The sequence below is a fragment of the Carcharodon carcharias genome, chromosome 10, assembly GCF_017639515.1.
Source record: "Carcharodon carcharias isolate sCarCar2 chromosome 10, sCarCar2.pri, whole genome shotgun sequence".
NCBI lineage: Eukaryota > Metazoa > Chordata > Chondrichthyes > Lamniformes > Lamnidae > Carcharodon > Carcharodon carcharias.
In genome coordinates, this window is record NC_054476.1 from 144,059,417 (window position 1) to 144,131,505 (window position 72,089).

General features: G+C 46.2%; 1 protein-coding gene across 1 annotated transcript; it reads right to left on the reverse strand.

Moving 5' to 3' along the window:
• Nucleotides 1-29,965: 29,965 nt before the first annotated feature.
• Nucleotides 29,966-38,357, reverse strand: LOC121282893 (cardiotrophin-2). The gene is made up of 5 exons (XM_041196703.1): nucleotides 38,237-38,357; nucleotides 37,007-37,167; nucleotides 36,078-36,179; nucleotides 35,814-35,981; nucleotides 29,966-30,142 (listed from the first exon to the last, which is right to left on the reverse strand). Exons 1-5 carry the CDS (start codon nucleotides 38,355-38,357, stop codon nucleotides 29,966-29,968), a joined length of 729 nt encoding a protein of 242 aa, XP_041052637.1.
• Nucleotides 38,358-72,089: the final 33,732 nt, after the last annotated feature.

Sequence of the window (72,089 nt, forward strand, 5' to 3'; positions counted from 1 at the left end):
CGGCAGGTCAGTACTGAGGGAGTGCTGCACTGTCAGAGAGTCAGTGCTGAAGGCACGCTGCACTGTCAGAGGGTCAGTACTGAGGGAGTGCTGCACTGTCGGAGGGTCAGCACCGAGGGAGTGCAGCACTGTCAGAGAGTCGGTGCTGAAGGCATGCTGCACTGTCGGAGGGTCAGTACTGAGGGAGTGCTGCACTGTCAGAGGGTCAGTACTGAAGGAGTGCTGCACTGTCGGAGGTCAGTACTGAGGGAGTGCTGCACTGTTGAAGAGTCAGTACCGAGGGAGCGCCGCACTGTCAGAGAGTCAGTACTGAAGGCATGCTGCACTGTCGGAGAGTCAGTACTGAGGGAGTGCTGCAGTGTCAGAGGGTCAGTACTGAGGGAGTGCTGCACTGTCGGAGGGTCAATGCTGAGAGAGTGCTGCACTGTCGGAGTGTCAGTACTGAGGGAGAATTGCACTGTCGGAGGGTCAGTACTGAGGGAGCGCTGCACTGTCGGAGGGTCAGTACTGAGGGAGCGCTGCACTGTCGGAGGGTCAGTGCTGAGGGAGTGCTGCACTGTCGTAAATGCCATCACTTGGGTGATGTTAAACCGAAACTCCCTCTGACCTCTCAGGTGATGAAGAGAGCCTGCAGCTATTATTTCAAAGAAGAGCAAAGGAGCTCTCCCCAGCTGTTCTGGACAATATTCTATCCTTCACCCAGCATCACTATAAACAGATAATCTGACCAATATTGAATTACTGTTTCCGGGAGCTTGCTGTGCACAAATTGGCTGCTGCATTTACCTACATAATGACAGTGACTACACTTCAGAAGTATTTCTTTGGTTACAAAGCACTTTGGGACATTCGGGGACAATGCAAGGCACTACAGAGATGCAAAACAAAAACAGAAATACCTGGAAAACCTCAGCAGGTCTGGCAGCATCGCCAGAGAAGAACACAGTTGACGTTTCGAGTCCTCATGACCCTTCAACAGAACTAAGTAAAAATAGGAGAGGGGTGAAATATAAGCTGGTTGAAGGGCGGGGGGGGGGGGGGTGCGGAAGGGGGGAGAAGGTTGGGGTGGTTGTTGGGACAAGCAAGCAGTGATAGGAGGACATGAGGACTCGAAATGTCAACTGTGTTCTTCCCTGCCGATGCTGCCAGACATGTTAAGTTTTTCCAGGTATTTCTGTTTTTGTTTTGGATTTCCAGCATCCGTAGTTTTTGTTTTTATCGATACAGAGATACAAGTCAGCCTTTCATTTATTTTGTACAGGGTCACAAGAGGAAAGTTCGGATTTCAGGCAGACCATTGCTTCAATCAAAAAGTGAGACAGGGAGACAAGAAAACATTTGACAGAGAGAGACAGGCTCGAGGTGAATGAGGAATCCCTTTCAGAGGACAAGTCATTCTGTGTTTGTTCCAGGAACCAAGCCAAGTATTAGAAGGAGAGCATAGGAGCAGGATTGAAATCTTGAAGAGATTTGGGATTTCCACTAAGTTAAAGCGAATTACAGCTGGGAAGCCTGGGTTGTTTACATGAACCTTCATCAGTTTGAATGACGATTAAACAGAACCATCCTGTAGCATTCAGAATGAATTAGAGAAGGTTGTAAATACTTGGATAAGAGGAACCCAACACCCTTTAACACATGACTTGTTATGTAATACTTCAACATAGCAACTACAGCACAGGATATGCTTATTTTGTGAATATGTACTACATTCAAACATTATGTTCCCATACAATTGCCAAGGAGGTAGCTATTCCTTATAAATAACAGGGGCTGTTATTCTCTGTAATATACACAGGGACTGCTATTCTCTATAATATACACAGGGACTGCACTTCTCTATAATATATACAGGGACTGCTATTCTCTGTAATATACACAGGGACTGCACTTCTCTATAATATGTACAGGGACTGCTATTCTCTATAATATACACAGGGACTGCACTTCTCTATAATATGTACAGGGACTGCTAATCTCTATAATATGTACAGGGACTGCTATTCTCTATAACATACACAGGAGCTGCTACTCTCTGTAATATACACAGGGGCTGCTATTCTCTATAACATACACAGGGACTGCACTTCTCTATAATATGTACAGGGACTGCTATTCTCTATAATATACACAGGGGCTGCTATTCTCTATAATATGTACAGGGACTGCAATTCTCTATAATATACACAGGGACTGCAATTCTCTATAATATACACAGGAGCTGCTATTCTCCACAATATACACAGGAGCTGCTATTCTCCACAAAATACACACGGACTGCTATTCTCTATAAAACACACAGGTCTGCTATTGTCTATAATATACACAGGGACTGCTATTGTCTATAACATACACAGGGGCTGCTAATCTTTATTATATACACAGGGGCTGCTATTCTCTACCAGATGCACAGAGGCTGCTATTCTCTATAATATACACAGGGACTGCTATTGTCTAAAATATACACAGGAGCTGCTATTCTCTATAATATACACAGAGGCTGGTATTCTCTACAATATAGACAAGGGCTGGTATTCTCTACTATATACAGAGGGGCTGCTATTGTCTATAATATACACAGAAGTTGCTATTCTCTATAATATACACCGGGGCTGCAATTCTCTATAGTATACACAGGGGCTGGTATTCTCTATAATATACAAAGGGACTGGTATTCTCTACAATATAAACAAGGGCTGGTATTCTCTACTATATACACAGGGGCTGCTATTGTCTATAATATACACAGAAGGTGCTATTCTCTATAATATACACAGGGGCTGCTATTCTCTGTAGTATACACAGGGGCTGGTATTCTCTACAATATACACAGAGGCTGCTATTCTCTATAATATACACAGGGGCTGCTATTCTCTATAGTATACACAGGGGCTGCTATTCTCTACAATATACACAGGGGCTGCTATTCTCTATAATATATACAGGAGCTGCTATTCTCTATAATACACACAGAGACTGCAATTCTCTATAATATACACAGGGTCTGCTATTCTCCACAATATACACAAGGGCTGTTCTATAATATACGGTGCGGTGGCCATGTTAATGAATGGCTGTCCTTATCCACATCAGCCTTGGGACTTTCTACAAGAACCTGAAAAGATTGGGAGTGATCATACACTCTCCTCGAATCTACTCCTACGATGTAAACAAAGAGGATCCCAGAGCAGCAGGAGCTGAGACAGATAAGGAGCTGGCTGGCATTGATTCTGCAAGTGAGAAAGGCTGGCATTTCTATAGTGCCTTCCATGATCTCAGGATGCCGAAAAACAGCTTACAACTAATAAAGTAATTTGTAAGTGTAGTCACTGGGGTTGGAAGCAGAGCAGCCAATTTTCATACAGCAATAATGTGACGATGACCACGAAGTTTGTTTTTGGTGATGTCAGCTGAGGGACAAATATTGGCCAGGACACTGGGAATACTCCCCTGCTCCTCATTGAAGTGGTGGCCATGAAATTGTATACGTCCACCTGAGAGGGCACATGGCATCTTGGATTAACATCCCTTCCAAAAGGCAGCACGTCAGAATGTGCAGCACCCCCTGGATAATGTGCTGAAACCACATCAGTCTGAGGCAAGAGAAAATGTTCCACTGATCGACAGCTGATAGCACAATAACACGATAGGACTATTCCTGATTGCTGCAGTAATGCTAAAGGAATTCCTCACTCTAGATTAACAGGCTGCATTATTATGAATGGTGGAAGTGCCCAGCTAATGATAATCACCTCAGAATCAGTGATTAGACAATGCAAGTACACAGTCCATGGGATCTCTTTAAGTATAGATTGAATCAGTTAGATTTAATTGGAGACAAGTGGACTGTGAGAAAGTTGTGTTTGATGTGTTTAATTGGTTGGCATGTAAAACTTTCAACAGACACAAGTCTTGATTTATTAATGAGTCTAATTCAGTCTGAGGTATTGCATGAATTAAAACAACCCTTTAGAGGGTCTCGCACGTATTTAATAGCGAAAGAAAAGACTTGCATTTATATAGCATCTTTCACAACCTCGAGACATCTTAAAGTAATTCACAGCCAACTAAGACCTTTTCCAAACATAACCATGGTTGGAACGTAAGAAATGTGGCAGCCAATTTGTGCACAGCAAGATCCCACGAACAGCAGAATGAAATCACTTATGCTGATGGTGGCTGTGCGAGGAATATTGTCCCAATGGCACAGTTGAGACATGTGACGCTCGAATTTGGAAACTTGGCCGAGGGAAAATTTACACCTGCCTGACATAGGGCCTCAGTTAAACATTTCATCTAAAAGACAGCACCCCCTCAGTACTGACCCTCCGACAGTGCAGCACTCCCCAAGTACTGACCCTCCAACAGTGCAGCACTCCCTCGGTACTGACCCTCCGACAGTGCAGCACTCCCTCAGTACTGACCCACCGACAGTGCAACACTCCCTCAGTACTGACCCTCCGACAGTGCAGCACTCCCTCAGTACTGACCCTCCGACAGTGCAGCACTCCCTCAGTACTGACCCTCCGACAGTGCAGCACTCCCCAAGTACTGACCCTCCAACAGTGCAGCACTCCCTCAGTACTGACCTCTGACAGTGCAGCAATCCCTCAGTACTGACCTCTGACAGTGCAGCACTCCCTCGGTACTGACCCTCCGACAGTGCAGCACTCCCTCAGTACTGACCCTCCGACAGTGCAGCACTCCCTCAGTACTGACCCTCCGACAGTGCAGCACTCCCTCAGTACTGACCTGAGGACGTCAGTTGGAATTTGTGCTCAATATTGAGGTGTGATATCCCTCCCTGAATCAATGAATTATCCAAGGTAGGAAATAAAAAAAACTGCAATTACTGGAATTTCCTCCACCATCTTATCTGCATGAGTTGGACCTGGAAATTCTCTTCTCTCTGTGCGCAGTCTCACTCCAATTCCGCCAATATCAAGCCACAGTCATGTTCTCTGGCAATCACATGGGACACTAAATAGTCAAAAATCATCGTGAAGGATTGGAGTCAGAGGAAGCCGTAGAACTTGCATAGGCCATTCCTTCGGTTTGAAAATTATTGCTCTAAATCATTCACCCATCATCCAGTCCAAACTTCAGGACCAAGTACTGGGGCAGCTTTTCAGTTTGTAATGTGACTTCATTCTGATGGCTTTATTATTCACTTGAAGACACATTTTGTAACGAGGGGAAATAAAATCACTCTGAAGATTGCAATTGAAAAAGAGAAGCATGATTTTCTTTCTGCTTGCCCCTGAGTGACTGTTCATGATGTTGTGTGACTGCTCCCTTCCCCGACCTGCACTGAACAATTCGATCAGAGGATAATCACTTATACAAACATTGAGTAGTGCTGAGCTAAAATACTGACCACAAGCCCTCTCTGTCACAAGACGTAACATCTCCAAGACATCGTCCAGCTTCACTCCAGCCTCAGCTCATCTGCTGCTGAAACCTCATTCACGCCTTCGTTACCTCCAGACTCGACTATCTCAACACTCTCCTGGCTGTCTTCCCTCATTCAACCCTGTGTAACTTCAGTTCATCCAAAACTTTACTGCCTGTTCTTAACTCGCACCAAGTCCTGTTCACCCTGCTCACTGACCCACTCTGGCTCCTGGTCCAACAACACTCCCATTTAAAAATTCTCTTCCCTGTTACTGTTGTCACCATGGGATCGCCCCTTCATATCTCTGTAATCTCATCCAGCCCTACAACACTTCAAAATTTATTTTATTCATTCATGGGCTGAGGGCTTCGCTGGCTGGGCCAGCAATTATTGCCCATCCCTAATTGCCCTTGAGAAGGTGGTGGTGAGCTGCCTTCTTGAACCGCTGCAGCCCATGTGGTGTAGGTACACCTACAGTGCTATTAAGGAGGGAGTTCCAGGATTTTGACTCAGCGACAGTCAAGGAACAGCGATATATTTCCAAGTCAGGATGGTGAGTGACTTGGAGGGGAACTTCCAGGTGGTGGTGTTCCCATCTATCTGCTGCCCTTGTCATTCTAGATAGTAGTGGACGTGGGTTTGGAAGGTGATGTCTAAGGACCCCTGATGAGTTCCTGCAGTGCATCTTGTAGATGGTACACACTGCTGTTACTGTGCGTCAGTGGCAGAGAGAGTGAATGTTTGTGAATGTGGTGCCAATCAAGTGGGCTGCTTTGTCCTGGATAGTGTCAAGCTTCTTGAGTGTTATGGGAGCCGCACTCACCGAGGCAAGTGGGGAGTATTCCATCACACTCCTGACCTGTGTCTTGTAGATGGTGGACAGTCTTTGGGGAGTCAGGAGGTGAGTTACTTGCCATAGGATTCCCAGCCTTTGACTTGTTCTTGCAGCCACAGTATTTATATGGCTGGTCCAGTTCAGCTTCTGGTCAATGATAACCCCCAGGATGTTGATAGTGTGGGATTCAGTGATAGTAATGCTATTGAATGTCAAGGGGCATTGGTTAGATTCTCTCTTCTTGGAGATGGTCATTGCCTGGCACTTGTGTGGTGTGAATGTTATATTTGCCACTTTTCAGCCCAAGCTTGGATATTGTCCAGGTCTTGCTGCATTTGCACATGAACTGCTTCAGTATCTGAGGAGTTGTGAAGGGTGCTGAACATTGTGCAATCATCAGCGAACATCCCGACATCTGACCTTATGATGGAAGGAAGGTCATTGATGAAACAGCTGAAGATGGTTGGGCCGAGGACACTACCCTGAGGAACTCTTGCAATGATGTCCTGGAGCTGAGATGACTGACCTCCAACAACCACAGTCATTTTCCTCTGTGCTAGTATGACTCCAAGCAGTGGAGAGTTTTTCTCCTGATTCCCATTGACTCCAGTTTTGCTGGGGCTCCTTATTGCCACATTTGGTCAAATGATGTCAAGGGCAGTCACTCTCACTTCACCTCAGGGATTCAGCTCTTTTGTCCATGTTTGAGCCAAGGCTGTAATGAGGTCGGGAGCTGAGTGATCCTAGCGAAACCCAAATTGAGCAGGTTATCGCTAAGCTTTTGCCGCTTGATGCACTGTTGATGACCCCTTCCATTACTTTACTGATGCTGGGGAGTAGAGTGATGGGGCAGTAATTGGCCAAATTGGATTTGTCCTACTTTTTGTGTGCAGGACATACTTGGGCAATTTTCCACCTAGCCAGGTAGATGTCAGTGTTGTAGCTGTACTGGAACAGCTTGGCTAAGGGCACGGCAAGTTCTGAAGCACAAGTCTTCAGTACTATTGCGGAATATTGTCAGGGCCCATAGCCTTTTCAGTATCCAGTGCCTTCAGCTGTTTCTTGATGTCACGTGGAGTGAATTGAATTGGCTGAAGACTGGCACCCATGATGCTGGGGACCTCCGGAGGAGGCTGAGATGCTTTCCCCTAATTCCAGATTCTTGGATCTCTCTCCAGTTTTAGTTCATTCACCATTGGTGTCTTCAGCTGCCTGGGCCCCAAGGTCTGGAAATCCCTGTGTAAACCTGTCCACCTCTCCTCCCGAAAGCCTGCCCCTCTGACCAAGCTTTTAATATTGTTTTATGTGGTTCGATGTCAGGTTGTGTTTGATAATCGCTCCTGTTGGGACTGCGCTGTCGGAGGTGCCATCTTTCAGATGAGATGTCAAACTGAGGCCATTGCTGCTTTCTCGGGCGACCATGAAAGATCCCAGGGCACGATTCTGAAGACGAGCAGGGAAATTTTCCCTGGTGCCCTGGCCAATATTTATCCCTCAGTTAACATCACAAAAAGAGCAGATTATCTAGTCACTACCACATTCCTTTTTCTGGAATTTTTGCTGTGTGGACTATGGCCGCCGCATTCTTCTATGTTACAACAGTGATTCCATTTCAAAAGTACTTCACTGGCTGGAAAGACCTTCGGAATGCCCTGAAGTTGTGCAAGGCATTCTGGAAATCCAAGATAAAAGCAAAAAAACTGCGGATGCTGGAAATCCGAAACAAAAACAAAAATACCTGGAAAAACTCAGCAGGTCTGACAGCACCTGTGGGAGAGGTCGAAATGTTAACTCTGTCTTCCTCTCCACAGATGCTGTCAGACCTGCTGAGTTTTTCCAGGTATTTTTGCTTTTGATTCTGGAAATCCATTTGCCTGGGCCCCAATCTCTGGAATTTTCTCTCTAAACCTCTCAGTCTCTCCATCTCACTTTCGTCCTTTAAGACACTTCTTAAAACCTGCCTCCTTGACCAAGCTTTTGATCACCTGACCTAATATCTCCTAAGGTGGTCCAGTGTCAAGCTTTGTTTTATAATGATCCTGAGAAGCCCCTTGGGAATGCTTCATTATGGTAAAGGTGCTATATAAATACAATTGTTGTTCTATAAATGAAATTTTTTTCCAATCTTTCTGGGTGAAATACACAGGGGAGGTGGATGGGTGAAATGTTTGGGGTGGAAACCTCACTTTACACCGTACACGGGTAGAATTTAAACAACATTTTAATTATATTAGGATCAATGGGTCAAACTTCTATCAGCATCTGATTAACCTGATTAACCCCCTCTCTTATGATCTTTTCAAAGCACCTATAATTGGATTAACCTGGGATTGAAGAATAGGCATTGTTCCTCATGTTCCGTGTTGTGTATTTGCCAGTGGGCTTTGCATGAAGCACAGGGAGCTTATCAGATCGATAAAAAGGAGCTATGTGTCTGAAGTCACAGGCCATGTTTTACCCCTCCATCAAGCCCCCTGCAACCTCTGCTGCCTTTCTTAAGGTTTCGATAGGGTCAATGTAGAGAAGATGTTTCCACTTGTCAGGGAGACAGGAACTAAGGGCCGTTAACATAAGATAGCCACTAATAGTTTCTGGTCAGAATGTGGAACTTGCTAGCACGGGAATTGGTTGAGGTGAAGAGTATGGATACATTTAAGGAGAAGCTGGATAAACACATGAGGGTGAGAGAAATAGAAGGACGTGGTGATAGCGTGAGATGAAGTAGGAGGCTTGTATGGAGCATAAACACCAGCACAGAGCAGACCAGATGGGCCGAATGTCCTGCTCCTGTGCTGTAAGTAGATTAACCTTTGTTTCTTTGTAACATTGTAATGCACAGCCCAGTCTGCAAAGAGAGCTGCAGGCTACAGAGAGTGTGTAGTAGGTCTGCAGAGTGATGTTGGTCCTGCTTTAGGACTTTCTCATTATGTTACATCTGATGCTTTCTTTCTTAAGTGGCTTTGGCTGCAGCTGGAGTAAATCTAGAGCATCAGCGTCCCCTTGTGGTGAAGTGCAGTGACTTTCAGAGTTAAAGTCATCAGACCGCACACAACTGCTTCATTAAAAAATAGGAGCAGGAGTAGGCGATTCAGCCCCTCGAGCCTGCCCCGTCACTCAATAAGATCACGGCTGGTCTAATTGTGGCCTCAACTCCACTATTCTGTCTATTCCCCTAATCTTTGATTCCCTTGTCAATCCAAAATCTGTCAACTCTGTCTTGAATATATTCAGCCAGCCTCCACTGCTCACTGTTGAAGAGAATTACAAGCTTGAGTATTGCTGAAAAAAGAGACATGTCAAAGTATTTCGTCTTGCACTCATCAGGACATTTGCAAGAATACCAATATGGTGGGGGAGAAACATCAATTTATACTGTATGTGAAGAGAGTGCTGATTGGAGGGCAAATGGCATTGCCATGGAGAATGCACCAATGATGGTGACTGGCTGTTAACTGCCAAGCATTGTTTGAAATTTTAAACCAGACAGTTTGACCCTGATTGGTCAAGGCATTTCCTTGAGCAATGCACCAGCAAGAGTCTATCACTTATTTTGTTTAGCTGAAACAGGTGCAGTGTACGTGTTCTGTCTGCAGAGAACAGGATCCTGTGTATATGTAACTTGCAGTACACACAAATGCCCCACACTGCGAGCCCAACTGACAATCTTAAATTGGTTGTCAGCGTAATTCTTCGCTCACTGAAGACTATTTAGCAAATATTGTCCAATCGCGGAATCACATCTAATGTTGGACACTGAGTTTTGCAAACACGGGCCGGTTGGATACGACCTGTACCTTGCCCGTTTCGAACAGTGTTTGATATGATCCACCAGCTTTTGGGACGTACGGCCTACATACCTAGCATCATACTAGTACTGAAATTCATATACCACTTATTTGCGTGATAGGCAGAATGTCTTTTTGGCTTGACGGCAGCATCCTGTTTGTGGTGAATACCACTCGTGTAGCAGTGTGAAACAGCTAGCTTCATCTGTTGCTCAAATTTTTGAGATACTTTGCCCTTCCAGGGTAATCTAAAGTAGACTGGGCAATTTTCAGGTCAAAAGTGACGGCCTTAGGCCCATTCATGGGTTTGCACAATATACAGCGCAAAATGATCTGAACAGGATAGCCATTATCCTGTGACATCCTGCAGCGTCAACTCGCAGACACTTCCTCTTCCCTCCCCCTGGACCATGACCCCACCACTGAACATCAAGCCATTGTTTCCAGGATTGTCACTGACCTCATCTCCTCGGGAGATCTTCCTCCCACAGCTTCCAACCTGATAGTTGCCCAACCTCAGACGGCCCGCTTCTACCTCCTACCCAAAATCCACAAACAGAACTGTCCCGGCAGACCGATCGTGTCAGCCTGTTCTTGCCCCATGGAACTCATTTCTCGTTATCTTGACTCTCTTCTCTCTCGCCTTGTCCAGTCCCTTCCCACCTACATCCGTGATTCCTCTGACACCTTACGTCACATCAACAATTTCCAGTTCCCTGGCCCCAACCGCTTCCTCTTCACCATGGACCTCCAATCCCTCTACACCTCCATCCCCCAATGGGATGGTCTGAGGGCCCTTAGCTTCTTCCTGGAACAGAGGCTCGAACAATCCCCATCCACCACTACTCTCCTCCATCTGGCTGAACTTGTTCTCACACTGAACAATTTCTCCTTCAACTCCTCTCACTTCCTCCAAATAAAAGGTGTGGCTATGGGTACCCGCATGAGCCTGTCTCTTTATGGGGTATGTGGAACATTCCTTGTTCCAGTTCTACTCCAGCCCCCTCCCACAACTCTTTCTCCGGTACATCGATGATTACTTCGGTGCTGCTTCATGCTCTCGTCGGGACTTGGAAAAATTTATTAATGTTGCTTCCGATCTCCACCCCTCCATCATTTTCACATGGTCCATCTCTGACACTTCCCTTCCCTTCCTTGACCTCTCTGTTTCAATTTCTGGTGATAGACTGTCCACCAATATCCATTACAAGCCTACCGATTCCCACAGCTACCTCGACTACAGCTCCTCACACCCCGCTTCCTGTAAGGACTCCATCCCATTCTCTCAGTTCCTTCGCCTCCATCGCAACTGTTCTGATGATGCTACCTTCAAAACAGTTCCTCTAACATGTCGTCCTTCTTCCTTAACCAAGGTTTTCCACCCATGGTTGTTGACAGGGCCTTCAACCATGTCCAGCCCATCTCCCGCGCATCCACCCTCACGCCTTCTCCTCCCTCCCAGAAACATGATAGGGTCCCCCTTGTCCTCACTTATCACCCCACCAGCCTCCGCATTCAAAGGATCATCCTCCGCCATTTCTGCCAACTCCAGCTTGATGCCACCACCAAACACATCTTCCCTTCATCCCCCCGGCGGCATTCCGTAGGGATTGTTCCCTCCGGGACACCGTGGTCCACTCCTCCATCACCCCCTACTCCTCAACCCCTACCTATGGCACCTCCCCATGCCCACGCAAAAGATGCAACACCTGCCCTTCACTTCCTCTCTCCTCACCATCCAAGGGCCCAAACACTCCTTTCAAGTGAAGCAGCATTTCATTTGCATTTCCCCCAACTTAGTCAACTGCATTCGTTGCTCCCAATGTGGTCTCCTTTACACTGGAGAGACTAAACGTAAACCGGGTGACCGCTTTGCAGAATACCTGCGGTCTGTCCGCAAGAATGACCCAAATCTCCCTGTCGCTTGCCATTTTAACATCCCACCCTGCTCTCTTGCCCAGATCCTTGGCTTGCTGCATTGTTCCAGTGAAGCCCAACGCAAACTGGAGGAACAACACCTCATCTTCCGACTAGGCACTTTACAGCCTTCCAGACTGAATATTGAATTCAACAACTTTAGATCTTGAACTCCATCCTCCATCCCCACCCCCTTCCTTTTGTTTTTTCCAATAATTTATATAGATTTTTCTTTTCCCACCTATTTCCATTATTTTTAAACCTTGTATGCCCTGCTAGTCCTTCCACCCCACCCCCACTAGAGCTGTACCTTGAGTGCCCTGCCATCCATTCTTAATTAGCACATTCTTTTAGATAATATCACCACCTTCAACACCTCTTTGTTCCTCTGTCTGTGACATCTTTTGATTATTTGCTCCTATCACTGCTTGCTTGTCCCTACAACCACACCACTACCCCCTCCCACTACTCTCTCCGTCCCCCCCAACTTTAAACCAGCTTATATTTCACCCCTCTTCTAATATTCAATCAGTTCTGCTGAAGGGTCATGAGGACTCGAAACGTCAACTCTTTTCTTCTCCGCCGATGCTGCCAGACCTGCTGAGTTTTTCCAGGTAATTCTTTTTTTTTTTGTTTTTGTTTTGGATTTCCAGCATCAGCAGTTTTTTGTTTTTATTCATATTTTTGTTTTTATAGCCACTATCCTGCAGGATGTCTTTGACACGCCTTATTACAGCATCAAGGTTGCATGGTGAGCAAATGGCTTGGGCCCTATTTATGAGGTTGCCAATAAAGCCAATCTTATAGCATGTGGAACTGTAAGAATCCCAATGTGTATATTGACCAGTGAAGTAGACCATGGTGGGAAACTCCCTGGCAGACTTCTCAACTAGTACATTAAGGAAAAGGAATTCAAAGGTGAAATTGAGGACGGGATGATTTAAATTTCAATAATGTTTGGCAGTTAACTGTCAGTCACCATCAGTGGTGCATTCTCATTGGCAATGCCACTTGCCGATCTATCAGCACTCAAGGCAAAAAGCTTCAACATCTTTTTTTTAAGCAATACTGAAGTTCTGTACGACCAAATGACTATTAGAATTACAAACACTGTTGACCCTCTGAGAGAAGAAATTCCTCCTCATCTCCATCTTAAATCAGAGACCCCTTATTTTTAAACTGTGCCCCTAGTTCTAGACTCTGGAAGTTTACTCTGAACAGAGGATGTGGTGGCATAGTGGTATTGTCACTGGACTAGTGAAGACCCAGGGTAATGCTCTAGGGTCCTGGGTTCAATGGCGGACTGGTGGAAGATGGTGGAAGATTTGAATGCAATAAAAATCTGGAATTAAAAGTTTAATGATAACCATGAATTAATTGCTATTTATCTAGTTCATGAATTCCCTTTCGGGGAGGAAATCTGCCATCCTTACCCGGATGTGACGCTTAACAGCCCTCTGAAATGGCTGAGTAAACCACTTATCAAGCCACTACAAGATCCAGAAGGAATGAAACTGGCCATGCCACTCAGCATTCACGAAGGCATCAGGAATGACAATGGCAATCTCAGCCCTGACGACCCAGGAAAGCCCTCCTCACTAACATCTGGGAGCTAGTGCCAAAATTGGGGGAGCTGCCTCACAGACTAGTCAAGCAACAGCCTGACATAGTCATTCTCACGGAATCAAACCTTACAGATAATGTCCCAGAAACCAACATCACCATTCCTGTGCATGTCCTGTTGGCGCGACAGCAGAGGTGGTGGCACAGTGATATACAGTCATGAAGGAGTTACCATTTGGAGCTGGCAAGGGTGCAGAATGTACTCTGGGTGGGGGACTTCAATGTCCATCATCAAGAGTGGGTTGGTAGCATCACTAGTGACTGAGCTGGCCGAGGCTTAGAGGACAAAGCTGCTAGACCAGGTCTGCAGCAGGTGGTGAGGGAACAAACAAGAGGAAAAACATACTTGACCTCATCCTCACCACATGCCTGCTGCAGATATATCTCTCCATGATAGTACTTGTAGGAGTGACCACTGCACAGTCATTGTGGAGGCGAAGACCTGTCTTCACGTTGAGGGTACCCTCCATTGTGTTGTGCAGCACTACCACTGTGCTAAATGGGATAGATTTTGAACAGATCTAGCAACTAAATACTGGGCATCCATGAGGCACTGTGGGCCATTAGAAGCAGAATTGTACTCGAACAGAATCTGTAATCTTATGGCCCAGCATATCCCCCACTCTACCATTACCATCAAACAGGGGATCAACCCTGGTGAGGTGTCAACCTGGTGAAGCTACAACACAGGACTACTTGTGTGCCAAACAGCATAAGCAGCAAGTGATAAACAGAACTAAGCGATTCCACAACCAATGGATCAGATCTAAGCTCTGCAGTCCTGCCACATCCAGTCGTGAATGGTGATGGTCAATTAAGCAATTCACTGGGGGAGGATATTCCACAAATATCCCCATCCTAAATGATGGAGGAGCCCAGCACATTAGTGCAAAACATAAGGCTGAAGCATTTGCAATAATCTTCAGCCAGGCATGCTGAGGGATGATCCATTTCGATCTCCTCCAGAGATCCCCAACATCACAGATGCCAGTCTTCAGCCAATTCAATTCACCCCATGTGATATCAAGAAATGGCTGAAGGCACTGGATACTGAAAAGGCTATGGGCCATAACAATATTCCGGCAATAGTACTGAAGACTTGTGCTACAGACATGGTCGAGCCCCTACCCAAGCTGTTCCAGTACAGCTACAATACTGGCATCTACCCGGCTATGTGGAAAATTGCCCAGGTATGTCCTGCACACAAAAAGCAGGACTAATCCAACCCAGACAATAACCGTCTACTCTCGATCATCAGTAAAGTGATGGGTCAGGACATTAACACTGTTTTCAAGCGGAGCTTGCTTAGCAATAACCTGCTCACTGTTGCCCAGCTGGACTCCCAAGGTGAGGTGAGAGTGACTGCTCTTGACATCAAGGCTGCATTTGACTGGATGTGGCATCAAGGAGCCCGAGCAAAACTGGAGTCAATGTAAATCAGGGGGAAAACTCTCTGCTGGTCGGAGTCATACCTAACACAAAGGAAGATGGTTGTGGATGTTGGAGGTCAATCATCTCAGTTCCAGCACATCACTCCAAGAGTTCCTCAGGGTAGTGTCCTCGGCCCAACCATCTTCAGCTGCTTCATCAATGACCTTCCTTCCATCATAAGGTCAGAAGTGGGGATGTTCGCTGATGACTGCATAATGTTCAGCACCATTCGTGGCTCCTCAGATACTGAAGTAGTTCATGTCCAAATGCAGCAAGATCTGGACAATATCCAGACCTGGGCTGACAAGTGGCAAGTAACATTTGCCCCACACAAGTGTCAGGTAATGACCATCTCCAACAAGAGAGAATCCAACCATCGCCCCTTGATGTTCAATGGCATTACTATCACTGAATCCTACAACTATCAACATCCTGCGGGTTACCGTTGGCCAGAAACTGAACTGGACTAGCCATGTAAATACTGTTGCTACAAGAGCAGTACAGAGGTTAGGAATCCTGCAGTGAGTAACTCACCTTCTCACTCCCCAAAGCCTGTCCACCATCTACAAGGCACAAGTCAGGAGTGTGATGGAATACTCTCCACTTGCTTGGATGAGTGCAGCACCCACAACACTCAAGAAGCTTGACGCCTTCCAGGACAAAGCAGCCTGCTTGATTGGCACCACATCCACAAACATTCACTCCCTCCACCATTGACGCACAGTAGCAGCAGTGTGTACCATCTACAAGATGCACTGCAGAAACTCACCAAGGCTTCTTCATCAGCAGCTTCCAAACCCACGATCGCTACCATCTAGAAGGACAAGGCCACCACCTGGAAGTTCCCCTCCAAGTCACTCACCATCCTGACTTGGAAATATATCACAGTTCCTTCACTGTCACTGGGTCAAAATCCTGGAACTGCCTCCCTAACAGCGCTGTGGGTGTACTTACCCCACATGGACTGCAGCAGTTTAAGAAGGCAGTTCACCACCACCTTCTCAAGGGTAATTAGGGATGGGCAACAAATATTGGTCTAGCCAGCAACATCCACATCTTGTGAATGAATTTTTAAAAATCCACACTGTCAAGGCCCCTCAGGATCTTATGTTTCAAAAAGGTCACCGATCGTTCTTCGAGGCTCCAATGAGTACAGACCCAACCTGCTCAACCTTTCACCCCAGGAGTCAGCCTAATGAACCTTCTCTGAACTGCCTCCAATGCCAGTATATCCTTCCTTCATTTAATGGAGTAGGGTTGATTTTCTTGTTGAAACCTTTGTAATCCTGCTTGTACCCAGCTGCTGCTGAATCCCTCGTCTGTGCCTTTGTCACCTAGCTCGATGATTCCCACACACTTCTGGTCGGCCTCCCATCCTCCACTCCCATCCTTCAATTCATCAAAAACTCTGCTGTCACCGAGCCCCATTCACCCCTCACCCGCTCTGCTCACTGACCAGTCCGGCATCTTCTCGATGTCCAAATCTCTCCAAGGCCTCATCCCCTCCCTATCTCTGTAATCTCCTCCACCTCTCTCAAACCCTCTGAGGTATCTGTGCTCCTCTGAACCCAGCCTCTTGATTTGCATCACCCCACCATTGGCAGCCATGCCTTCAGCTGCCTGGGCATGAAGCTCTGGAACTCCTCTCTAAACCCGTCTGTCTCACTCTCTCGCTCATCGTTTAAGAGATTCCTTTAAAACCTCCCTCTTTAACCAAGCTTTTCATTGTCTGCCCTGATATCATTATGTGCCTTGGTGTCAAATTTGCTTTATCATGCTCCTGGGAAGTGTCTTTGGATGTTTTACTACGTAAAAGGTGCAATCTAAAGGCAAGTTATTGTTATTGAACTAGTGTGTTTGGGATATCCGCAGGCAAAGGATAGAAACAGCCAATGACCATGTGAGTTTTTCCCATCATGGCCTCAGCTCCATCAATTCAATCTGGTGGTGGGATCTCTGTGAAATTGTGAGCGGTTCCTCAGTGAAGAGTGAAATGATTAGATTATTTCCCCATTCCGACTCCCCGTCATTCACACCTGACTCGTGATAGCCAGGGACCTTATCCCCACCAGCACCATTCCATCAGGAACCATCCTGGATCGCTGTTACCGATCTTCCTCCCTAGACCCACCCAATTCCATTCCCAACCAAATATTTACCCAATTATTTTTTTGAGGTAAATGCAAGGAAAATCAGAAAGAACTGTGTTTCTGACACACCTTGCAGGACTCAGAATGCCCCAAAGCGTTTCACATCCAACCCAATACTTTCCTGCAGCTTTGTCACGGCCATTGGTGCAGTTAACTCAGAGGGCTGGTGTCCGCTACAGAATAACACCAATAGCACATGTTCAATTCCCATCTCGGCTGAGAAAGACTCAGTGCCTAATTCCTCAACCTGGCCCTGAGAGAGGAAAGCAATGACAAGCCACCACTGACAGAAATGACCAAAAAAACAGCTCAGGATGAAGCATCAGCAGACACTGAGGCAAGGACCCACCATCGGGCTTTTTCTTCATTCATTCACAGGATGTGGGCTTCGCTGGCTGGGCCAGCATTTATTGCCCATCCCCTAGTTGCCCCTTACAAGGTGGTGGTGAGCTGCCTTCTTGAACCACTGCAGTCCATGTGGTGTAAGTACACCCACAGTGCTGTTAGGAAGGGAGTTCCAGGATTTTACCCAGCGATAGTGAAGGAACGGTGATATATTTCCAAGTCAGGATGGTGAGTGACTTGGAGGGGAACTTCCAGTTGGTGGTGTTCTCATCTATCTGCTGCCCTTGTCCTTCTAGATGGTAGTGGTCATAGATTTGGAAGGTGCTGACGAAGGAGCCTTGGTGAATTCCTGCAGTGCATCTTGTAGATGGTACACACTGCTGCCACTGTGTGTCAGTGAAGGACGGAGTGAATGTTTATGGATGTGGTGCCAATCAAGCAGGCTGCTTTGTCCTGGACAGTGTAAAACTTCTTGAGTGTTGTGGGTGCTGCACTCATCCAGGCAAGTGGGTTGTATTCCATCACACTCCTGACTTGTGCCTTGTAGATGGTGGACAAGTTTTAGGGAGTCAGGAGGTGAGTTACTTGTCACAGGATTCCTAGCCTCTGACCTGCTCTTGTGGCCACAGTATTTATATGGCTAGTCCAGTTCAGTTTCTGGCTAATTGTAACCCTGAGGATGTTGATACTGTGGGATTCAGTGATGGTAATGTCATTGAATGTCAAGGGGTGATGGTTCACCATCCCTGGGTATGTCCAGACCCACTGGCAGGACAGACCCAACAGAGGTGGCGTCACAGTGGTATGCAGTGGGGAGGGAGTTGCCCAGGGAGTCCTCAACGTCAACTCCGGACCCCATGAAATCTCATGGCATTAAGTCAAGTATGGGCAAGTAAACCTCCTGCTGATTACCATGTACCGCCCTCCCTCAGCTGATGAATCAGTGCTCCTCCATGTTGAACACCACTTGGAGGAAGCACTGAGGGTGGCAAGGGCACAGAATGTACTCTGGGTGGGGGACTTCAATGTCCATCACCAAGAGTGGCTCTGTAGCACCACCACAGACTGAGCTGACTGAGTCCTAAAGGACATAGCTGCCAGACTGGGTCTGTGGCAGGTGGTGAGGGAACCAACAAGAGGGAAAAACATACTTGACCTCATCCTCACCAACCTGCCTGCTGCAGATGCATCTGTTATTGACAGTATCGGCAGTAGTGACCCCTGCACAGTCATTGTGGAGACGAAGTCCCGTCTTCACATTGAGGATACCCTCTATCGTGTTGTGTGGCACTACCGCCGTGCTAAATGGGATAGATTTCAAACAGATCTAGCAACTCATTCTGGGCGCCCATGAGGCGCTGTGGGCCATTAGCAGCAGCAGAATTGTACTTGAACACAATCTGTAACCTCATGGCCCGGCATATTCCTCACTCTAACATCACCACCAAGACTCTCACCTCACCTCAGGAGTTCAGCTCTTTTGTCCATGTTTGAACCAAGACTGTAATGAGGTCAGGAGCTGAGTGGCCCAAACTGAGCATCAGTGAGCAGATTATTGCTAAGCAAGTGCCGCTTGATAGCACTGTTAATGACCCCTTCAGTTACTTTACTGATGATGGAGAGTAGACTGATGGTGCAGTAATTGGCTGGTTTGGATTTGTCCTGCTTTTTGTGTGCAAGACATACCTGGGCAATTTTCCACATAACCAGGTAGATGCCAGTGTTGTAGCTGTAGTGAAACAGCTTGGCTAGGGGCACGGCAAGTTCTGGAATGCAGGCCTTCAGTAATATTTACTGGAATATTGTCAGGGCCCATAGCCTTTGCAGTATCCAGTGCCTTCAGATATTTCTTGATATCACGTGGAATGAATTGAATCGGTTAAAGACTGGCATCTCTGATGCTGTGGACCTCTGGAGGAGGCCTAGGTGGATCATCCACTCGGCACTTCTGGCTGAAGATTGTTGCCAATACTTCAGCCTTATCTTTTGCACTGATGTGCTGGGCTCCTCCATCATTGAGGATGGGGATATTTGTGGAGCCTCCTCCCCCAGTGATTTGTTTAATTGCCCACCAACATTCGCAACAAGATGTGGCAGGATTGCAGAGCTTAGATCTGATCTGTTGATTGTGGAATTGCTTAGCTCTGTCTATCACTTGCTGCTTAGGCTGTCTGGCACGCAAGTAGTCCTGTGTTATATCTTCACCAGGTTAACACCGCATGTTTAGGTATGCCTGGTGCTGGTCCTGGCAGACCCTCCTGCACTCTTCATTGAACCAGTGTTGATCCCCTGTCTTAATGGTAATGGTAGAGTGGGGAAAATGCTGGGCCATGAGGTTACAGATTGTGTTTGAGTACAATTCTGCTGCTGCTGATGGCCCACAGTGCCTCATGGATACCCAGTCTTTAGTTGCTAGAGCTGTTTGAAATCTATCCCATTTAGCACGGCGGTAGTGCTACACAACATGATGGAGGGTATCCTCAATCTGAAGACGGGACTTCGTCTCCACAACGACCGTGAGGTGGTCACTCCTACTGATACTGTCTTGGATAGATGCATCTGCGGCAGGCAGGTTGGTGAGGATGAGGTCAAGTATGTTTTTCCCTCTTGTTGGTTCCCTCACCACCTGCCACAGACCCAGTCTGGCAGCTATGTCCTTTAGGACTCAGTCAACTCAGTCTGTGGTGGTGCTACAGAGCCACTCTTGGTGATGGACATTGAATTCCCCCACCCAGAGTACATTCTGTGCCCTTGCCACCCTCAGTGCTTCCTCCAAGTGATATTCAACACGGAGGAGCACTGATTCATCATCTGAGGGAGGGCGATACCTGGTAATCAGCAGGAGGTTTCCATGCCCATGTTTGACCTGATGCCTTGAGTCTTCATGGGGTCCAGAGTCATGTTGGGCACTCCCAGGACAACACCCTCCCGACTGTATACCATGGTGCTGCCACCTCTGCTGGTTCTGTTCTGCCGGTGGGACTGGACATACCCAAGGATAGTGATGATGGAGCCTGGGACATTATCTGTCAGGTATGATTCCGTGAGGATGACTATGTCAGACTGTTGCTTGACTAGTCTGTGAGACAGCTCCCCCAATTTTGGCACCAGACCCCAGATGTTAATAAGGAGGACTTTGCAGAGTTGATAGGGCTGAGTTTGCCTTTGTCATTTCTGGTGCCTAGGTCAATGTTGGGTGATCCGTCCAGTTTCATTCCTGAGCACACATGACACCCATTGTAATGTATGACATACTGCAGCCAATTTGTGCATACAGGAACCCACAGAGAGCAATGAGGTTTTGGCCAGATTTTCTATTGTGGTGATGTTGGATTGTGGGATATGTGTTGCATCAGCTGATGGCTGTTTTGAGGAGAAAGTTGAAGTGACTGGTGTTCAGGCTTAACCTCTGACCTCAACCCAAGGTTGCAGAGTGAGGCTTCCTCTGATAACGGTATTTGCTCTTTGTGAGAGGATTGAGAAATCACCAAACACATAGATCCACAGCCTAATATAATACAAACTTTACACTTCATCCTAGTCGTCAGCCATGGCTCAGAGGGAAGCTCTCTCAGTCCTGAGTCCGAAGGTTGTGGGTTTAAGTCCCATTCCAAGGACGTGAACACAAAATCAAAAGACACAGGAGCACGGGGAGACCATTCAGCATTTTGAACTGCCTCCACCATTCAGTAAGATGAGGGCTGACAATCCAGGGCAGCACTGAAGGAGTGCTGCACTGTCGGAGGGTCAGTACTGAGGGAGTGCTGCACTGTCGGAGGGTCAGTACTGAGGGAGTGCTGCACTGTCGGAGGGTCAGTACGGAGGGAATGCTGCACTGTCGGAGGGTCAGTACTGAGGGAGTGCTGCACTGTCGGAGGGTCAGTACCGAGGGAGTGTTGCAATGTCGGAGGGTCAGTACCGAGGGAGTGTTGCAATGTCGGAGGGTCAGTACGGAGGGAGTGCTGCACTGTCAGAGGGTCAGTACTGAGGGAGTGCTGCACTGTCAGAGGGTCAGTACTGATGGAGTGCTGCACTGTCAGAGGATCAGTACTGAGGAAGCGCTGCACTGTCAGAGGGTCATACTGAGGGAGAGCCGCATTGTTGGAGGGTCCATACCGAGGGAGCGCTGCACTGTTGGAGGGTCAGTAATGAGGGAGTGCTGCTCTCTCAGAAGGTCAGTACTGAGGGAGTGCTGCACTGTCAGAGGATCAATACTGAGGGAGTGCTGCATTGTCAGAGGGTCAGTACTGAGGGAGTGCTGCACTGTCAGGGGGGTCAGTACTGAGGGAGTGCTGCATTGTCAGAGGGTCAGTACTGAGGGAGTGCTGCACTGTCAGAGGGTCAGTACTGAGGGAGTGCTGCACTGTCAGATTTGCCACCAATTGTTTGATACATTAAATTGAGCCCCATCTGCTCTCTGCGGCTAATGTAAATAGTCTCCATGCTCAGTGTTGGAAGAGGAGCAGGGGAGTTCATTTCCGTTTCCTGGTCAATATTCATTCTTCAACCAGCATTACTAAAACAGATTATCTGGTCATTATTACATTGCTGTTTGTGGGAGCTTGCTGTGTGCAAATTTCCTTGCTGTCACATTTCCTGCATTGCATACCAACATACGAATTAGGAGCAAAGTAGGTCATTTGGCCCCTTGAGCCATTCAATAAGATCATGGCTCATTTGTTTGTGTTTCAATTTCCACGTTCCCATCTAACCCCGATAACCTTTGATTCCCTTGCCTAACAAGAAACTATCTACCTCTGTCTTAAAAATATTCACCGCATCCACCACCTTCTGAGGCTGAGTTCCAAAGCTGCACAACCCTCTGAGAGAAAAAAATTCTCCTTATCTCTGACCTAAAAGGGCGAACCCTAATTTTAAAATGATGCCCCCTAGTTCTGGACTCACCGACAAGAGGAAACATCCTTTCCTCATCCATCTTGTCAATGCTGTTCAGGACCTAGTACACTTCAATCAAATCACTCCTCATTCTTCTAAACTCCAGTGGAAACAAGCCCAGTCTGTCCAACCTTTCCTCATAAGACAACCCACTCATTCCAGGTATCAATCTAGTAAACCTCATCTGAACTGCCTCCAACACATTTACATCCATCCTTAAGTAAGGAGACCAAAACTGGATGCAGTTTTCAAGATGTGGTCTCACGAATGCTCTGTATAATTGAGGCATAACATCCTTACTTTTATAAAGGGAAAATACTGTGGATTCTGGAAATCTGAAACAGAAACAAAAAATGCTGGAAAAACTCAGCCGGTCTGATAGCATCTGTGGAGAGAAGGACAGAGCTAATGTTTCAAGTCCATATAACTCTTCCTCAGATCTAAAGGGAAATAGAAATGTGGTGAAATATATACTGTTTAAGGGGGGTGGAACAGGTGAAGCTGGATAGAAGGCCAGCGATGGGTGGAGGCAAAGGAGAGATTATGAAAGATGTCATGAAGAAAAGGTCAAAGGGTTGTTAATGGTGGTGGTACTGGCTAAAGGAGGTGCTAATGGTGACATTAAGAGTGGAAAACAGAATGTGATAATGGCAGGACCAGGGTAAGCACTCTGGAAAGTGACAGATGCCCTAGTGCGGGTGGGGTGGTGGGGAGGGGACGGTGGTGGGAATAAAGGTCGAAAAGGCTAAAAGCTGGGGTTAAAACATTGAATAAAATTGGGAATAAATTTTAAAAATAATAATAATGAAAATGAGTGTGGAAAAAAAATAGATAATTCAAACTTAAAAAATAAAAATGAATACAGAAAAAAGTGGGGGATCAAAAATGGGTGAAGATAGAGGAGAGAGTTCATGGTCTAAAGTTGTTGATCTCACTGTTAAGTCCGGAAGGCTGTAAAGTGCCTAGTCGGAAGATGAGGTGCTGTTCCCCCAGTTTGCGTTGAGCTTCACTGGAACATTGCAGCAGGCCAAGGGCAGACATGTGAGCATGAGAGCAGGGTGGTGTGTTGAAATGGCAAGCGACAGGGCGGTCTGGGTCATGCTTGTGGACAGCCCGAAGGTATTCCGCAAAGCGATCACCCAGTCTGCGTTTGGTCTGTCCAATGTAGAAGAGACCGCATTGGGAGTTGCTTCACTTGAAAGGAGTGTTTGGGCTCTTGGACAGTAAGAAGGGGGAAGTAAAGGGGCAGGTGTTGCAACTTCTGCGGTTGCATGGGAAGGTGCCGTGGAGGGGGTTGAAGTGTTAGGGGTGATGGAGGAGTGGACCAGGGTGTCCCGGAGGGAATGATCCCTATGGAATGCCGATATGGTGGGTGAAGGGAAGATGTGATTGGTGGTGGCATCATGCTGGCGTTAGTGGAAATGGTGGAGGATGATCCTTTGAATGCGGAGGCTGGTGGAGTGAAAAATGAGGACAAGGGGGACTCTATCATGGATCTGGGAGGGAGAGGAAGGTGTGAGGGCAGAGGTCCGGGAGCTGGGCCGGACATGGCTGAGGGCCCTGTCAACCACCGTGGTTGAGAAACCTAGGTTAAGGAAGAAGGAAGACATGTCAGAAGAACTGTTTTGGAAAGTGGCATCATCAGAACAGATGCGAAGGAGGCGAAGGAACTGAGAGAATGGGTTGGAGTCCTTACAGGAAGCGGGGTGTGAGGAGCTGCAGTCGAGGTACCTGTGGGAGTTGGTGGGCTTGCAATGAAAATTGGTGGACAGTCTATCACCAAAAATTGAGACAGAGATGCCAAGGAAGGGAAGGGAAGTGTCAGTGATGGACCATGTGAATGTGATAAAGAGGTGGAAATTAGAAGCAAAATTGATATATTTCCCCAGGTCCAGGTGAGAGTATGAAGTGGCACCAAAATAGCCATTGATGTACTGAAAGAAGAGTTGTGGGAGGGGGCCTGAGTAGGACTGGAACAAGGAATGTTCCACATGCCCCATGAGGAGACAGGCATAGCTGGGGACCATGCGGGTACCCATGGCCACGTCTTTTATTTGGAGGAAGTGAGACAAGTTTATGGAGAAATTGTTCGATGAGAGAACTATTTCAGCCAGACAGAGGAGAGTAGTGGTGGATGGAGATTGTTTAAGCCTCTGTTCAAGGAAGAAGCAGAGCCCTCAGACCATCCTGGTGGGGGATGGAGGTGTAGAGGGATTGGACATCCATGGTGAAGAGGAGGCGGTTAGTGCCAGGGAACTGGAAATTGTTGATATGATGTAGGGCATCAGAGGAATCGCGGATGTAGTTGGGAAGAGACTGGACAAGGGGAGAGAGAACGGAGTCAAGATAGGAAAAAATGAGTTCCATGAGGCAGGAACAGGCTGACATGATCGGTCTACCGGGACAGCCCTGTTTGTGGATTTTGGGTAGGAGGTAGAAGCGGGCTGTTCAAAGTTGGGAGACTATGAAGTTGGAAGCTATGGAGGGAAGATCTCCAGAGGACAGTCCTGGAAACAATGGCTTGATGTTCAGTGGTGGGGTCATGGTCCTGGGGGAGGTAGGAAGAAGTGTCTGAGAGTTGGCGCTCAAGCTCTGCAAGGTAGAGGTCAGTGCGCCAGACAACAACAGCACCACCCTTGTCGGTGAGTTTGATGACAAAGTCAGGGTTGTACCTAAGGGAACGGAACGCGGCAAGTTCAGAAGGAGACAGGTTAGAGTGGGTGACAGGGGCAGGGAAATTGAGATGGCCGATGTCATGCCGACAATTCTCAATGAAAAGATCAATGGCAGGTAAGAGGCCAGAGGGCCAGGTGGAGGGAGAATGCTGGAGGCAGGAGAAAGGATCCATTGAATGGGGAGAGGACTCCTGCCCAAAGAGGTGAGCGTGGAGACGAAGGCGGCGGACAAAGAGTTCAGCATCGTGCCAAGCCCGAAATTCATTGCTGTACTTGCCGCATCCTGAGATCCACACTCAGTGCCATGCGCCACCACATGAACACACATGACCTCTCCCACCAGCAGCACTGACTCACCCTATCTCTAAGCTGTCCTTGTCCCCACTTTCATTTTATTCTTCGTCTCATCTGATGCCCTAACAAGAAACTTTGACTCTTCCTTTCAGGTGCTAAGGAACACAAGCTCCAACAACTCATTGATGCCAACGCCCATCCAGGACCCTCCACCCCTTTCTGTCCCTCTGACACCATCCCATCTTCTAATCCCAACCCTTGCTGTGGATTGACCATACCCTCTGACATTCCCCCCTCTGCTGCTGAATGTTCAGGACTCAGGAAAGGACTCAATTTCATACCCTTACGCCCTCACCTCAATGAATTTCAGGCTTGGCACGATGCTGAACTCTTCTTCCACCGCCTTCATCTCTGTGCTCACCTCTTTGGGCAGGAGTCCTCTCCCTGTTCCACAGATCCTTTCACCTGTCTCCATTATTCTCCCTCCACCTGGACCCCTCCATCTGGCCTCTTACTTGCTCTTGATCTTTTCATTAAGGACTGTCGGCGTGACATCAGCTCTCTTAATTTCTCTGCCCCTCTAACCCACTCCAACCTGTCTCCTTCTGAACTTTCTGCACACCATTCTCTCAGGTCCAACCCTGACTTCATCATCAAACCTGCCCACAAGGATGGTGCTGTTGTTGTCTGGGGTACTGACCTCTACCTCGCAGAGGCTGAGCGCCAACTCTCAGACACTCCTTCCTACCTCCTCTTCACCATGGATGTCCAATCCATCTACACCTCCATCCCCCACCAGGATGGTCTGAGGGCTCTCTGCTTCTTCCTTGAACAGAGGCCTGAACAATCTCCATCCATCATTACTCTCCTCCACCTGGCTGAACTTCTTCTCTCACTGATCAATGTCCCCTTAAACTTGCCTCACTTCCTCCAAATAAAAGGTGTGGTTATGGGTACCCGCAAGGGTCCCAGTTATGCCTGTCTCTTTATGGGGTATGTGGAACATTCCTTGTTCCCAACCTACTCAGGCCCCCTCCCACAATTCTTTTTCAGTACATCGATAGCTATTTCTGTGCCACTTCATACTCTCACCTGGACCTGGAAAAATTTATCAATTTTGCTTCCAATTTCCACCCCTCCACCATTTTCACATGGTCCAACTCCGACTTTTCCCTTCCCTTCCTTGACCTCTCTGTCTCAACTTCTGGTGATAGACTGTCCACCAATATTCATTACAAACCTACCGACTCCCACAGCTACATCGACTACAGTTCCTCACACCCCGCTTCCTGTAAGGACTCCATCTCATTCTCTCAGTTCCTTCGCCTCAATCGCATCTGTTCCGATGATGCCACTTTCCAAAACAATGCTTCTGGCATGTCTTCCTTCTTCCTCAACCGAGGTTTCCCACTCATGGTGGTTGACAACCATGTCCAACCCATCTCCTGCGCCTCTGTCCTCACACCTTCCTTTCCCTCCCAGAACCATGTCCTCACTTTTCACCCCACCAGCCTCCGCATTCAAAGGATTATCCTCCGCCACTTCTGCATAATCTGTCGGCATTCCGTAGGGACCATTCCCTCCGGGACACCCTGGTCCACTCCTCCATCACCTCCAATACCTCAACCCCCTCCACGGCACCTTCCCATGCAATTGCAGAAGGTGCAACACCTGCCCCTTTGCTTCCCCTCTCCTCACCGTCCAAGGGCCCAAACACTGCTTTCAAGTGAAGCAGCATTTCACTTGCACCTCCTTCAATTTAGTCTACTGCATTCGCTGCTCCCAATGCGATATCCTCTACATTGGAGAGACCAAACGCAGACTGGGTGATCGCTTTGCGGAACACCTTTGGCCTGTCCGCAAGCATGACCCAGACATCCCTGTCGCTTGCCATTTCAACACACCACCCTGCTCTCATGCCCACATGTCCATCCTTGGCCTGCTGCAATGTTCCAGTGAAGCTCAACGCAAACTGGGGGAACAGCACCTCATCTTCTGATTAGGCACTTTACAGCCTTCGGGATTTAACATTGAGCTCAACAACTTCAGACCATGAACTCTCTCCTCTATTCTCACCCCTTTTTTTTAATCCCCCTTTTTCAATATTCACTTTTATTTTTAAATTTTTATTTATTTATTTTTCCCACAGTCATTTTCATTATTATTATTTTTAAAATTTATTTCCATTTTTTGTTCATTGTTTTATCCTTAGCTTTTAGCCTTTTTGATCCTTATTCCCACCCTCCCCTTCCCACCACCACCCCCCCAACCCCCACTAGTGCATCTGGAACGTTCCAGAGTGCTTACCCTGGTCCTGCCATTATCACATTCTGCTTTCCACTCTTAATGTCACCTTTAGCACCTCCTTTAGCCAGTACCATCACTATTAACAACCCTTGACCTTTTCTGCATGACATCTTTCGCAATCTCTCCTTTGCCCCCACCTATCACTGAAGGTTCTATCCAGCTTCACCTGTTCCACCCCCCCCCCTTAAACAGTATATATTTCACCACATTTCTATTTCCTTTTAGCTCTGAAGAAGAGTCATACAGACTCGAAACGTTATCTCTGTCTTTCTACAGATGCTGTCAGACCTGCTGAGTTTTTACAGCATTTTTTGTTCCTGATCCTGATTTTTATGTACAATTCCACTTGTAATAAAGGAAAGCACTCCATTAGTCTTCTTAATTACTTGCTGTGCCTGCACACTAACTTGTTGTGACTCATGCACTAGAATACCTAGATCCCACTGCACCTCGGAATTCTGTTCTCCTTTAAGTAATACTCTGCTTTTTTATTCTTCCTACCAAAATGAACAACTTCACATTTTTCCCACATTATACTCCATCTGGCTGGTTTTTGCCCACTCACTCAACCTATCTATATTTGTCTGAAAACTCCTTATGTCCTCTTCACAACGTACTTTCCTACCTATTATTGCGTCTTTACAACTGTGACAAGCTTCACAAAATACCAACTATAAAGCGCTTTATCCTGAGGTTGTGAAAGGTGCTATAGAAATGCAAGCCTTTCTTGCTGATTGATGATGTCCCTGTACAAACTAATGTTTCATGAACCAAAATCTGATCATTTGGAGTTTTCATTTCTTCATTCTTGGAGATGGGCATTACCGATAAGGTCGGCATTTTACTGCCTTAGTTGCCCCAACAATGTGATCATAGGCCACATTATTAAAACTTGGGGCAGTTAAGGGTCAATCACATTGCTGTGGGTCTGGAGTCACATATAGCCCCAGACCAAGTCAGGAAGGCAGGTTTCCTTCTCTAAAGGGCATTAATGAACAAGTTGGGTTTTGAAGACAATCCAACAGCTTCGTGGTCACTTTTACTAAGACCAGCTCTTTATCTCCAGATTTTTAAAACCAGCTTTTTCCCCACCCTTGATTGGCTTTGAACTCTCAGTCTCTGGGTTACTGATCCAATAACATAACCACTACACACCTACCCAAAGAGCAAGTGCTGTATGTGTTCCTGTGGGTATGGAGCTGAGATTGCAGAATCACAGTTTTACAGCGCAGAAGATGGCTATTCAGTCCATCGTGCTTGTACTATCTCTCTGTTAGTGTGCTCCTTTAGATCCCCACCCCTCTGCTCTTTCTCCTGCAGATTAATCCTTCCTGAGTACATGCCTGATTATCCTTTGAAATTCCTATGGAATTTGATTCCGTTTGCCTTTCAGGAATTCCAGATTATTGCAATCCCCTGGAGGAAGATATTTCTCTAAATTTCCCCACTAGCTCTTTTGCTATTTATTTTTGACCTGTGTTGTCTGGTTACTGACAATAGCTTCTTCTTACCTATTCTATCACATCATCTGTTGGACTGCAAATCACCCAACAATTGATACATCATCATTCCCCAAAGCCAGAACAGAATGAAGAACAACAGCAACTGTCCATCAGCCTGTGAATCCAAACATTGTATCACGCTGCTCTCTGGGGGGAGTCCCCCACTCGTCGTTTGATTAAGGAGCTCCTTTGACAACACCTTCCAAACTCACGACCACTACCATCTAGAAGGACAAGGGCAGCAGACACATGGGAACACCACCGCCTGGAAGTTCCCCTCCAAGCCACTCGCCATCCTGATTTGGAAATATATCACCGTTCCTTCACTGTCACCGGGTCAAAATCCTGGAACTCCCTCCCAAACAGCACTGTGGGTGTACCTACAGCACATGGACTGCAGTGGTTCAAGAAGGCAGCTCAGCAACCACCTTCTCAAGGGCAACTTGGGATGGGCAATAAATGCTGGCACAGTCAGCGAAGCCTACATCTCCATGAATTAATAAAAACAGGATGCAGGACTATTCACCCTGAATGTGATGAACCAAATCATGTTTGGCTAATAAATATACAATAACTTAATATTAATATACTATTAATATGCAATAAATCCAGCTCATCCAAAGATTGATTGAAAACTGTTTATTTAAATTAAATAAATTATCACAAATACATAAATATTGTTCAGATGTCATAATAATATATCAATTTATAAATATCTTCCCAGTCATTTCAACACCCACTGGTTGGGACAGTTACAGTAAGGGTGGAGTGATGGTCCAATGTCCTTTATGTTGGATTCCTTACTGAGGGTCAGTATTTGGCCTTTAAGAGTGTGAAGTCCCGGACCACTTTATTCAGGTAGGTTTCCAGGTCTCGGAAAATAATGTAACCTTGAAGCTTGCTGTACCAATCATAGTTGGGGTTCAGGATATTGTTGGGGAGAGTCAGGTCCAAGGGCTCTGGTGATGTGCTGTTCAGGGCTGAGAGCTGGAAACACACAAACGGAAAATAATCTAAATGAGGCAGAGGAGCAGAGAGATCTGGGAGTATAGATTCACTGCAGATCATTAAACAGGAGTTAATAAGGCCATCAACAATATAAAGCAAGACCTGGGCTTCATTTTGAGAGAAGTAGAATTGAAAAGCAAAGTAGTTTTGCTAAGCTTCAATATTACCTATTTTAACCTTGGTTAGACCATACTTGGAATACTGAGAAGAGTTCTGGTGTCCATATTATAAAAAGGATATAGAGGCCCTGGAGGAGGTGCAAAGAAGGCTTTTAAGGATGATAGCTAGAACTGATGGGCATATCTATCAGAAAAGATTGAACAGTCTGGGGCTCTTTCCAACAGAAAAAAAAAACTGAACTAATTAAGGTCTATTAAAATTCTAAAAGGGATTTGATAGGATAAACGCTCCGGGGGAGGTGGAGGTATTGTCGCTGGTCTACTAATCCAGGGACCCTATTGCTCTGGGAACCCAGGCTCGAATCCCACCACAGCAGATGGTGGAATTTGAATTCAATAAAGGTCTGGAATTAAAACTCTAATGATGACCATCAAACCATTGCCGATTGTCGTAAAAACCTATCTGGTTCACTAATGTCCTTTAGGGAAGGAAATCTGCTGTCCTTACCTGGTCTGGCCTACATGTGACTCCAGACCAACAGCAATCTGGTTGACTCTGAAATGGCCTAGCAAGCCAATCAGTTGTAACAAACTGAAAAGAAATGAAACCAGGCGGACCACCTGGCATCAGTTTAGGTACCAGAAATGGCAACAGCAATCTCAGCCCTGTCGACCCTGCAAAGTCCTCATAACCAACATCTGGGGCTAGTTCCAAATTGGGAGAGCTGTCTCACAGGCTAGTCAAGCAACAGCCTGACATAGTCATCCTCACGGGATCATACCAGATAATGTCCCAGAGTCCACCATCACCACCCCTGGATATGTCCTGTCCCACCAGCAGGACAGGCCTAGCAGAGGTGGCAGCACAGTGGGATACAGTCAGGAGGGAGTTGCCCTGGGAGTCCTCAACATCAGCCCCAGAACCCATGAAGTCTCAAGGCATCAGGTCAAACATGAGCATGGAAACTTCCTGCTGATTACCATGTCCTCCTTCAGCTGATGAATCAGTGCTCCTCCATGTTGAACACAACTTGGAGGAAGCACTGAAGGTGGCAAGGGCACAGAATGTACTCTGGGTGGGGGACTTCAATGCCCATCACCAAGAGTGACTTTGTATCACCACCACAGACCAAGCTGGCTGAGTCCTAAAGGACATAGCTGCTAGACTGGGTCTGCGACATGTGGTGAGGGAACCAACAAGAGGGAAAAACATACTTGATCTCATCCTCACCAACCTGCCTGCCACAGATGCATCTGTCCATGACAGTGTCCTTGTGGACGATGAAGTTCCGCCTTCACACTGAAGTTAGCCTCCATCATGTTGTGCGGCACTACCACCATGCTAAATGGGATAGATGTCGAACAGATCTAGCAACTCAAGACTGGGCATCCATGAGGCTCTGTGGGCCATCAGCAGCAGCAGAATTGTACTCGAACACAATCTGTAACCTCATGACCCGGAATATCTCCCACTCTAAAATTACCATCAAGCCTGGTTCAATGAAGAGTGCAGTAGGGCATGCCAGGAGCAGCACCAGGCATACCCAAAAATGAGATGTCAACCTGGTGAAGCTGTAACACAGGACTACTTGTGTGCCAAACAGCATAAGCAGCAAGTGATAGACAGAGCTCAGCAATCCCACAACCAATGGATCAGATCTAAGCTCTGCAGTCCTGCCACACCCAGTCGTGAATGGTGGTGGACAATTAAACAACTCACTGGAGGAGGAGGCTTCATAAATATCCCCATCCTCAATGATGGAGAAGCCCAGCACATCAATGCAAAAGGTAAAGCTGAAGCATTCGCTGCAATCTTCAGCCATAAGTGCCGAGTGGATGATACATTTCAACCTCCTCCGGAGGTCCCCAGCATCACTGAACTGAAGGGCCAAATGGACTACTCCTGCTTCTAGTTTCTATGTTTCTATCACAGATGCCAGTCTTCAGCCAATTTGATTCACTCCACGTGTTATCAAGAAACGGCTGAAGACACAGGATATTGCAAAGGCTATGGGCCCTGACAATATTCCAGCAATAGTACAGAAGACTTGTGTTCCAGAACTTGCCATGCCCCTAGCCAAGCTGTTCCAGTACAGCTACAACACTGGCATCTATCTGGCTCTGTGGAAAATTGCCCAGGTATGTCCTGTACACAAAAAGCAGAACAAATCAATCCTGGCCAATTACCGCCCCATCAGTCTACTCTCCATCATCAGTAAAGTGAAGGAAGGGACCATCGACAGTGCTATCCAGCGGCACTTGCTTAGCAATAACCTGCTCACTGATGCCCAGTTTGGGTTCTGACAGGGTCACTCAGCTCCTGACCTCATTACAGCCTTAGTTCAAACAAGGACAAAAGAGCTGAACTCCCAAGGTGAGTTGAGAGTGACTGCCCTTGACATCAGAGAAACATTTGACCGAGTGTGGCATCAGGGGAAAACTCTCCGCTAGCTGGAGTCATACCTAGCACAAAGGAAGATGGTTGTGGTTGTTGGAGGTCAGGCACCTCAGTTCCAGGACATCACTGCAGGGGTTCCTCAGGATAGTGTCCTCGGCCCAATCATCTTCAGCTGCTTCATCAATGATCTTCCTTCTATCATAAGGTCAGAGGTGGGGATGTTTGCTGATGATTGCATAACGTTCAGCACCATTTGTGACTCCTCAGATACTGAAGCAGTCCATGTCCAAATGCAGCAAGACCTGGACAATATCCAGGCTTGGGCTGACAAGTGGTGACAAGATTGGGTCAGAGGTTAGGAATCCTACAATGAGTAACTCACCTCCTGACTCCCCAAAGAGTGTCCACCAACTACCAGGCACAAGTCAGGACTGTGATGGAATATTCCCCACTTGCCTGGATGAGTGCAGCTCCAACAACACTCAAGAAGCTTGACACCATCCATGACAAAGCAGTCGCTTGATTGGCACCCCATCCATAAACATTCACTCCCTCCACCACCGACGCACAGTAGCAGCAGTGTGTACCAAGTACAAGATGCACAGCAGGAATTCACCAAGGCTCCTTTGACAGCACCTTCCGAACCTTTGACCACTACCATCTAGAAGGACAAGGGCAGCAGACACATGAGAATGCCACCACTTGAAAGCTCCCCTCCAAGCCACTCACCATCCTGACTTGGAAGTAGATCGCCGTTCCTTCACTGTCGCTGGGTCAAAATCCTGGAACTCCCTCCCTAATAGCACTGTGGGTGTACCTGCACCATATGAACCCCAGTGGTTCAAGAAGGCAGCTCACCACCACCTTCTCAAGGGCAACTAGGGATGGGCAATAAATGGTGGCCCAGCCAGCGAAGCCTACATCCCGTGAATGAGTTAAAAAAAGAGAGACATTCAGGGAATCCCAGTGAAACCCAGCAGCTTTCAGGATCCTCTTTTTCAATTCTAAAATTAACTCACAACAAAAGCTCTAATTTTCTACGAACATTACGGAGCTGCACATGTGGTTAACAGTAGAAGCTCACTTTTACTTCACAGCTCGACGGATTAAAACTACACAGGAGTTAGTCTATTGCCCGAGTGCTACCGGCTAGAATTTAAATTTCAATTAGTCATTAAAACGTCTGAAGCCGCTCAACAGAAATGATGCTGAACCAAGGAAGGAGATGTGAGGACAGGTGATCGAAATCTTTGTCGAGGTCAGATTGAAGGAGAACTTTTAAAGAAGTGAGAGAGGCCGAGAGGTTTAGCGAGTGAATCCCAGGGCTGAGGGCACGGCCGCTGATGGAGGGATGAAGGAAGTGGCATTAAAGGGCAGAATTACAACAGCACAGCTATCTCCGAGAGTTGTAGGGCTGGAGAGGGTTACAGGGATGGGGGGGGTGGGGGGGGGGGGGGTGGGGGGGAGGGGGGGTTCAGGCTGTGGAGGGGGAGAACTTTAAATTTTAGTTGTTTTGGAATGAGGTAGGTTGGCAAGCACAGGGGTGATGGGTGAACGCAACTTGGCGTGAGCTAGGGTGCAGGCCGCAGAGGTCGGCGTGTGGGGTGCTGGACAGGAGAGCATTGGAATTGCCAAGCCCGGAGGTAGGGAAGGCATGGCTGAGGACAGGATACAGCTAGGTGATGTTACAGTGATGCAGGTAGGTAGCCCTGGCAATGGGGAGACCATGGGGTCAAAAGCTCAGCTCAAGGTCAGATAGGATGTTGAGGTTAGGAACTGTGTTGTTCAGCCGGAGACAGTGGCCGGGGAGCGGGGGAGGGGTGGTCAGGGGTGGGGGTGAGATGGAGCCAATTTTGAGGGATCTGAAGACATTGGCTTCAGTCTGCCTAGTGTCTAACTGCTGGATGTTGTGGCTCGTCATGAACTGGGTGTGTGGGCACCACAGAGATAGTGAACAAGTCGAGAGAGATGGTAGTGAGGTGGAGCTTACATACATACTGGCGTCCACGTATACCCAGAATATGACCTCCACACTTTCAGATGATGTTGGCAAGGGACAGCACGTAGCTGAGAATGGGGAGGGGGTCAAGGTTAGATCCTTTGGGAGCTCCAGAGGTAGGGGTGTTGGAGAGATTTCTAGCATCCACACTATTTTGCAGGGGCAGTTCTGAATCTGACTGGATACAAGAGCGAAAGAAGGAAAAGGGAGTGTCACTGGGCTGGACAATAGGGCGGGGGGAGGTGGGGTTAACATTCCAGGACAAAGATCTTTCATCAGAACTGGAGAAGGTTAGGGAAGCAGTTCAGAGAAGGTTTACTAGACTAATATCAGGAATGGGTGGGTTGTCTTATGAGGAAAGGTTGGACAAGTTAAGCTTGTATCCACTGGAATTTAGAAGAGTGAGAGGCAAATTGATTGAAACATATAAGTTCCTGAGATCCTTGTCTTGACAGGTTTGATGTGGAGAGGATGTTTCCCCTTGCTGGAGAATCTAGAACTAGGGGTCACTGTTTAAAAATAAGGAGTCGTCCATTTAAAACAGAGATGAGGAGAAATTTTTTCTCTCTGGGGGTTGTGAGTCTTTGGAACTCTCTTCCTTGGTGGTGGAAGCAGAGTCTTTGAATATTTTTATGGCAGAGCTGGATAGATTCTTAATTAACAAGGGGGTGAAAGGTTATTGGGGGTAAGCAGGAATGTGGGGTTAAAGTTACAATCAGATCAGCCATGATCTTATTCAATGGCAGGACAGGCTCAAGGGGCCGAGTGGCCTACTCCTGCCCTAGTTTGTATGTTTGTATGTATATAACAGGTTTTAAACAAATACAGAGGCAGGGGAAGGTGAGGGGTTGTGGCGCTGGGGGAAAGAACAAAAGGGAAGGCCTGTGTTAGGGTGGTAGGTAGGACGATTAAAGGAGAAAAGGGATGATGCCAGATGTGCTGAGGGGTTCTAGCATGTTATTTTAGATTTCTAACATCCACACTATTTTGCTTTAATGGAGAGATCACAGGGAGTGTCTGCTGTTAGAGAATGTTGGATCTCCTCCAAAACAATAGAGCAGAGGAGGAGAGGGCACCCTGACCCTGTGGTTCGTTTATTAAAGCACTCGGTTTGAATTCTTTCTTCTTTGTTACCTGTCTATTGAGCTGGGAGACCAAATCTCCGATATCGAGTGAAATAGCTTGAATGGAATCAACCAGGGTTGATCCTTGAGTTTGGGTGAGTTCGTGGATCCGCTTCGTGTCTACATGGATCCAGAATACTTGGAGATCTTTCCAGTTTCGCTGCAAACGTTCTACATCCTGAAGAGAGAGAAGAGAGATGTCAAAAAAACCCAATCTGGTTCCCAGGGAACAAATGGCAAACTGGGAAGGGACCAGAAAGATGAGATTTGGTACCTGTGTATCCAGCCAATGTTCATAGTCCACCTGACTGCTTGGGAGACTTCTCAACTTCAGGCTGTAGTCTTTAAATGATGGGTTTCCAATCTTCACTTGCTTCTGAATTTAACACAAAAACACATTTGGCATTGGCTAAATTGAAGTAACTGATGTCAACTTTGAGTTTGATGAAGGGGGCAGTAACAAAAGATAGAGGAAGAACTTCATTATTTATAGCTCATAGGCCATTCGGCCCATCTGCTCCAAGCTCCACATGAGCCTCCTCCCGCCCTACCAGCATATCCTTCTATTCCTTTCACCCTGATCCAGCTTCCCCTTAAACCATTCCCTGTGGGAGTGAGTTCCACATTCTCACCACTCGCATTGCTACAAGAGGTTTCTCCTGAATTCCCTATGGGATTTATTACTGACTGCTTGATATTGATGACCCCTCTGGTTCTGGTCACCCCCACCAGTGGAAACAGCTTCCCTGTGTCTACCCCATTAAATCCTTTCACAATTTTAAAGACCTCCATCAGGTCGTCCCCTCAGCCTTCTCTTTTCTAGAGAAAAGAGCCCCAAACTGTTCAATCTTTCCTGATAGTTATAACCTCTCGGTTCTGGTATTATCCTTGTGAATCATTTTTGCACCTTCTCCAGTGCCTCAATATCCTTTTTATAATATGGAGACAGAATTGTGCACAATTCTCCAAGTGCAGTCTTAGCATTTTCAAATATTTCATTGCATTTCTCTCTTTAGGTTGATAAATGTTTATCGGGTAAAGGGTATTGAGAGGCATGGGGTAAAGGGGAATAAGTGGAGTTGAGGTTGAGGTGAGCCATTATCTAACTGAATGGAGGAACAGGTTCAAGGAGCCGAATGGCCAGCTCTCATTCCTATTTTAACACCTGTAATCTAACATTGAAGTGAAATTGCCCACGCTTACATATTTTCCAATCAGCGTGCGAACATCTTGCAGCATTTTCCTGGAGAGGGCTGCGCTCTGGGTGAAAAGTCCTTTGAGGCTGGTCTGAACCATTGGAGCAGCTGTGGTCAAGGCAACAAGTGAGAAGACCAGGAGAGTGAAAGCAGCATTCATGGTGCGACCTGATAGAAAGAGATAAGTTTCAGTGAGTTCAGTAAGACAAGTACCTTACACAATGAGCTTCGTGAAGACATCCCCCACCATTATCATTGCCTTTATCATCAACAACTTGCATTTATATAATGCCTTTCGCATAGAAAAATATCCCAAGGTGCTTCACAGGAGCATTATCAGATGGAATTTGACACAAAGCCACATGAGGCGACACTAGGACAGGTGACCAAAAGATTGGTCAAAGAGGTCAGATATAAGGAGCATCTTAACGGAGGAGAGAGAGGCAGAGAGGTTTAGAGAGAGGATTCCAGAGCTTAGGAGCCCAGGCAGCTGAAGGCACGGCCGCCAATGGTAGAGCGATTAAAATTGGGGATGTGTAAGAAGTCAGAATTGGAGGAGCACTGACATTCTCAGAGGGTGGTAAGGGCTGGAGGTCGATACAGACATATGGAGGGGCCAAGCTATGGAGGGATGAGAATTGGAAGATTAGGACTTTTCTGGATCAGGAACCAATGTTGGTCAGTTGGTGGAGGTGGGGAGATGGGTGAACAGGACTTGGTGTGCGTTAGGATATGGGCAACAAAGTTTTGAGTGGCCTCAAGTTTATGGAGGATGGAGCACACTGGAATAGTCGAGTCTGGAGTTAACAAAGGCCCAGAGCCATACAGAATCTCTTAGCTCCCTCCCCACACTGGATCACTGACCCCATCTTCACACTGGATCATTCCCCCCACTCTCCACACTGGATCACTCATCCCCTCCCCACACTGGATCACTTGCCCCTACACCCCCCACCCCCCACACTAGATCACTCAACCCACTCTTCATTCTAGATCAGTCACCATCACCCCACTCCACCATGGATCACTCATCCCACTCTCCACGCCGGGTCACACAGCACACCCTCTACATTGGATCATGCAGCTCTAACTCCAGGCTGGATCACTCAACCCCCTGTCCACACTGGATCACTCAGCCGTCTCTCCACTGTGGTTCACTCAGCCCTCTTTCTAGAGTGGATCACTCAGCCCCCTCTTCATAGTGGATCGCTCACTATGGATAATTCCAATCTCTTACCTGTCAGTTTGGTTGTGAACTCTGGTCGTTTCGGTGTTACCCTGTAGACTGACTGGGAGCAATGTCGCTCAGGTACCTCCTCACTCTTTGATAGTCTGGGTTTGAAGGACTGACGTGACATTCTGCCTTTTTGTAGTTGTCTGAGTGAAAGATCCTCCCACACATGAAAGATTAAGTTTTCTTAAATTTCCCAAGCCACAAATAATGTCTAGGTTTCATTTGTTAACTTGTGTTTGATATTGGATGTTGGTTTCAGAACTCCAGAACCGATAACTGCTGACATGGGCTTTATTTGTGACGATGTACTGAAAGCAATTTTTGTTCTGGAGAATGACATTATCTTTCCACCTTCCTTCTGCTCATGTTGATTCACTCCTCAGCTCTGCTCAATGTTTTACTTCATTCCTAACTAATTAATCTCCTTCATAAAACAAAAACAGAAACAGAAATACCTGGAAAAACTCAGCAGGTCTGGCAGCATCGGCGGAGAAGAGCAAAGTTGACGTTTCAAGTCCTCATGACCCTTCAACAGAACTAAGTAAAATTAGGAAAGGGGTGAAATATAAGCTGATTTAAGTGGTGTGGGGGGGTGGGGGTTGTTGGGACAAGCAGCCAGTGATAGGAGGAGATAACCAAAAGATGTCACAGACAAAAGAACAAAGAGGTGTTGAAGGTGGTGATATTATCTAAAGGAATGTGCTAATTAAGAGAGCAGGACAAGAAAGGTACAGATAGCTCTAGTGGGGGTGGGGTGAAATGATACTAAAAGGGCATAAAAGGTATAGATACACAATGGGTGGAAATACATTTAAAAATAATGGAAATACGTGGGAAAAGAAAAATCTATATAAATTATTGGAAGAAACAAAAAGGAGGGGGAAGAAACGGAAAGGGGGTGGGGATGGAGGAGGGAGTTCAAGATCTAAAGTTGTTGAACTCAATATTCAGTCTGGAAGGCCGTAAAGTGCCTAGTCGGAAGATAAGGTGCTATTCCTCCAGTTTGCGTTGAGCTTCACTGGAACAATGCAGCAAGCCAAGGACAGACATGTGGGCAAGAGAGTGTTGAAGTGGCAAGCGACAGGGAGGTCTGGTTCATGCTTGTGGACAGACCGAAGGTGTTCCACAAAGTGGTCACCCAGTTTTTTGTTTTTTAATCTCCTTCATATTCATCTGTGCAAAAACAAAATACTGCGGATGCTGGAAATCTGAAATAAAAACAGAAACTGCTGGAAAGACTCAGCAAGTCTGGTGGCATCTGTGGAAAGAGAAACAGAGTTAACATTTCGAGTTGGATATGATTCTTCTTCAGAGCTGAAGTAATCTGTAGAAGTGTCATTTTCAATCAGAAATGCCAACTCTGTTTCTCTCTCCACAGATGCTGCCCGATCTGCTGGCCAGGATTTTACGTTGGGTGCGCAGTAGGCGGGCCTGACTCACTGGAATGTAAAATGATGCGCGATGATGTCGGGTGTGCGTCCTGACATCACCGCGCAGTCTCGCCATATTTCGCTAGGTGGGCGCGCGCCGGAGTCGGCTCTGTGCCCACCGACAATTGAAAGGCCTATTAAGGCCATTAACAAGATAATTCATTTCAAGTTTACGCTGCCCGTCCATCCCTTACGGTTGGCAGGCAGCCGAAAAGGCCAAGCAGCCTTTACGTTTAGGATGAGGTTTCCTAAGGCTTTTATGAATTAAATAAAAAATTTTTTGGAAAAATAAGAACAAGCCCCATCTCGTGTGACACAGTCACATGAGGGGACATGTTTCATTACATTTTTATTGCATCTATTTATTTTTTTCAAAAGCGCTTCAACCTCCCTGAGGCAGTGAAGCACTCTTTCGCGCGCATGCATGAAGGGGCACTGGATCCATCTCTCCCTCCTCCCTCCGCCTGCACAGGTAGCACTACCGCTTGTGTATTGTGCTGGGTGGGCCTTAATTGGACCGCCCACATAAAACGGCAGCGCAGAGCCGATTGCGGGCAGCAGTGGGCTCCACAACCATCCCACCCACACCCACCGAGCCCGCCCCACGTGGGAAAACTTCAGGCTGCTGAGTTTTTCCAGCAGTTTCTGTTCCTATTTCTGTTAAGACAGGGAGGTTTTGTGGTTCAGTGGATAGCGTCCCCACCTCTGCCCAGAAGCTCCAGGGTCAAGCCTCACTTCAGGACTTGGCGGCTGTGGGAGGTGCATTCGTAATGTGGCCAAACAGGTCGATTACCAGCCTGTAAATCCTTCCAATACACCTGATGGCTGGCGGTGAGGGTGGGAGAGTTTCCTAGTCAGCCATACTGCAGAAGACAACTGCAAACCACTGCAGTACTTTGCCAAGTATAATCATGGAGCAGTCCAATGAAAGCCCATGGTCACCAATGCCCTCTTAGGGCATGGTACCGGGAGCGGAGGGTTTCTGATAATCTGTACACTGACCAGCCCATTCAGACTGAAACAGCTGGTGCACAACCTCTGACATTGGATTCCCACCCCTTCCTTCCTCCCCCTCACTCCAGGTTCCTGCTCCTTCTTTACTGCCCCTCACTCCAGGTTCCCTTTCCCCCTCACCAGATTCCCTTTCCCCCTCACTCCAGATTCCCTTTCCCCCTCACCAGATTCCCTTTCCTCCTCACTCCAGATTCCCTTCCCCCCACTCCAGATTCCCATTCTTCCTCACTCCAGGTTACCACTCCCCCTCACTCCATACTCCCACTCCTTCCCCATTCCCTCTCACTTAGAAGTTTAATTTCTCCAATGTCATGGCCACCCTTTCAGATAGCAGCCTTCACCTCTCCCATAACTGCTCTGCCTCTCCCTTTTTCCAATTTGCCCATCGCTTGGACATCGTTTCAGGCCCTCGTCACCACATCTTTCCTGCTTGCCTTTCACTCTTGGGAAATGAACTAAATTGAAAGATAGAACTTGCATTTCTATAGCGCTCCCTTAGGGCATGCCAAAGAGCTTTCGAGCTAATGAAGTACTTTTTGAAGTGTAGTCACTGTTGTAATGCAGGAAACCCAGCCAATTAATGCACAGCATGATCCCACACACAGCAATGATAATGACCTGGTAATCTGTTTTAAGGATGTTGGTTGAGGATAAATATTGACCCAGGACACAAGGCAGAACTCTCCTGCTCTTCTTCCAAATCATTCCATGGGATCTCCTCTTCAACCAGGAATATTTGACAAGGGGACTGTGAGATTTTGGGGCTGTTCCACCTCCTCAGTCACAATCCTAAGTTTAAGATCTGTCACAGGCTCTGAGGTAAACAGCCCCGTTGTAATTCCTGTGACTGGTCAGTGCGTCCATCAGGTAACCGTCCACACGGCAGAAAACCCTAGAATGTTCCGGAAATTTAGTTCAAGCTGTGAAATATCCATCGACGTAAAACAGAGTGTGGAGATTTCCTGCTTTCCCCACTCCCACTAAGAGCAGAGACTGTGACAGAATCAAACCAGAGAGACTGGGATCGTCCTCCATTGAGCTGGAGAAACAGAGAGACTGGGTTTCTGTAGCTTTTTCCCAACCTCAGAACACCTGAAAGTAGTTTGGGTCAATGAAGTGCTTTTGAAGTGTCATTCTTATAATAATGAAGGAAATGTGGCAGCCAGTTTGTGCACAGTCAGCTCCTACAAGCATCATCGTGATAATGACTAATTGTCTGTTTTTGTGATGTTGGTTGAGGATTAATATTGTCCAAGGCATTGAGGAGAATGCCCCATGTTCCTCTTCAAAGGGATGCCATGGGATCTTTCCTGCCCATCTGAGATGGCAGAGAGGGCTTCAGTTGAATGTCTCACAGAATATTAACAGCACAGAAGGAGGCCATTCGGCCCATCATGTCTGCACCGAATCTCCAAATGAACATTATGACTCTGCCATTGCCCTGCCTTTTCCCTGTACCCCTGCACATTGTTTCTATTCAAATAATCAACTAATGCCCTCTTGAATGCCTCAATTGAACCTGCCTCCACCACACTTCCAGGCAGTGCATTCCAAACCTGAGCCACTCACTGTGAAAAGTTTTCTTACATCATATTTGCTTGTTCTGCAAATCATTTTAAATCTGTGCCCTTTTGTTCTTGGCCCTTTTACAAGCAGAAACAGCTTCTCCCTATCTATTCTGTCCAGCCACTGATGATTTTGAACATCTCAATCAAATCACCTCTAGGCCTTCACTTCTCCAAGGAGAACAGTCCCAACCTCTCCAATCTATCCTCATAGCTGAAGTGCCTCATCCCTGGAACCATCTGGAAGATAGCACCTCCAACACTGCAGCACTCCCTCAGTACTGACCCTCTGACAGTGCGGCGCTCCCTCAGTACTGACCTTCCCATAGTGCAGCGCTCCCTTAATACTGACCCTCCGCCAGTGCAGCACTGCATTAGTACTGACCCTCTGACAATGTAGCGCTCCCTCGGTACTGATCCTCCGACAATTCAGCACTCTCTCAGTACTGACCCTCTGACAGTGCAGCACTCCCTCAGTACTGATCCTCCGACAATTCAGCACTCTCTCAGTACTGACCCTCCAACAGTGCAACGCTCCCTCAGTACCCACCCTCTGACAGTGCAACACTCCCTCAGTACTGAACATCTGACAGTGCAGCACTCCTTCATTACTGACCCTCTGACAGTGCCGCATTCTCTCAGTGCTGACCATCTGACACTGCAGCACTCCCTCAGTACTGACCCTCCAACAGTGCAGCCCTGCACTATTCCTGGTTCTCCGCCAGTGCAGTGCTCGCCCAGTACTGACCCTCTGCCAGTGTAGCACTCCCTCAGTACTGACCCTTTGTCAGTGCAGCACTCCCTCAGTACTGACCCTTCGTCAGTGCAGCACTCCCTCAGTACTGAACATCCGACAGTGCAGCAGTCCCTCAGTACTGACCCTTCGTCAGTGCAGCACTCCCTCAGTACTGAACCTCTGCCAGTGCAGCACTCCCTCAGTACTGACCCTCTCACACTGTAGCACTCCCTCAGTACTGACCATCCGACAGAGTACCCTGCATGGTACTGCACTAGGAGTGTCAGCCTGGATTTTGGACTCAATTATCTGAAGTGGGATTGTAACACGTATTATTCTGACTCAGGCCGATGGATAAATACTAAGCTGCAGCTGTAATGAATGGATATAGCCGACAGAACGTCCCTGAATTTCTGATACACACTCCTAATGGATGAGTTTGCAAGTCAGTGCCTCTGTCAGTGGCTGAGGCTCCCTGTGATAGATGCTCCCAATGAGCCCACCTTCTAGGTGGTTAGGTTCCCAGGGAGTGAGGCTCCCTGCATGTTAGGCTCCCAGGGGGTGAGGCTCCTGTGTGTTAGGCTCATTGCCTGCTGCACAGATTAAGAGAGGTACCCCACTTGGAGGCACTCAGCTGTAATGTGGCTACAGTGAAATGAACAATGGTCTGACCAATGATGGGAGTATCAATGGTCACTGCTCAGGTATTGAATTTGATTTTCAAGTGGGAGTGTTTGGTTACGTGGTGTGGGTGATACTGAATCTTTGGTTAATTTCCCACTGGTCTTTCTGATGTGGATCCAAGGCTGGGTTGAGCAACAAGACTTTGAGTTGACTTTTGCCTGGTCTGCGCTTTTGCAAAGACCAATTTCCCCCCAAAATGTTCCTCTTTCATTACATTAACAATGAAATATATAGAAACCTTTCCTTTGCTGAATTACACTGAGTTTAATAATCTGTTTGCTTTCATTAAGTGGTTACTTTTGGTTTAGCATCTTAAATTCCAAGAAAGCAGAAGACTAACTGACAAGTCTTTGAGTCTCACTTGTAAATTCTCTACCCACGCTTCCCAAGCAGGATTATTTGACACGGGGACTGTGAGATTTTGGGGCTGTTCCACCTCCTCAGTCACAGTCCTAAGTTTATGTCACAGGCTCTGAGGTAAATAGCCCCATTGTAATTCCTGTGACTGGTCAGTGTGTCCATCAGGTAACCGTCCACCTGGCAGAAAACCCTGGAATGTTCCGGAAATTTCATTCAAGCTGTGAAATATCCATCGACATAAAACAGAGTGTGGAGATTTCCTGCTTTCCCCACTCCCACTAAAAGCAGAGACTGTGACAGAATCAAACCAGAGAGACTGGGATTGTCCTCCATTGAGCTGGAGAAACAGAGAGACTGGGTTTCTGTAGCTTCTTTCCCAACCTCAGAACACCTGAAAGTAGTTTGCGGCCAATGAAGTGCTTTTGAAGTGTCGTCCTTATAATAATGAAGGCTAAGGGGAGGTTTACATTTGGCTAGAGTAAATAAGGAGAAACTGTTTCCAGTGGCTTGATGGTTGGTAACCAGAGGGACAGAGATTTAGTTTAATTGAGAAAAGAGCCAGGGAGGAAATGAGTTTTTTTTTACATAGCTGATCTGGAAGGTGCTGGATCTTTCAAAAGGAAATCAGATAAATCCTTAAAAATAAAACAGTCGCAGGGTTATGGGGAAGGAGCAGAGGGGAATGGGATAGCTCTTTCAATGAGCTAGCAGAAGCAACATGGGTTGAATGGCCTCCTTCATGGTTTTCTGAATGTCGTGGAGGCAAGCTCTCAGCTAACATATCACTGTCCTGACGTCTGTTACTCTCAGCCGAGATTTGGTTACGGGCTGGGGAGCTGGGATTTGTGATACCTACGCTCGGGGCAAAGGAAACTGAAAACTACTCTCAGAGTCCGTTTATGAGAGGGCATAGGTCATGGAGCACAGAGTACAGAAACAAGCAGTGAACGTAGCACTAACCTGGCATCTCTATAGCACCCTTCAAACCACAGGATGCCCCATAGCTCTTCACAGGCAACGACATGCTTTTTGAATCGTAGTCACTATTGTAATGCAGGAAATGTGGCAGCCGATTTATGCATAGCAAGATCCCACAAACAGTCATGTGATTATGACCGGGCAATCTGTTCTTTAGGGATATTAGTTGTAAGATAAATATTGGCCCCAGGACACTGTGGAAAACCCCCTGCACTTCATCAGAAAAGTGCAATGGTGTCATCTCTAACCCCCTTAGAAGGCACTTTAACCTCTCACCTGAAAGAAAACTCCAATATTACAGCCCCCCTCGGTACTGTCCCCTTGAAAGCCCAGCACTCCCTCAGTACTGACCCTCCAACCATGTGGCACTCCCTCAATACTGCACTTTGAGTGTCAGCCTTGACCCTCCTCCTCAAAGCCTTTAGACTAGAGACTTAAACTCACCATTGTGCCTCAGGAACAAGAGAGAGGAAGAAAGAGAGAGATAGGGACACCAACTGAGTCATGGCTGATAATTGACGGCCACAGAGCTTGTGACCATCTTTGGAAGTGGAGAGTTGTGCAGTTATCCTGGGTGTTGCTGGTTGATGCAACCCTCATTAAGCAGCAGGCTCTGAAATCTGCCTCTCTGTCTCTGGTAACCAGCATATCTCCTCTAAATTCTAATAACTGTGTGTTGCATTACAGAACATTGTACAGGCACATCCCTGGTGCCAGTCAGACAGAACCTCAACAGCACATGTTCCAGCAGGGTTTCTTCACACTCAATATTCAGCTATAGGGCAAACTGAATCAGGGGCCCAGCTTAACAAAACTCACTGCCCAGTTGTGATATTTTTCAAATGAAGTGTTGTCCTGTTAGAACAATGTTATTCCTGATAAAGAGCTGGAGGCTGACTCACAATCTGAATATCCAACCCGATTCCATCCCCACTCATCACTCTTGAGAATCTACTGAGGCCCCCCGGGCTATAGAGTCATTATGACCATTCAGCCCATCATGTCCATGCCAGCCAGTGACCATAATGTCACTGGAAGGAAGTGTTCGGCTTTCTCCTGCTGCAGCTGCGCTGGTATGTCCTGTAGCTGGTGATTTCTTCAGTGCTGTCCTGAGACGGTCCAAGTCCTTACTAATATGCCTGGGTCCATTCGTCACTCTCGTTATAACCATGGACATTTTCACAAAGCATTTCCCTTCAACATTCCCCTCTGTCCCACTGTGACACATGAAATCCTCAGGCTGACTTGCTTTCTCTCCCTGGTCCTGACAATATCCATTGACTGATCTTCAGCTATTTGTCTGCTGGAATTTACCCCACCTTATGCCAGCTCTTTACACTCTAATCGTGGCCTACCTTTTCCTCTCTGTGGATGTTTCCTTATGTTGATTGTATTCCTTAGGTAGATAAGTGTACAGTGTTATTTTGATCCTAAGCCAGTGGGTGAAATATGAAACTAGACATTAATGCTTTCCTTGATAGTGGGTTTATTCACAGAATGCAGCATTACATATGTCTGCTTCTGACCTGCTAACCCAGTGTGCCAGCAGTCTCTCTTTATAAGTGCTCTAGGCATTTAATTAAACAATGCCCTTCACATGTGTGCCTTAACAATATAATTAACATACCATTAACACACAAGGCCTTGATGAGATCACACCTGGGGTACTGTGTACAGTTTGGTTTCTTGATCTAAGGATATACTTGCCATGGAGGGAGTGCAGCAAACGTTCATTCGACTGATTCCCAGGAATGAGAGGGTTGTCTGCTGAGGAGACTAGGAGACTGGGCCTTTTTCCCTAGAGTTTAGAAGAATGTAATGGATAAATTCTTAAGGAGTTTGATAGGATCAATGCTGGGAAGATGTTTCCCCTGGCTGGAAAGTCTAGAACAGGGGGAATAGTTTCAGGAAAAGGGGGCTGATCATCTGGGACTGAGATGAAGAGAAATTTCTTCACTCAGAGGGTTGTGAATCTTTGGAATTCTCTACCCCAGAGGGTTGTGGATGATCAGTCATTGAGTATGTTCAAGACTTGGGTCGAGAGCTTTTCAGGTGCTAACGGGATTAAGGGAGATGGGAAGAGTTCAGGAATGTGGAGTGAGGAACAGCCTTGGCCTTACTGAATGGTTGAACAGGCTGGAGGGGCTGAGTGACCTCCTCCTGCTCTTGTTTCTTGTTATAGAATTTGTCTAATGCCCTTAGTCTTAAACTGACGATGCTGTTAATTCTTAAATTATTCATTAGCGTGAAAGTTTTCATCCAATCTATTCAGGTCTCCTTCTGATTTACCCTCAGGCTGTGTCTCTGTTCCATATCCCTGCGAAATTGCTTTTTATTTGTTATCATTTTGAATTGCTATATAACTTTTGACAGACCAACACACTATCATCTTATGATCAAACTTAAGTTTTCTCATTTTGTGTTCCCTGGGCTGGAACACTCATTCATCTCTCATCTTCCTTGCATTTAGGAGCCCCTAGGTTTCTCTTTTCTCTTATTCTAGGTCCTTCTCTATATCAATAACCTTCTCCACCATTCATCTAACCCGATCTGCTGTACAGTTAAAGTGTCCACCCTATATTTATCAGCTTCCTGCAGTCCCCTTGCCCTCAGCATGCGACACTGTCTTCGTTGTCCTATGACTGACTCACTCCATCCTGATGGACTCTCCCATGGCCTCCCTCAAGTGGGCTCTAAAGAGCCCCTGATGGGAGGAGAGCAGAGAGACCCCCTCGTATCCCAACCAGATATCCCTCCTCAGTCCAAGGAACAAGATAAAGAATGAAAGAAACCCAGACTGAGTGGTTACCCAGTTTATGTTAGTCTTTATTGCAAGGGGATTTGAGCACAGGAATAAGGAAATCTTACTGTAGCTGTACAGGGCCTTGGTGAGACCTCATCTGGAGTATTGTGTACAGTTTTGGTCTTCTTACCTAAGGAAGGATGTACTGACCATAGAGGGAGTGCAACGTATTTTCATCACGCTAACCCCGGAGATGCCAGGATTGCCCTATGAGGAAAGATTGAGGAGACTGGGCCTGTAATCACTCTAGAGTTTAGAAAAATGAGAGGTGATCTCACTGAAGTGTACAAAATTCTCACAGGGCTTGACAGGGTAGATGCAGGAAAGACGATTCCCCTGGTCGAGGGTCTAGAACTGGGAGACACAGTCTCAGAATAAGAGGTAGGCCATTTAGGGCTGAGATGTGGAGGAATTTCTTCAGTCAGAGGGTGGTGAATCTTTGAAATTCTCTATCCCAGAGAACTGTGGAGCCTCAGTCATTGAGTATGTTCAAAGCAGACAGAGGTTGATAGATTTTTAGAAACCAGTGACATTAAGGGATACGGGGAAAGTGTGGGGAGATGGAGCTGAGGTAGAAGATCATCCATAATAGAGTTAAATGGAGGAGCAGGCTCGAAGGGCCAAATGGCCTGCTCTAGCTCCTATGTTGCTATCTGCTGTTTGCAGGATCTTGCTATGCACAAGAAATGGCGACTGTCCTCAGAGTTACTGCACATCAAAATAATTGGTGTTCCTGAGGAGTTTGCAACCTGACTGAGAAATGGAAATCTGACCTAGTCTGAAATCAAGTGGTTACAGAGTCCTGACATAACCTGCAAAAGTCACTCAGTCAGTGATTGGGGAATAAGATTGATTCAATGCACTGACTCCAGACAACCCTCAGTCTTTGAATCAGCCATATTATTCCTTTTTGCTGCAATATCCCCTCCATCCTGAAAACTATTTGCAGCTCCCCAAGTGTAAAAAGTCCCGAATATACCACAAGGGGAGAGTCTTTCTCAGAAGAGGCACAATTTAAAGTAAAGGTCTCCGCGCTGAAGAACTGAATTTGTACTTGAAAGTGTTGATGTGGTGGGAAGATTCCACTAGCCCTTCACAATCAGATTCACGTTCCTGCTCTGGAAGGATTCTCCTTTCCGAGGGCTTCCCCAGTCACCTACCAGACAGCCCCCAGAGATGCTGCAATTTCGCATCTTTCCAGCCCCAGGAAAATGAGGCTAACCACTTCCCTTTTACAGAAACTGTGTCACCAAACTCAGGAAAACTCATCCGTGACCAATATATTGGGTTTCCTGTTAAACTGGCCATGTATTTATATCAGGTTTATCACCATAAATCAATATTCACATTAAATAATCACCATAACTCAATATTTATGAAGCAATGGTGACATGAGGAAAAACTTTACCACGCAGAGAGTGGTTAGGGTCCGGAATGCGCTGCCTGAGAGTGTGGTGGAGGCAGAGCCAAATGTGGCTTTCAAAAGGGAATTAGATAATTATCTGTAGAGAGAAAAATGACAGGGCTTCAGGGCAGGAAATAGGATGAAGTGCATTGCTCTAGCAGAGAGCTAGCTAGGACACAATGGGCGCAATGTCCTCCTGCTGCACTGTAACCATCCAATCATTCTTTGAGACGATTTACACATGGCAAATCAATATTCATATCAAAATACCACAACAGACCAATACATCAAATTATCACAGCTAATCAATATTTACATATATAAATACACATTTTCTTTTTCTATTTATTAAGAATCTATTGCGAGTGTACTGCTGCAGTTTCATTTACATTTGTTTGTTTTTGACCCTGTCTTTCGATATGTGATTAGTTTTCGGTTGGAAAGCCACAGGAACAAAAGTGATATCTGACTGTAAAAAACTCCCGTACGCACCCCCTAAAACCACAGTGCATTTTTCATTATGAAATTTTCACATTTACAAACTAACTTTGTCTTTACTGCATCTGGTTGTGGTGGGTGGGTCAGAACACCAGGCACCCTATAAATCTCCCAGGCAGTGTCAGTAAGCTCCCATCTCGTGTCCTGCTGCGAGTCATTAAATCAGAACCCAGGTTCCAATTGTCAGAATCACTGAGGTAAAGTATAACTTCTCAGCATTAATGATTTAATCTTAATCTGATATTTAATCTCGGTCTGATATTTAATCTCCATCTGATATTTAATCTCAATCTGATATTTAATCTCCATCTGATATTTAATCTCAGTCTGATATTTAATCTCCATCTGATATTTAATCTCCATCTGATATTTAATCTCAGTCTGATAATTAATCTCCATCTGATATTTAATCTTGATCTGATATTTAATCTCCATCTGATATTTAATCTCGATCTGATATTTAATCTCCATCTGATATTTAATCTCAACCTGATATTTAATCTCAGTCTGATATTTAATCTCAATCTGGTATTTAATCTCCATCTGATATTTAATCTCTACCTGATATTTAATCCCCATCTGATATTTAACCTCCATCTGATATCTAACCTCAATCTGATATCTAATCTCAATCTGATATTTAATCACGTTCAGATATCTAATCTCAATCTGATATTTAATATCTTTCAGATATTTAATCTCAATCTGATATTTAATCATGTTCAGATATTTAATCTTGAGCTGATATTTAATATCGATCTGAAATTTAACCTCAACCCGATATTTAATCTCATTCAGATATTTAATTTCAATCTGATATTTAATCTTGATCTGATATTTAATCTCGATCTGGAATTTAACCTCAACCTGATATTTAATCTCATTCAGATATTTAACCTCAACCTGATACTTAATCTCAGTCTGATATTTAATCTCAGTCTGATATTTAATCACATTCAGATATTAATCTCAATCTGATATTTAATTTCAGTCTGATATTTAATCTCGATCGGATATTTACTCTCGTTCAGATATTTATCTCAACCTGAAATTTAATCACGTTCAGATATCTAATCTCAGTCTGATATTTCATCTTGATCTGAAATTTAACCTCAACCTGATATTTAATCACATTCAGATATTTATCTCAATCTGATATTTAATCTCAATCCGATATTTAATCTCAATCTGATATTTAATCTTGTTCAGATATTTATCTTGATCTGATATTTAATCTCGATCTGAAATTTAACCTCAACCTGATATTTAATCTCGTTCAGATATTTATCTCAATCTGATATTTAATCTCGATCTGAAATTTAATCTCAACCTGATATTTAATCCTGATCTGATATTTAACCTCATTCAGGTATTTAATCTCGATCTGATATTTAATCTTGATCTGAAATTTAACCTCAACCTGATATTTAATCTCATTCACATATTATCTTGATCTGATATTTAATCTCGATCTGGTGGTTAAACTCAATCTGATATTTATCTCGATCTGATATTGAATATCGATCGGATATTTAATCTCGGTCTAATATTTATCTCGTTCTGATATTCTACCTCAATCTGATATTGAATCTTGATCTGATATTTAACCTCAATCAGATATTGAATCTCAATCTAGTATTTAACCTCAATGTGGTATTCCTGTAATCTGACCTCTGAAGGGATTTGCATTTCTCTATCGCCTTTCACAGCTTCAGGATATACCAAAGTTCTTTGCAGCCAACGAAGTACTTTATAAAGTGTAGTCACTGCTGTAATGTAGGAAATGTGGGAGTCAATTTCCACAGGAAGATCCCACAAACAGCAATGTGATCATGATCAGATAATCTGTTGTAGTGATGGTGATTGGGGCATTAATACTGGCCAGGACACTGGGAAGAACTCCCCTGCTCTGAAACAATGCCAAAAGATAGAACTGGATCCAGATGGAGCCTCATGTGTCTCATTCGAAATATGCACTCCTGACAGTGCAGCACTCTCTCAGTACTGACCCTCCAACAGTGCAGCACTCTCTCAGTACTGACCCTCTGACAGTGCAGCACTCCCTCAGTACCGACCCTCCATCAGTGCAGCACTGCCTCAGTACTGACCTTCCAACAATGCAACACTCTTTCAATTCTAACCCTCCAACCATGCAGCACTCCCTCAGTACTGAGCCCCCTGACAGTGCAGCACTTCCTCAGTACTGCCCCTCCAACAGTGCAGCACTCTATCAGTACTGATCCCCCGACAGTGCAGCACTCCCTCAGTACCGACCCTCCATCAGTGCAGCACTCCCTCAGTACTGACCATCCAACAGTGCAGCAGTTGTTCAGTACTAACCGTTCAACAGTGCAGCACTCCCTCAGTACTGTACGTCCAACAGTGCAGCGCTCCCTCAGTACTGACCCTCTGACAATGCTGCACTTCTTTTTATTGCTTCATGGGATGTGAGTGTCGCTGGCTGGGCCAGCATTTATTGCCCATCCCTAATAGCCCTTGAGAAGGTGGTGGTGAGCTGCCTTCTTGAACCATTGCAGTCCATGTGGCGTATGTGCATGCTAGTGAGTTTGGGGAGTGAGTTCCGGGATTTTGACCCAGCAACAGTGAAGGAACAGCGATATATTTCCATGTCACTATAATGAGTGACTTAGAAGGGAACTTCCAGGTGGTGGTGTTCCCATCTATCTGCTGCCCTTGTACTTCTAGATTGTAGTGGTTGTGAGTTTGGAAGGTGCTGTCTAAGCAGCCTTGGTGAATTCCAGCAGTGCATCTTGTAGATGGTACACACTGCTGCTACTGTGCATGGTGGTGGAGGGAATGAATGTTTGTGGATGTGGTGCCAATTAAGCAGGCTGCTTTATCCTGGATGGTGTCAAGCTTCTTGAGTGTTGTAGGAACTGCACTCATCCAGACAAGTGGGGAGTATTCCATCACACTCCTGACTTGTGCCTTGTAGGTGGTGGACAGGCTTTGGGGAGTCAGGAGGTGAGTTACTCGTCACAGGATTCCTAGCCTCTGACCTGCTCTTATATCCACAGTATTAATATGACTAGTCCAGTTCAATTTCTGGTCAATGGTAATGCCCAGGATGTTGATAATGGGGGATTCAGTGATGGTAATGCCATTGAACATCAAAGGGTGATGGTTGGATTCTCTCTGGTTGGAGATGGTCATTGCCTGGCACTTGTGTGGCATGAATGGTACTTGTCATTTGTCAGCCCAAGCCTTGGTATTGTCCAAGTCTTGCTGCATTTGGAGATAGACTGCTTCAGCATCTGAAGAGTCATGAATGGTGCTGAACATTGTGCAATCATCAGTGAACAGCCCCACTTCTGATCTTAAGATGGACTCCGGAGTTGTGAATCGCTTAGCTCTGTCTATCGCTTGTTGCTTATGCTGTTTGGCATGCAAGTAGTCCTGTGTTGTAGCTTCACTACGTTGACACCTCATTTTTAGGTATGCCTGGTGCTGCTCCTGGCATGCCCTCCTGCACTCTTCATTGAACCAGCCTTGATCCCTTGGTTTGAGGTAATGTTAGAGTGGGGGATATGCTGGGCAATAAGTTTACAGATTGTGTTCGAGTATAATTCTGCTGCTGCTGATGGCCCACAGGGCCTCATGGTTGCCCAGTCTATCCCATTTGGCATGGTGATAGTGCCACACAACACAATGGATGGTATCCTCAGTGGGAAGGCGTGACTTCGTCTCCACAATGACTGTGCGGTGGTCATTCCTACTGACACTGTCATGAACAGATAAATTTGTGGCAGCAGGTTGGCGAGAATGAGGTCAAGTATATTTTTCCCTCTTGTTGGTTCCCTCACCACCTGCAGCAGACCCAGTCTAACAGCTATGTCCTTTAGGACTCAGGTGCTACTGAATCAATGTTGGCGATGGACATTGAAATCCCCCACCAAGAGTACATTCTGCGCCCTTGTCACCCTCGGTGCTTCCTCCAAGTGGTGTTCAACATGGAGGAGCACTGATTCATCAGCTGAGGGAGGGCGGTACATGGTAATCAGCAGGAGGTTTCCTTGCCCATGTTTGACCTGATGCCATGAGAATTCATAGGGTCTGGATTCGATGTTGAAGACTCCCAGGGAAACTCCCTCCCCACTGTATACCACTGTGCTGGGTCTGTCCTGCCAGTGAGACAGGACATACCCAGGGATGGTGATGGTGGTGTCTGGGACATTATCTGTAAGTTACGATTCTGTGAGGATGACTATGTCAGGCTGTTGCTTGACTAGTCTGTGAGACAGCTCTCCCAATTTTGGCACAAACCCCCAGATGTTAGTCCACAGGACTTTGCAGGGTTGACAGGGCTGAGTTTCCAATCCCTAGGTCAATGCTGAGTGGTCCGTCCGGTTTCATTCTTTTTTGTTGACTTTTGAGCAGTTTGACACAGCTGAGTGTCCCACTCAGACATTTCAGGGGCAGTTAAGAGTCAACCAAATTGCTGTGGGTCTGGGGTCACATGTAGGCCAGACCGGGTAAGGACATTAGTGAACCAGAGGGGTTTTTAACGACAATCAGCAATAGTTTCATGGTCATCATTAGATGTTTAATACCAGATTTATATTGAAGTCTATGTCCACATCCACCATGGTGGGATTTAAACCCAGCTCCACAGAGCATTGTCCTGGGGCCCTGGAATACTAACCCAGTGACAATACCACTACACCACTGCACTCCTCCAGTACTGACCCTCCGACAGTGCAGCGCTTCCTAAGTACTGACCCTCTGACAGTGTGGCACTCCCTCAGTACTGATCCTCTGACAGTGTGGCACTCCCTCAGTACTGACCCTCTGACAGTGTGGCACTCCCTCAGTACTGACCCTCTGACAGTGTGGCACTCCCTCAGTACTGACCCTCTGACAGTGTGGCACTCCCTCAGTACTGCAGTCCAGTGCCAGCCTTGTGGCCAATTCTCTGGAGTGGGATTTAATAGTCACTCAAAATTTAGAGTGCTGCACATTGAGCCATGGTTAACACTAACTAGAAGATGACTAGCAGTGGCTAGGGTGACGTTAATGCTTGATCGGCAAATGGAATGTTGTCATTTATTGCAAGTGGAATGGAATATTAATGCAGGGAAGTTTAGCTACAGTCATATAGGGCATTGGTGAGACCACATCTGGCGTACTGTGTAGTGCTTTGGCCTCCGTATTTAAGAAAGGATATAACTGCATTGGAAGCAGTTCAGAGAAGGATCATTGCATTGATACCTGGCTTAATGGGTTATTTTACGAGGAAAGTTGGTCAGTCTGGGCCTGTATCCATTGGAGTTTAGAAGAATGAGAGATGATCTTTTTGAAATATATCATATCCTGTGAGGAATTGACAGGTTGAATGCAGAAAGGATGCTTCCTCTTGTGGGAGAGACTAGGACTAGGCTACACAGTTTAAAAATAAAGGGGTCTCCCATTGAAGATGGAGATGAGAAGAAATGTTTTTTCTCCCAGAGGGACATGAGTCTTTGGAACTCTCACCCCCAGAGAGTGATGGAGATAGTCAGTGAATATGTTTAAGGCAGGGGTAGATAGGGTCTTGACTAATAAGGGAGTCAAAGGTTATCCGGGGTAGGTGGGAATGTGGTGTTGAGGTTCAGCCATGATCTTATTGAATGGCAGAGCAGTCTCGAAGGGCTGAGTGACCTACTCCTGCTCCTAATTCATATGTTTTTATGTATTGATTAGTGTCGGTTACTCTTGACAATCTTCTGATGATCTTTCCAGATCGGATTGATGGCGGTGATTTTGCTGCTGATCGTCTCGGTTACCCTCTTCACCATCTCTTCGTCAACTGATTCCAGCACCCTTAACATCACCTTCCAAAGAAGCCTGAATCTATCCAGGAAAATCCTGCAGGATGTCCGAGAATTACTTATAAAATATGTAAGATTCACAATTCTCTTGATTTCCAGATTGGGAGATGGGAGGTTCAGGATAGCTGATGGTACAATTCAGATTCAGGATCCTGATAACTGATTGGTCATGGTGCTGGTCTAATCGCCTTTAGTTCAAAGTCCACCATGTGATTTTCAGAATTTGAGCTTCATAAATCTGGTCATTTTTGGCTTGACACCAGCAGAGGTGACCAGGAAGTTAGCGGATTGTTATAAAAACCCAACTGGTTCACTCATGGTTTTCGTTGCTGGCCTGTCAAGGCAACACGTGCTCCCAGTAACACACAAGGCAGGTCAACTCTTCATGCTGTCCGGTAAAACACCAACTACAATGAAGGAAGGAGCTATCAGCCCCATCTCAAATGTTTATACTGATGATAGGGTCAAGATAGGACACTTTTCACTCTGGTGGGGGTGGGGGTTGTTGGGGGGTGGGGTGGGAGGGGGAGTGATGGCACGAGGGCAAGAATCTTAAAAGTAGAGCCAGGCCATTGATGCGTGATGTAAGGAAGCACTTCTTCACACAGAGGAGTAGAAACCTGGAACGCCCTCCCCTCCAGGTGTTGGGGTGGGGTGGGTGGGGCGAGGGGTTCAGGGGTCAATTGAAGCTTTCAAGCCTGAGGTGGCTGGATTTCTGTTGGTAAGGGGCATTGACAGGTATGCAGCATAGGCAGAGAAATGGAGTTAAGATGCGGATCAGACACAATCTGACTCAACAGTGGGACTGAACTGAAGCAGTCCATGTCCAAATGCAGCAAGACATGGACAATATCCAGGCTTGGGCTGACAAATGGCAAGTAACATTTGCACCACACAAGTGCCAGGCAATGAACATCAACAAGAGAGAATCTAACCATCACCCCTTGACGTTCAATGGCATTGCCATCATTGAATCCCCCCTAAAAACATCCTGGGGGTTACCATTGACCAGAAACTGAACTCGACCAGCAATATAAATACTGTGGCTACAAGAGCAGGTCAGAATCTAGGAATCCTATGGCAAGTAACTCACCTCCTGACTCCCCAAAGCCTGTCCACCATCTACAAGGCACAAGTCAGGAGTGTGATGGAATACTCTCCACTTGCCTGGATGAGTGCAGCTCCCACAGCACTCAAGAAGCTTGAAACATCCAGGACAAAGCAGTCTGCTTGATTGGCACCCCATCCACAAACATTCACTCCCTCCACCACTGATGCACAGTAGCAGCAGTGTGTACCATCTACAAGATGCACTGCAGAAACTCACCAAGGCTCCTTAGACAGCACCTTCCAAACTCATGACCACTACCATCTAGAAGGACAAGGGCAGCAGATAGATGGGAACACCACCATCTGGAAGTTCCCCTCCAAGTCACTCACCATCCTGACTTGGAAATATATCGCCGTACCTTCACTGTTGCTGGGTCAAAATCCTGGAACTCCTTCCCTAACAGCACTGTGGGTATACCTACACCACATAGGCTGCAGCAGTTCAAGAAGGCAACTCACCACCACTTTCTCAAGGGCAACTAGGGATGGGCAATAAATGCTGGCCTAGTGAGTGACACCCACATCCCATGAATGAATAACAAAAACAGACTCGAAGGGCTGAATGGCCTCCCCGTGTTCTTATGTTCCTAGTTTGGAAGAATAATGAGAATGATTTTCAGACAAGATTTTTTTTAATTTAAGAAACAAGAGAAAATGGGAAACCCATCGTTTGAAGATCACAACATGATCTTGTGCAGCTTACCAAGCACCAACATCGCCTACACCTATTGGTTGCAAATGCAAGTAAGGATAACTCATTTTTTGTTCATTCAAACCCCTAAAGTCTTTCCCCCCTCCCCATTCCCCTCCTCATACCCCCACCCCATCACTTCTCCCCATAGCCTCTCCCCTCCCCATCACCCACACCCACACCCCCATCTCCCATCCCCCCTCCCCCCCCCCCTCACCCACTGTCTCGTACCCTCAGTACCCCAGAGCCCTTCCCCATACCTCCATACCCCCTCCCCATCTCCCTCCCCTAATCTCCCTCCCCTTCCCCATCGCCCCCACCACTCTCCCATCACTGTCCCTCTAGCCTTAATCACCCCTTATTTGTATCCCACCTCATTCCCCCTCATTACTAGTCTACTTCACATAGCATCTTACTCCTCAATCAGCTCCTGTGGCCCCCTCACCCCCTGTCTGTTGTTATTTACAGGATGTGGAGCGGCTGCTGTTAAACGCTAAGGATCTGTACATCTTTTGGATACACGTGGATTTTAAACGGATTGACGAACTTGCAGATTGTCAGGAATCCTCAATGAGCAAGTCCATGGAAGTGGTTTCCCTGGATCTCCGAGATTTAATCTCTCAGCTCAGCTCCCAGGTACAGGAACAAAGAGGGGTGGGAATATCGCAAATATATAGCCATGCTCAAAATGTTATTCGATGGGAGTAGACGAATGGCCAATAAGACCATAGTCTGTGAGTTTGAAATTTCCATACCTCAAACCATCGTCCCCAGAGTTTCATAGACTTTCATGAGGTTATTGTGGCACAAGAGGAGACCATTCAGCCCATTGAGTCCATGCCTGCCCTCTGTAGAGTAATCCAGTCAGTCTCATTCCCCCCGCTCTATCCCCATATCCCTACAGGTTTATTTCCCTCAAGTTCCCATCCAATTTCCTATTGAAATCATGAATTGTCTTCACTTCCAGTCCCCTTGTGGGCAGTGAGTTTCACATCATTACTACTCAGTTTTCTTTGCATTACTTGCCTTGGATTGTCATACGCCTCTTTATTAAGTCTCATTTTAGTTTTAGCTTTATCTTCATTTCAAGAGCTCCAGTAAGCAAGCCGTCATTATGTCCCTGTTTTATTTCTATGTTCTGTCTAGATTTGTCTACATTTCTTGCTCTTCCACTGTTTTGGCAGCCCATAATAAACTCCCAACAATAATAACACTCCTGTTTGGCTTTCAGGTAATGCAATGCAGGCGGGGGAATGGGCCCCTGGCTCCCTGGGAACATTCCAGCCTCACAGTTATGAGGTCCTGTGTTCAATCCCTGCCGCAGACACTCTGAGTGATGGGAAATCAGAATTCTGGATTGAATCCAGCAGGTCATGTGGCCCTACCCCTGTCCCATGCGGGTTCTGGAACCCAGGAAACTCTCCTGATGTTCAAGAGCCGGAGAGGTTTAAAAGGGAATTCCAGAGCTTCAGGGCCCAGGCAGCTAAGATGTGGCCACCAATGGTGCAGCAATTAAAATCAGGGATGTGCAAGAGGCCAGAATTAGAGGGTTGTAAGGCTGGAGGAAATTATAGGGAGGGGTGAGGTCATGGAAGGATAGATACATCAACCTGCTGCCCTTGTCCTTTGAGGTAATAAAGGTTGCAGCTTTGGAAGGAGCCTCAGTGAGTTGCTGCAGTGCATCTTGGAGATGGTACACACCGCTGCAACTTGTGGTGGAGGGAGCGAATGTTTGATGTGGAGCCAATCAAGCAGGCTGCTTTGTCCTGGATGGTGTTGAGCTCCTTGAATGTGTTACAACCAGTTTCCCCCAATTTGTTATGACCACAGACAAGATACCCCACATTGTTATGCTCCCGGGTGAGGAAGGATGAACTGGCTCCCTTTCTTTATTCAACCCCCTCGGTTGGTTGCAACAAGGTTAATTTAAAAAGGATCCCTTCACCCGTGGACACCTTTCCCCAGTCCAATTGCATTTATGTTTTAGAAGGAGCCAATTTAACCAGGATTTCTTGAAGAAAAAGAAAGTTTATTAGTTACTAAAACCCAAGAAAAACAAAAAATGCAACACACACACAGATTTGAAATGAGATGCTGAATCCGAAAAATAAAAGTTAAAAAAAATCTACAAATTAGTCTTTGGCTTGTCTGTGAGGCATAGATGGTGAAATGTTGCTGCTGTGATGTTGGGTGATTCCAGTAGAGCTGACTTCAGCAGTTGAGCAGTTGGTTTGGAAACATTTGGTTCTGCAGGTTATCTGAAGGAGCTGTCCTGCTCCCTTCTTGACTGTAGCTTTGCTGACTTGTGACATGCCTCCAGCAACAGAGTCAGAGAAAAAAGAACCTTTGCCTGAAAGCTAAAAAGGGGTGCCTAGCCAGTCCTCTTCTGTGACTCTCACTAGCACACCAGAACTAGCACACCAGAACTAACACATACAGGTCAGGGTTGCACCTGTCTTTTTAACCCCTTTTCTTGTATATTCCTGGAAGGGAAAAAACAAGCATGTCTTTCACCCAGAATCTGCTTCCTTTCAAGTCAAACCATTTCCACATTCTGAGATATAACTCAACAAGAGATGGTTTCTGCTGAGATGTGGTAATCAGTCTCCATTGTCTCCACAACCACAGGAGAATGAAGTACGGCCTTTTGCATTGCAACTCCCCCTTTCAAGTGTCTCTGTCTGAAGTAGGCTTTGACCCCTTTTAGGTGCGACATTCCATGTTCTCTGGACTAGTCGGTCAAGTGTAATCCACATAGGAATTTTCCAGAACGTGGCTACTTTACATTCTCAGCCAGCTTTTGCTTGTAGTCTTTGTAAAAAACATGTGTCTTCCTTAAAAAAATTCAATATGTCCATAAGTAATTCTGGCTGTGACCCGTCATTATGACAAGTGTTGTTGGAGCTGCACTCATCCAGGCAAGTGGAGAGTATCCCATCACACTCCTGATCTGTGCCTTGTAGATGGTGGACAGGCTTTGGGGAGTCAGGAGGTGAGTTACTCATCGCAGAATATAATTGACGTTACTCATGAGTTACTCATTGAAGAAGAGTAGAAAATAAGGTATTCCTTGCAGCTAAAGCCAGAAATCAGCAACAGAGCTGTGGAGAAATGGAATTAATTGTGCAGAATTTACAGAAACAGGTCATTTGGCCCATCTGTTCCCTGCTGGTGTTTCTGCTCCACACGAGCCTCCTCCCTCCCACCCCCCCTTCATCCCACCCTATCCTGATTTCATTCTACCCCTCTCTCCCCCACATGTTTATCCAGCTTCCCCTTAAAAGTATCTATACTATTCACCTTAAGCACTCCCTGTGATAGCGAGTTTCATATTCTCATCAGTCTCTGGGTAAAGATATTCTCCTGAATTCCCAATTGGATTTATTAGTGACTATCTGATATTTACAGCCCATATTCTTGGATTCTCTACAAATGGAAACATCTTCTCTATCTTGACTCCATCAAACCTTTTCAAAATTTTGAAGACCTCTAATGCATCTACCCTCAGTGTTCTCTTCTCTAAGAGCTTTGGCCTGGCCAACCTTTCCTGATAGTTATAACCTCTCAGTTCTGGGATCGTCCTTGCAAATCATTTGGCATCTTCTCCAGTGTTTCCATATTGTTTTTATAACACGGGGACAACTGTTCGCAGTGCCCCTTTTGTAGTCTATTGAAGCTCCTGTACATGTTCAATGTAAGATCTCTACTTTTCAATTGTATTTCTCTCGAAATGAAGCCCAGATCTTGCTTTATATTGTTGATGGCCTTATTAGCCCCTGTTTAATAATCTGCAGTGAATCTATACTCCCAGATCTCTCCGCACCTCTACCTCATTTAGACTATTTTACGTTTATGTGTTTCCAGCTCTCAGCCCTGAACAGCACATCCCCAGAGCCCTCGGACCTGACTCTCCCCAAGAGTGCTCTGAACCCTGACTACGATTGGCACAGCAAGCTTCAAGGCTACATCATTTTCCGAGACTTGGAAACCTACCTGAATAAAGTGGTCCGGGACTTCACACTCTTAAAGACCAAATTCCGTGAATGATGGAGAGATTGATAAGTGTGCCCACTCAGATTGTACAGTTTGAAAAAGATTGAATTAAAACTGTTAGAAAACCTTTTGCACTGAATATTTAATGAATGTTTATCGCTAGCCTGGTTATTTCTGTATTTCTTCAGTGACTCTCATTGATAAAAACTGTGGAGCTTTACATCTTGCATAATTAGAATATGCTTTTTCATATATAGCTGTGGCAGGTCAATATCAAATACTCTTCCTTAGTTACCCCGAGGGCAGTTAAGAGTCAACCATATTGGTGTGAAGGCTGAAGTTGCCTGTGACCAGACTGGGTAGGGATGGCAGATTTTCCTTCTTGAAAGGACATTAAAGAACCAGATGGGCTTTTAACAGAATCCGACAACTTCATCGTCATTTTGACTGAGGCCAGAACTTTAATTCCAACATTTTTCAAATTGAAAGTCCAATGTGACGCCAGAGGGACTTAGTCCACAGGAGTTACCAATAGTTTAGCACTGATGGAATCTTAGTGGGAAGAGCTGGTCAGGAAGGTGTAATTCTTCGACTAGAGCAGTTTCCCAGCTCAGTTCTGAACAGGGTGAGGGGAGCTCTGACCTGCAGCTTATCACTGCCTCCAGAACATCGGGTATTCTTTCTGAAATTCCATCCCAAATCTCCCCTCTCTCTTTCTCTAATCCCTCTTTAAAGCTGCCTGTTTAACTAAACTGTCAGTCACCTGTCCAAATACTCCTCATGTACACGGCTCAGTGTCAAATTTTTGTCTGATTTACACTCCTGAGAAGCATCTGGTTAAATTTCACCTACGTTAAAAGAACTATTTAAATGCAAGTTGTTGTTGTATCTGCAGAGTGAACCTCTTCCTGTGCTGACCACATTCAAACCAAATAAAAAAAACACTGATTGAAGGTCAACTTGTCTTTGAACTAGACTTTGTAAAAGTGTGTGTGTGTGTGTGAGAGTGGGCGTGTGTGTGTGTTAGTGTGTGTGTGTGGGTGTGTGGTTGTGTGAGTGTGAGTGTGGTTGTGTGAGAGTGAGTGTGTGTGAGTGTGTGTGTTTGTGTGAGAGTGAGTGTGGTTGTGTGAGAGTGTGAGTGTGTGAGTGGTTGTGTGAGTGTGAGTGTGGTTGTGTGAGAGTGAGTGTGTGTGTGGTTGAGTGAGTGTGAGTGTGAGTATGGTTGTGTAAGAGTGAGTGTGAGTGTGGTGTGAGTGAGTGCGGTTGTGTGAACATGAATGTGGTTGTTTGAGAGGGAGTGTGAGTATGAGTGTGGTTGTGTGAGAGTGAGTGTGTGTGTGAGTGTGGTTCAGTGAGTGAGTGTGGTTGTGTGAGAGTGAATGTGGTTGTGTGAGAGTGAGTGTGAGTGTGGTTGTGTCAGAGTGAGTATGTGTGTGTGTGGTTGTGTGAGTGTGAGTGTGGTTGTGTGAGAGTGAGTGTGAGTGTGGTTATGTGAGAGTAAATGTGAGTATGGTTGTGTAAGAGTGAGTGTGAGTGTGGTGTGAGTGAGTGTGGTTGTGTGAACATGAATGTGGTTGTGTGAGAGCGAGTATGAGTATGAGTGTGGTTGTGTGAGAGTGAGTGTGTGTGTGAGTGTGTTTGAGTGAGTGTGAGTGTGGTTGTGTGAGAGTGAATGTGGTTGTGTGAGAGTGAGTGTGAGTGTGGTTGTGTCAGAGTGAGTGTGTGTGTGGTTGTGTGAGAGTGTGTGTGTGAGTGTGAGTGTGGTTGTGTGAGTGTGGTTGTGTGAGAGCGAGTGTGAGTGTGGTTGTATGTGAGTGAGTGTGGTTGCATGAGAGTGAGTGTAAGAGTGAGTGTGAGTGTGAGAGTGAGTGTGGTTTTGTGAGTGTGAGTGTGGTTGTGTGAGATTGAGTGTATGTGTGAGTGTGTGTCTCAGTGTGTGTGGTTGTGTGAGATTGAGTGTATGTGTGAGTGTGTGTCTCAGTGTGTGTGGTTGTGTGAGAGTGAGTGTGAGTGTGGTTGTATGTGAGTGAGTGCGGTTGCATGAGAGTGAGTGTAAGAGTGAGTGTGAGTGTGAGAGTGAGTGTGGTTTTGCGAGTGTGAGTGTGGTTGTGTGAGAGTGAGTGTGTGTGTGGTTGTGTGAGAGTGAGTGTGAGTGTGGTGTGAGTGAGTGTGGTTGTGTGAACATGAATGTGGTTGTGTGAGAGCGAGTGTGAGTATGAGTGTGGTTGCATGAGAGTGAGTGTGTGTGTGAGTGTGGTTGAGTGAGTGTGAGTGTGGTTGTGTGAGAGTGAATGTGGTTGTGTGAGAGTGAGTGTGTGTGTGGTTGTGTGAGAGTGAGTGTGAGTATGGTTGTGTAAGAGTGAGTGTGGTGTGAGTGAGTGTGGTTGTGTGAACATGAATGTGGCTGTGTGAGAGCGAGTGTGAGTATGAGTGTGGTTGTGTGAGAGTGAGTGTGGTTGAGTGAGTGTGAGTGTGGTTGTGTGAGGGTGAATGTGGTTGTGTGAGAGTGAGTGTGAGTGTGGTTGTGTCAGAGTGAGTGTGTGTGTGTGTGAGTGTGGTTGTGTGAGTGTGGTTATGTGAGAGTGAGTGTGAGTGTGGTTGTATGAGAGTGAGTGTGGTTGCATGAGAGTGAGTGTAAAAGTGAGTGTGAGTGTGAGAGTGAGTGTGGTTTTGTGAGTGTGAGTGTGGTTGTGTGAGATTGAGTGTATGTGTGAGTGTGTGTCTAAGTGTGAGTGTGGTTGTGTGTGTGTGAGTGTGAGTGTGGTTGTGTGAGAGTGAGTGTGAATGTGTGTGTGAGAGTGAGTGTGTGTGTGTGTGTGTTTGTGTGAGTGTGAGTGTGGTTGTGTGAAAGTGAGTGTGGTTGTGTGAGTATGAGTGTGAGTGTGGTTGTGTGAAAGTGAGTGTGAGTGTGGTTGTGTGAGTGCGAGTGTGGTTGTGTGAGAGCGCGTGTGAGTGTGGTTGTGTGAAAGTGATTGTGAGTGTGGTTGTGTGAAAGTGAGTGTGAATGTGGTTGTGTGAGTGTGAGTGTGGTTGTGTGATCCAATAGTGGGTTTGGTGATGAGATTTCTTTTTAATTCACTCACGGGATGTGGGCTTCACTGACTGGGCCAGCATTTATTGCCCATCCCTAGTTGCCCTTGAGAAGGTGGTGGTGAGCTGCCTTCTTGAACGGTTGCAGTCCCTGTGGTGTAGGTACACCCACAGTGCTGTTAGGGAGGGAGTTCCAGGATTTTGACCCAGCGATGGTGAAGGAATGGTGATATATTTCCAAGTCATACAATTGGAGTCACATACAGGCCAGACCAGGTCAGGGTGACAGATTCCTTTCCATAAAGGAGCCAGGTGGGTTTTTATTAAAACTGAGTGGTTTCCTCGGGGCTGGGGAAGGGGTGTGTTATTGTGGTTGAGTTTCAGAGGCATAGGCTGGGATTTTCCAGCCCTGTGTGCCTCTGCCATCGTCTGGTTGCGCTGAAAGTCCATGGATTTTAGGCTGGGCCACCAAATCTCCTGCGGCAAGTCCCACCAAATCTTGGCCATTTAGTCTGAACAGTTATTCACAGAATTACACAGTGCAGAAGAGGCCCTTTGGCCCATCGAGTCTGCACCAACACGTGAGAAACACCTGACCTACCTACCTAATCCCATTTACCAGCACTTGGCCCACAGCCTTGAATGTTTTGACGTGCCAAGTGCTCATCCAGGTGCTTTTTAAAGGCTGTGAGGCAACCCACCTCCACCACCCTCCCAGGCAGCGCATTCCAGACCGTCATCACCCTCTGGGTAAAAAAGTTTTTCCTCACGTCCTCCCTAAACCTCCTGCCCCTCACCTTGAACTTGTGTCCCCTCGTGACTGACCCTTCAACTAAGGGGAACAGCTGCTCCCTATCCACCCTGTCCATGCCCCTCATAATCTTGTACACCTCGATCAGGTCACCCCTCAGTCTTCTCTGCCCCAACAAAAACAACCCAAGTCTATCCAACCTCTCTTCATAACTTAAATGTTTCATCCCAGGCAACATCCTGGTGAATCTCCTCTGCACCCCCTCCAGTGCAATCACATCTTTCCTATAATGTGGTGACCAGAACTGCACACTGTACTCCAGCTGTGGCCTCACCAAGGTTCTATACAACTCCAACATGACCTCCCTACTTTTGTAAACTATGCCTCGATTGATAAAAGCAAGTGTCCCATATGCCTTTTTCACCACCCCACTAACATGCCCCTCCACCTTCAGAGATCTATGGGCACACACACCAAGGTCCCTTTGTTCCTCAGAACTTCCTAGTGTCATTGAATACTTCCTTGTCAAATTACTCCTACCAAAGTGTATCACCTCACACTTTTCAGGGTTAAATTCGATCTGCCTCTTATCTGCCCATTTGACCATCCCATCTATATCTTCCTGTGGCCCAAGCCAGTCAACCTCACTGTTAACCACCCAGCCAATCTTTGTGTGTCATCCGCAAACTTACTAATTCTACCCCCCACATAGTCATCTATGTCGTTTATATAAATAACGAATAATAGGGGACTCAGCACAGATCCCTGTGGTACGCCACTGGACACTGGCTTCCAGTCACTAAAGCAGCCTTCTGTCATCACCCTCTGTCTCCTACAACTAAGCCAATTTTGAATCCACCTTATCAAATTACCCTGTATCCCATGTGCATTTACCTTCATTATAAGTCTCCCATGTGGAACCTTGTCAAAGGCTTTGCTGAAATCCATATAAACTACATCAACTGCATTACCCTCATCTACACACCTGGTCACCTCCTCAAAAAATTCAATCAAATTTGTTAGGCAGGACCTCCCTCTGACAAAGCCATGCTGACTATCCCTGATCAAACCTTGCCTCTCCAAGTGGAGATAGATTCTCTCCTTAAGAATTTTCTCCAGTAGTTTCCCTACCACTGACGTGAGACTCACTGGTCTGTAGTTCCCTGGCTTATCTCTACAACCCTTCTTAAATAGCAGAACCACATTAGGTGTTCTCCAATCCCCTGGCACCTTCCCCGTGGCCAGAGAGGAATTAAAAATTTGAGTCAGAGCCCCTGCAATCTCCTCCCTTCCCTCCCTCAGCAGTCTAGAACACAAATAATCTGGACCTGGAGATTTGTCCACTTTTAAGCCTGCCAACACCTTCAATACCTTGTCACTCCCTGTATCGATTTGCTCAAGAACCTCGCAGTCTCTTTCCCTGAGTTCCATACCTTCATCCTCATTCTCTTGGGTGAAGACGGATGTGAAGTATTTGTTCAACACTCTTGCAATGTCCTCTGGCTCCACCCATTGACTGCCGCCTTAGTCCCTAATGGGCCCTACTCTTTCCCTGGTTATCATCTTCCCATTGATATACTTATAGAATTCCTTGGGATTTTCCCTACTTTTACCAGTCAGAGCTTTCTCATATCCCCTCTTTGCTCTCCTAACTGCTTTCTTAAGCTCCACCCTGCACTGTCTGTACTCCTCTAATGCATCCGCTGATTTGCTCCCCTTGTACCTGCTAAAAGCCTCTCTTTTCCTTCTCATCTTATCCTGAGTATCTTTGGTTATCCATGGTTCTCAGGGCTTGTTACTCCTTCCTATCGCCCTAGAGGGAACATGTTGAGCCTGTACCCTCCCCATTTCCTTTTTGAACACCCCCCACTGTTCTTCTGTAGATTTCCCCACAGTAACTTTTCCCAGTTCACCTTGGCCAGATCCTGCCTTATTTTACTAAAATCCACTCTCCCCCAATCCAAAACATTTTTTTGCAACTTGTCGATTTGCTCCTTAATTTCCTACTGACTATCTGGGGGTCTATAATAAACACCTAACAATGTGGCTGCCCCTTTTTTTTTACTAAGCTCCACCCACAAAGCTTCATTCGATGACCCCTCCAAGATATCATCTCTCCTTACTGCAGTAACTGACTCCTTAACTAATAATGCAACGCCTCCTCCTCTTTTACCCCCCTCCTGTCTCGCCTGAAGATTCTATATCTCAGAATGCTGAGCTGCCAATCCTGCCCCTCCCTCGACCATGTTTCTGTGATGGCTACTATATCACAATTCCACGTGTCAATCCTCACCCTTAACTCATCCATTTTACCTGTATTGTAGAACCTGTATTGTAGAACATAACTATGTCAGGTATACAGGACAGTGGGTCTCTTCATCGAAGCCATGAGCTTTCTCCATTCAGACTACGGCCAGCTGACTACTAGTCATGTGACTCCCTTTACATCTTCACCTGAGTGGTACCGTTTCCCCAGTTCCCCATTAACCATTTCCATCCTGAGCAGAGTCTCCTGTTAATGCAAGACAGCTGCCGATAGCTGTCTGCACACGTGCAAGAAACTAACGATGTCATTTGCAGGAGACAGTAGCTGTGGAATGCTTCCGGCATTTTCTATCCTTGTTTCAGATTCAGCATTTTTTTTTGTTAATTTAATGAAAGTGTTTGCCACAAGGATAAAATTCCTAAAGTGTTTATTATCAATTCTGAGTATTTCTCAAGGCAAGGATCCATCAATCAGTTATTCATTTTGCCGCATTTTAATTTTGTGCCAAGCTATTCCTTTCTTTTTAATCTGAAAGCTTCCTAACTTGCATTATATAATAAAAGTGAATCATTTTTGTCAAGCATGACCTGTTTTCAGGAGGTGTCCCCATAACCCCTGTGTTAAAAATACTCAGTTATAGCATATTTTAGGTTTCTCCACTAACAACCCTTGCTTTCTCGTTTGTAGCATTTCACTCCTGAGAGATCAGCGTTAGGAGACATGGTGGACGGGGGTTATCTGACAGCTTCTGTTGTTTAAAGAAGAGTAGAAGCAGCACAGCAAAGGTTTCACTCTCTGCTCCTGAACCGCTCTATGACCTGCTCCTGGCCACTGCCCATTCCATCGCTGGCATCACTGAGTGAAACAGTGCAACTGTGCATTCATGGAGTGGGCAGAAAATTGGGACAGGATGTAGATGGGGAAATGGGGAGGAGGGAAGGTGGGGAGGGGAGGTGGGGGATGGAGAGGGCAAAGTTGGAGGAGAGAGGGGGACTTGAGGAACAAGGGGGCTGGGGGAGGGGTGGGGTAGGTGAGGGACAAGGGGGATTTAGGGTGAAAGGAGCTGGGGATGGGTGACAGGGGTGGGGGAAAGTGATCTGCTGTGCTTTGAGATCTTTTCCTATTCAGTTATACAGCATGAATTGCTTCCTACGGACAGGGGTAACTGACTGGTTGGATTGTTGGTGGAGAGCCAGCATGGACTTGATGGGTTAACTGGCCTCCTTGTGGGCCATAGTGACTTTATAGCCAGTCTGAATGCGGAATCTGATGGTTGGAATTTTTGGTGGCTGTATTTTCTGGGTGTCCAGCCCGGGCTCAACATAAAGGTGAAACGACTGACAGTCTGCTAAATAACCAGGATCTGGGAATATCCGGGAGATATTCTGGGAATATTCAATAGATATTCTGGCCAAGACACTTCCCAGATGTTGAACAGTAACTTTATTGGTGTGTGTTTAATTTCCACGTAAAAACATTGCTTTAATCTTTACTGAGGAGTGAGTGCAATGATTCTCTGAAATTTGAGGGAGAGGGTTTGGAAGGAATAATTCGGGAATATTGGAATGGGGATCATTTGGAACATTTTGAACAGTGGAGGAGGGGGTGAAATAACAACAGGAAGCTTCAATAGCATTTTTTATTCATTCGTGGGATGTGAGTGTTGCTGGAAGGCCAGTATTGACCAAGCCTGATTGATCTTGTAAAGGTGCTGCTGCTTTTACCAAAAACACAGCTCCCCTTTTAATCAAAATCATTTCAACTAAGCCCCAGGATTAGGAAATTACTATCCTTTGAAACAGAGGAAGAGAAAATCCAGTGCGTTATGCATGAAGGTCACGTGTGACAATGGGAGTTTGGGTGTTGTGAAGATTTGCTATAGAGAGTCCAGTAAAGTTTCACAGACACTGGCTTTGTTGCTCTAAGACGGGAGTTTGTTTGATGGTTCAGGGGCCGGCTTGGCAGCCACCTTATTTTTAGCTTTTGGAAGTGTTGTTTTCCTCACTCAGTGGCCTTGAGAAGAGTTCACAAAGAAACATCCGCATCATGGAGCAGGAGTCCACAGATTGGATAACACACACTGAGCCATCAGCTGTGTTTCAGTGAGTATCTCTCCCTCTCTCTCTATCACTCTCTCTCTGTCTATTACTATCTATCTCCCTCTGTCTTTTGGTATCTCCATCTCTATCTATCTCCCTCTCTCTGTCTATCTCTCTCGCTCTCTCTTTATCTCTTTCTCTGGCTATCCCTCTCTCTCTGTCTCTGTCTCTCTCTCTCTATCTACCTTTCTGTCTATCTCTCTCTGTGTCTATCAATCTCTCTCCCTGTCCAACTATCTCTCTCTCTCTGTCTCTCTCTGTCTATCTCTCCCTCTCTGTCTCTTTTTCTGTCTCACTCTCTTGCTCTCTATCTCTCTCTCTCTCTGTCTCTGTCTGTCTGTCTCTCTGTCTCTCTATATCTCTCCCTTTGTCTATCTCTCTCTCTGTCTATATCTCTCTCTCTGTCTATATATATCTCTCCATCTCCCTCTATCTCTGTCTATCTCCCTCTCTCTCTTTCGATCTCTCTTTGTCTCCTCTCTCTCTCTCTCTATCTCTCTCTCTGTCTATCTCTCTCTATATCATTATCTCTTTTTGTCTATCTTCATCTCTCTGTCTCTCTATCTTCCTCTCTCTCAATCTCTCTCTGTGTCTATCTCACTCTGTCTCCCTCTATCTATCTCTCTGTCTATCTCTATCTCTGTTTATCTCTCTCTGTCTATTTCTCTCTTTCTGTCTATCTCTCTCTCTATCTCTCTCTGTGTCTATCAATCTCTCTCTGTCTAACTCTCTCTGCCTATTCTATCTCTGTCCCCTCCTCTTTCTATCTCTCTTTCTCTCTCTGCCTCTCTCTCCCCGTCTCTTTCTGTCTCTCTATATCTCTCTCGCTCTCTGTCTCTCTCTATCTCCCTCTCTCTCAATCTATCTCTCTCTGCCTATCTATCTCTCTGTGTCTATGTCACTCTCTATGTCTCCATCACTCTCTATCGCTCTATCTCTCTCTGACTCTCTCTCTCTGTCTCGCTCTCTCTGTCTCGCTCTCTCTGTCTCGCTCTCTCTGTCTTGTTCTCTCTGTCTGTCTCGTTCTCTCTCTCCTCTCTCTCTGTCTTCTATCTCTCTATTTTTTCTCCCTGTCTCTCTCTGTCTCCTCTTTCTCTATCTCCCTCTCTATTTATCTCGCTCTCTTATCTTTCTTTTCTAAGTCTCTCTCTGTCTATGTCTCTCTCTATGTCTCAATCTCTATTGCTCTATCTCTCTTTCTCTCTCTGTCTCCCTCTCTCTGTCTCCCTCTCTCTCTGTCTCCCTCTCTCTCTGTCTCCCTCTCTCTCTGTCTCCCTCTCTTTGTCTTGCTCTCTGTCTGTCTCACTCTGTCTCCTCTCTCTCTCTATCTCTCTCTCTCTCTGTCTCCCTGGCTATCTATCTTGCTCTCTATCTCTGTATATCTCTCTTGCTCTCTGTCTCTCTATCTCCCTCTGTCTCTCTCTCTGTCTATCCCTCTCTCTCTCTGACTATTTCCCTCTCTCTATGTCACTCTCTATGTCTCCATCTCTATCGCTCTATCTCTCTCTGTCTCTCTCTCTGTCTCACTCTGTCTGTCTTGCTCTTTGTCTCCTCTCTCTCTGTCTCCTCTCTCTCTGTCTCCTCTCTCTGTCTCTTTGTCTCTTGTTCTCACTGTCTTGCTATCTCTCTCTCTCTCTATCTCTCTCTCGCTCTGCATCTATCAATCTCTTTCTCTGTCTATTCATCTCTTTCTCTATCTCTCTTTCTCTCTCTGTCTCACTCTCTCTCTGTCTTTCTTTCCTTCTCTGTCTCTTGTTCTCTCTGTCTCACTCTCTCTCTCTCTGTTTCTCTCACTGTTGACCTCCTCTCTGTCTTGACCTCTCTCTCTGTCTCCTCTCTTTGTCTCCTCCCTCTCTATGTCTCTCTTTGTCTCCTCTTTCTCGTTATCTCTCTCTCTCCCTGTCTCCTCTCTCTTGCTATCTCTCTTTCTCTGTCTCCTGCCCTCTTTGTCTATCACTCACTCATATCTTGCTCTCTCTGTCTCTTCCTCTCTCTGTTTCTATCTGTCAGTCTCTCTCTATATATATCTCTCTCTATCTATATCTCTGTCTATGTCTCTCTCTATATCTCTATCTCTCGCTAACGCACTATCTCTCTCTGTCTCTCTCTCGCTTTCTCTGTCTCCTCTCTCTCTGCTTCTCTCTCTCTCTATTTCTCTCTCTCTGTCTCTCCCTCTCTCTATCTCTGTCTATCTCTATCTCCCTCTCTTTGTCTCACTTTCTCTCTCCGTCTCGCTCTCTCTCTGTATCCTCTCTATCTCTCTTTCTCTCCCTGTCTCTCTCTCTGTCTCCTCTCTCTCTCTCTCTCTCTCTATCTCTGTCTTCTACTCTATCATTCTCGCTCTCTGTCTCTCTATTTCTCTCTCGCTCTCTATCTCTGTCTCTCTCACTGTCTCTCCCTCTCTCTATCTCTCTCTCACTCTCTCTCTCCCTGTCTCTCTCTCTGTCTCCTTCTCTCTTTTTCTCTTCCTGTCTCTCTCTCGCTGTCTGTCTATCTCATTCTCTGTCTATCTATATCTCTCTTGCTCTCTTCTATCTCTCTGTCTCTCTATCTCCCTCTCTATCTACCTCTCTCTCTATCTCTCTTTGTCTCCATCTCTCTCTATTTCTCTATCT

Excerpts from the sequence above, each read along its gene's own strand:
- LOC121282893 (XM_041196703.1), bottom strand. The coding sequence starts at position 38,357 with ATGTCACGTCAGTCCTTCAAACCCAGACTATCAAAGAGTGAGGAGGTA. Across the intron at positions 36,180-37,006 it reads GCACGCTGATTGGAAAATAT|AAGCAAGTGAAGATTGGAAA; the intron begins GTAAGCGTGGGC and ends TGTTAAATTCAG. Across the intron at positions 35,982-36,077 it reads AACATTGGCTGGATACACAG|GATGTAGAACGTTTGCAGCG; the intron begins GTACCAAATCTC and ends CTCTCTCTTCAG.